This window comes from Squalius cephalus, assembly GCF_949319135.1.
Source record: "Squalius cephalus genome assembly, chromosome: 11".
Lineage (NCBI taxonomy): Eukaryota > Metazoa > Chordata > Actinopteri > Cypriniformes > Leuciscidae > Squalius > Squalius cephalus.
Genome location: NC_137132.1, coordinates 17713128 through 17776683, shown reverse-complemented (window position 1 = coordinate 17776683; position 63556 = coordinate 17713128). Strand labels below are relative to the sequence as shown.

Genomic DNA, 63556 nt, shown 5'->3' with positions numbered 1-63556 from the left:
TGCAGCCTTTGGCTTTTTTCCCCCATTTAGATCATATCAGTTCACCTCAAAGCAGCATTCAGATCCTTTTAAAGTGATTTAAGTGTTTTTGAACAGCATACAGGTGTGTGCAGGTATCACTTTCAGAGATTATCAGCTACACATTTGCATTTGTGCGCCTCCCACACCGATCGCTGGCTTCACGGCGAATATTAAACACTTTACAGGAGGCCTGGGATCCATTTGAAATTTTATAAGAGCGAAGCATGTTATAGTAATTACTGACTCCATTTATTAGCATTTCCACTAATATGACTAATTTGTTTTTCTTCCTTTTTTTTCCTGTCAATTTCTTCTGCTCGCTTTCCACCCGGTGAATGAATGCTTGTGTTTCTTGCAAATGTACCTTGAATATACCTGCTCATTTGTATTTCAAAGGAAGTCTGCTGCTCCAAGCATTTCCTCGGCTGACTAAACTTGTTCCTTTCTGGAGATGGATCAGACAGGAGTTTTTGTGACCTGGAGAGGGAGACACAGCCATATCCCCTCACTAACCCCAGGGCCTGGCTCAGGTGTGTCACATACAGACCAAAGATTTCTATCAGGTGAGAGGCAGATGACTCAGAATCAAACGATCAGAGAAAATGTGGGTTAACTGGTTGCTATAATAGAACTCCACCTCCTCGTGTGACTCTATGAAGCCTTCTTCAGTTATTACTCTAGATTTCCACCATGCATGAAAGTGTGAAACGCTCTTTTCATTAGTGCCCCTCCCCTTTCGTACCATCATTTTCATTTCTGCCTCAACGGATCTTGCGGTTCCCACACTACTGTGTTCTGGTAGTGAGTGGCTTCTCTGACTGTATTCGTCCCATCCTGCTCCATTACTGTCATTCTATGCTTTAATGGTCCCTGTCTGTTTTGGGTTATAATATAGCAGCATAACTGTGGTCAGTGGTTTTTTATGATAATTGTGTGTTCGCTGAGATGGCAAGTCAATCGACAGGCATGCTTTAATTAAGAGAGCAAAAATGTCTGAGTCTGTGCACTCACAAGTCTTTTGGGTAATTAACGGGAATTACTTGGAAAATCATTAGATTAGTTGTGAGAAAGAGTTTTGCATGAAATGGATTGGGGTCATCTTATGATAAGATTCTGAGAAATGTTATGTTTCACGAATAAAATAGCGCTGACGGCTTGTAATTTTTGTTAAATATGTCAAAAATTCCAAAAACCTCATGTCATAATTTTTTATAGTGCCTCATTTTCAATCCAAAGTGTCGTTTTTCATTGTTTGTAACAGTAAATATTTCTTCATGCAATTGTTGAGGCAAGTTTCAGGATTAGAATTGATCATTGCTAAGCTTGGGGCTTTTTTCAAAAGCATGTAAATATGGATTTGAAATTTTGTGTCTTTCCCCATTCAAGTAGACGTAGCTGTGTACTTGACTGAAAGTAGCTGCCCATGGGTTTCGAAATATGGCCGTTGAGTGAAGTAACTTGTCTTAAAGGACTTTGATGATGCCTCAAATCATGCAGCTTGTTGAAGAGAGGTGTGCTATTACATTCTGCCAGATGGAAAACAAATCCCATAAAGAAGCCACACAGATCTAGTTACAAGAATATGTAAGTTTAAGTGGTTCTTTTGACTTGTAATAGTAACCAACCACCTAGCAAGTAGCAACCATTCAGAAGACCTTAGCAATGGCATAGAAATCACACACCTTGTCAGTAACTAAATGTTCTAGGGCAAGCACCGTTAACATTAACTTCAAAAAATCCTTTTTGAAAGAAATTAATGATTTTATTCAGCAAGTATATATTACAGTTACCAAAGGTGACAATAAAGACATTTATAATTTCAAATAAATGCTGTTCTTTTGAAAGACTCCTGAAAAAAAAAATATGAATCACGGTTCCCTCAAAAATATTAAGCAGCACAATTGTTTTCAACATTGATAATAATAATAATAACAAAAATGTTTCTTGATCACCAAATCAGGATTTTTCTGAGGCTTCATACAACACCGAAGACTGGAATAATGACTGCTGAAAATTCATCACAGGAATTAAATTACATTAAAAAAAACATTTATTTTAAATTGAAATAATATTTCACAATATTACTTTTTTTTTCCTGCATTTTAGTACAAATAAACACAACCTGTGTGAACATAAGAAACTTCTTTCAAAAACATTACGAAAATCTTACAGACCGCACACTTTTGAAAGATAGTGCATATGGATGTTTTTTAAGTTTTTTTTTTTTTTTTAAGTATTTAAGTTCTAGTTTAGTAGAAATTAATCATATTCTACCAAATGTAGCACTATGAAATAAAACTACAAAATGGCGTAATAAATGTTTAAATGAAGAAAGTTTTTTGTGAGGGTTATGTTTGGATGTTGTGTATAGAAATAAATATCATTAGCTCAGTATGAAATCAACCAATAAAGTCAGTTGAAATCAAGGTAAGTTCCTATGATAGAAAAAAATCGTGTCTGCCTATGTTTCCATATTCTCATGTATGTGTGTGAGTGATCAAGGTGGGCTTAAACCTATGTACTGGTACTAACACAAACACCCAGTTAACCTTATGGCTAATGGAAGACTCATGACCCTGAAACCTAATCTAAAAGAGCTCTCACGGTGCTTAATAGATCACTGTTTTTATTGTAGGCAGAGTGCTGGGCATTACATATGGTCTTAATATAGGACAGTGGTCCACCCACACCGCGAGATGAAAGGAAACCAACCCTCCATTTAACACGGGTGATATACGATTCGTCAAACAAGGGCTGTGATATTTCACATGCTTTTATTTACTCATCTGCGTGTGCATTAAAGCATGGTTGTGAAATATTTCTATTGCCGTTTCCTGTTGTAACAAAAGTCCAAAAATGCACAGGAAATAATATATTGGCCAACAGATTTATGGAGAGAAATAGCCCTGACTAAAACAATTACGCCAAACACGACCCTGTAAATAATTATTATGTCTGTGTTTTTGGCATTACACCAGGTCAGCTGGTTTCATTGCAGGATCTCATAAACGCAGCTGGAAATCAAACACAGGTTATCACAGGTAACGTTGCAAATGTGCACACGAGCCAGCATAGAAATGCTGGACTCATATGGAGATGGTTATCGGCCATAACTTCCTGATTCTCTGCCGTAATCTTATTGGACATTTGTTGAAATGCATTTTCTCTATCTAATAACAGATGAAGGTGATAGGAGGTTCTGAGGAGGACTGTTTCTTCTGTGGTGGAGGCTGTGAAGGGTGATGACTATGACGGTGTCTTCTCGGACCTCCTCTCAGTTCAACTCCCTTGTGACCGGCAGCACGGCACTCCCAGTGCTCTCACTATTAAGTCATGAGGTTAGGTCATGTCCCCACACACCAGCTGGTTATTATTCTGCTTTTACTCACTCTGGGGGGAATTCACTAAGAATGAACTGCACCCATCGATAGTGGCGTTTGTTTGCCCAAAATGCACTGTTTTAGCTCACGTTTTGCATTAAAAAATAAATAAATAACGCAAATGAACGGTGCAAACAATAAAGCAAAATTCTGTTTACCATCTGCTTTCCATTGAAATAGCACTTTTGCAAAAGAAGGCTTAACAGGCCTCCAGTAGTTTACATAAAAATACACGTTTTTGCAAAAAAAAGAATGACAATTACTTTAATTTAAATTAGTGAAATTACAATTAATCAATATTAAGTACTGGTAATACATTGAAATATCAGTAATTCATAATACAATATTTTTTATATATTCAAATAATAACACATTATTGCTATTTATCATTATCATTTTATTATTTTTACTTAATTATTTAATTGAATAAGACACAAAAGTGGCACATCTTTGTCTCCTTACGCTCTTTCAATTACAATTTTCAGATTTAGTATTCTTTATTGCCATGACAAAAACTTAAAATAAAAAACAGTATTGCAAATAAGTAGGCAATATTAACAAGTCAATTAAAATTCTTATTATTATTATCATTATTATTATTTACAAATATGCAAATATTCCATTTTATTGATTTTAATAATAATAATAGTGAATATTACTGAGTGAAATAACAGTTTGGAGTACACTAAGAAAGCTGTAACAAATTTACACAAAAAAAGGAATAAATGAAAAGAGCTAATATTAATTGAACTAGCGATTAAGAAAGATAAACTAAAGATGAAGAATCAGTCCAGTGATTGTAGATCATCAAAATATGGTCAAATTGAGCTTAAATTTAGTGATGAAGGAACAAACTTAAGTCATACTACTCACATACCATATGACTATACTCTTTCTCTGGATGAAAAAAAATGATTCGTTGAATTTAATAAAAAAAAATTATGGTAACAATTGATTTTAGCTACATTTAAACAAATGCATTAAGTTGAACTAAAATTGATTAAGTTCAACTTAATGCATTTGTTTAAATGTAGCTAAAATCAATTGTGTGCAACCACTTACCATAAAAAAATGGATTAAATTCAACAAATCATTTTTTTCAGCGGCCTGCTGACATAGAGTTATTATACCACTTAGTTTTCCTACTGTATGGCCTTCAGCGCATGTATATCTGTGTTTGTTGGTGTTTGTCTTTTGTGTTTGTGTACGTACGTGCATGTTTATGCGTGTGTAGGGCGATGTGGGGTTCAGGTCACAGACAGCCTCCTGCAGTACTGGTCTGGCTTCAGTGTGGTTACAGGTGCTTCACATTACTGCTCGTAAAACTCAGTGAGAGGGAAAAATTACTGCCACTATTTGTTTGGGAGGGAAAGAGTGAGCAGGGATCTGGGGAGTTCTCTGTATATGGATGGGGTATTGACATTTTAATTCACAATCTCTCTCTCTCTCTCTCTCTCTCTCTCTCTCTCTCTCTCTCTCTCTCTCTCTCTCTCTCTCTCTCTCTCTCTCTCTCTGTCTGTTGAATGCTTTAGCCATGCATTCCAGAGCAGTGCCCATACTGTTTTTGAATCAGAATAAGGTATCGCTTCGAAAGGGAAGAATGTAACTGTTTTTAGTGTGTTTGTGTCGGTCTGTTTTTTTATGCCCGCTGGACCCGTGCCATTCTTCTTCAGAGTAAAGGTCACAAGGTCTGCGGGTCGTGGAGAGGTGAGAGCGGAGAGAGGAAGCAGGCTTAATCTGAAAGAGACTGGCAGTTTCCTGTCTGGAGAGCATGGCACAGAGAGCCCTCTGTCCCGTCTGACGGCCCCATACTCTCCCTGCCTGCGCTCCCAGCGTAATTCAATAAGAACCTGACATCTTCCTCTGACCTCCATGAGTCAAACTCCAACTGCACCCACCAGCACAATAACACTGACTCGCACCTTCTCATCAGGCCTGCTTGCAACAGAACCACTGATGCCTGATCAAATCTGCATGGCTGTGGAGGAACACTAAGATGAGCTAAAGATGTTTAAGGTCTCAGTCTTTACATCACAGACATTCGTGTCGGTAAGAAACACTAGGGCCACTTATTAAGTACAAGTACTTCACTGTCTTATTATAGTTTAACATTTTTAATTTGAATATTTTTTTCTATTTTTCTATAGTATTTTGGTAACACTTTTACAGTAAGGTTTCATTAGTTAACATTAGTTTAGTTAACATGAACTAAGAATGAACAATACTTCTACAGCATTTATTAATCTTAGTTAGTTAACTTCAACATTTACTAATACGTTAATACAATTGAATGTTGTATTTGTTAACATTAGTTAATGCACTGTGAACAAACATTCACAAACAATGAACAGCTGGATTTTTATTAACTAACATTAACAAAGATTAATAAACACTGTAACAAATGTATTGCTCATGGTTAGTTCATGTTAGTTAATGCATTAACTAATGTTAATAAATGAGACCTTATTGTAAAGTGTCACTTAAGTTTTAGTGCTGCCAAAATTAATCCAGTAATTCGTGTAATTGAAAAATGTTTGATAGCATTAAATACTATGGCATTTTAATGCAGGTGTTTTGTAAAAGTTTTATAATATACCATAATTTAAAAACTAAAATGAAATTGTGGCCATTTTTATTTTATCTTAGTTTTTAAGTGATGTTTTTGTTTTGTTTTCAATTTAGTTATTTTTACTCTAGTTTCCACTGTGTCATTGTTAGTTTATCATTTCAGTTCATTTGTCTTTTATTTTAGTTTTAGAATTTTAGGGATACCAGAGTTAATTCACTAATTCATGTTATTTAAAAATGTTTGTTGCCGTTAAAATATATTAATGAACATATTTAAATGTATAATATATATACAGTATATATAATCAGTCCCATCTTTGTCTCATTTCTGCCTGTATCATCTCTGCCAGCCTTAACTCTGTCTTGGTCTCTTTCTCAGTCCCATGTATCTCAAAACTCATCTCTATTTCAGCCCTAGTGCCAGTCTCATCTGTTTTAAAAAAAAAAATCTCAGCTGTAAATAGAATCTTTGTTCTCCAGACTACACTGCACTGGTTTCCTTGTGTTTATTTCAAAGCTCTGGTCTTAAGGAATATATAACCACAGTCAACACCGGCACAGGGCAGCTGATAACACATCTCTCTCTTTTCCCCCGATCCGCACAGCTGCTTTAAAGCTTTGGTGGAGTGGCACACGGGTCTGGCTCTTTGCAGATAATTGGGATCCTGGGTAACATTATGAGATCAGAGTGGTTACATTTGCCTCACATAAAACAGAAGAAACACGACGGTCAGCCAGCTATTGTTTAGTTTGACCCGTGTTGATAATCAGTGTGGTAATCCACTGGCAGAATACAGGGAAGCTGGCAGAACCGTATGATAGAAGGCCAGAGGCTGCGCAAACACACAAACTTAGTCATCTCTGGCTTCTCCTGTCTCATTAGCAGTGCTTTCTGGAGGACCAGGGCTCTTTGGTTGTTTACAGGGTTTATACAGAGGGCAGTTACGCATTAAATGCATAAATCAAACATACAAAGGCAAAAAGGTATTACAAGGTAGATGATTTGAGCTTCAGAACCTAGCTATAATAGGACCCCAAGGCATATTTTTCAAAATCGATCTTATTTAAAAAATTGTTTGAACAAATAATTACATAAGTAAAACAAATGTGTGACCCTGGATAACAAAACCAGTCTTAAGTCGGACGGGTATATTTGTGGCAATAGCCAACAATACATTGTATGGGTCAAAATTATTGATTTTTCTTTTATGCCAAAAATCATTAGGATATTATGTAAAGATTATGTTCCATGAAGATATTTTGTAAAGTTCCTACCATAAATATATAAAATATTTATTTTTGTGAGTGAATGCAGCACAATCGCGAACATAAATGGACAACTTTAAAGGAGATTTTCTCAATGTTTCGATTTTTTTTGCACCCTCAGATTCCAGATTTTCAAATAGTTGTATCTCGGCCAAATATTGTCCTATCCTAACAAACCATACATCAATGGAAAGCTTATGTATTCAGCTTCCAGATGATGTATAAATGTCAATTTCACAAAATTGACCCATGTGGCTGGTTTTGTGGTCCAGGGTCAAATATATAAAATATAAAAAAGTTTACTCTGAGTTACTCAATCATAATTTGCTTTATATAAAAATTATAGATGTCTATATTTGTCCTTATTGATACTTAAGTGGGCATGTGTTTGTGTGTGTAGATGTCTCCAGGTTCCCTGTGCCTTCTGCAGGTTGCTGGTGAACTGAGTTGGTTTCATCCAGGCCTGTGTGGACAGGAGGAGCCGCTGCTGGCCTTCAGGACTGGAAAGTATGCGCTCTGTGGCCACAGTCCCACCTCTCAGCCTGGGAACGGAAGCAGGGAGTCGCAAGGGAAAACAAGCAGACAATCAGGTAGAGGAGAGAGAGAAAAATAGAGAGACAAATAGTTGTCATATTCTGTTTATAGTACTTTTATTTTATTGTTTTATTTATTTCCTATACCTGTTTCACAACCACAGCTACACCTGTAAAACCTGGTTGACTTCCACTCTTAAAGTGATGGAGGAAGAGAATTTTATAGACAGGAAGTCAGGAAGAGAAATACACAATTATATATTGGAAGTCGTTGTGCTTCATCAACATAAATTGACATTCGTAATCGGTTTTGCTTCTGACATATTTCAAAGTGAAACTGGGTATTCAACTAGAAAAAAAAAATTAAAATTGGAATCTATTTTATGCAAGAGGAATTGATTGGGCGATGAAAAGTTGCAAAGTTCTGCATTGATTTTTAGTTTTTTGATCCTTCAAAAATCATTCTGATATGCTGATTTATTATTATCAACGTTGAAAACAGTTGTGCTGCTTATTATCTTTGATCAATAGAAAGTTAAAAAAATATATATTTTGTAAAATTATAAATGTCACTTTTGATCAATTTAATGCATCCTTGCTGAATAAAACTAATAATCTTTTTTTTTTAATCATATGACCTCAAACATTAAGTTTTGAGGGTATAGGGAAATTTAATTTAGGATTAAGTTATTATTTAAGATTAATCATTGTATATGCTTTATTAATCATTCATTTATAATTGTATGTGCTTTATTTATTTTAATGAGATTTATTAAAACAATAGAAGTCTGTGGTATGTTTCGTATGTGTGTGTGATGTGTTGATGTGGAGTGGTTAATGAAACCCAATCCTGCATCAGCATGTGTTTGTACAGCGTGTGTGTGTGTGTGAGAAAGTGTCGCTGAGCGTGTGTTTGGGTAAGGACAGTGGCCAGCAGGGGACAGGGTGGGTTCAGGGCAGGGGAAGAGCGAGGAGACAGAGATCAGGGTATTCATTTTCCACGAGGGGTGTCCTTCTTCCCTGCACATACAGTGTGTGTAGGTGGGGGGCACAGACCCCATACCCTTCTCCTTTGCACTTTCTTTCCTTCATTCCCTTTTGAATACACACACACACACACATACATGGACAAACACACCCCTTTTCTCCTCAGCGCTCTCTCTCCTCCCACCTCTCTCATTCTTTCAGCAGGAGAATGAATGGTTTTTAGAGTGAATTATGTGTGGCTAAGAGATGATGGTGAATGAATGGAGTTGTGGGAGTGTGAGAGTTGAGCGAGGAGCTGGAAATCATATCGGAGTTTAACATCAGATCAGGGGACAGCTGTTTCTAATGAGTCTCTCCTAGTTATTTTGTCACGGTCTGCTGAACAATTATGAGGTGAGGAAGGCGGGACAGGAACAGGAGTGTGGGCAATGATTTGTACTTTCTCTGGTTGCAGGTTTATGAGAGTAATTTGTTTATAAATAAACAAGTTGACAGTGAGGTAAGATACAGGAGGGTGTTTGTTCTTTTTCCACTCTCGGGCCCAGTTTCATTTCTTCCTCAGTTCCATCTCTATCTCTGCCCCATTTCTGTTGGACTCTCATCTCTGTCTTATTTCTGTCTCAGTGCCAGTCCAGTGCCATTTATGTCGGTGAGTCACTCCTTGATGCCAGTTTCATCTTGACTCATTTCTGCTTCAGGACATGTCTCATGCCTGTCAAAGTGTTACTTTCATTTCAGTCTCAATGCTAGCACCATCATCTCATTGTTAGTATCGTTTCTGCCTTATAGTGCCAGTTTCGTTTCACACAATCTCAATGCCGTGGAGCACCATCTTTATCTCAGTGCTAGTCTTGTTTTAGTCCTCAGTATTGGTCTCATTTTGTCTCAGTGGAGAAAGATAATTGTATAGACCAAAGTCAGGAAGAGAAATACACATTTATATATGTACTGGAATAAGCCTCATTTTTGTCTCAGTGCCAGCCCATTCTCTATCTCAGTCCAAAACTCATCTTTGTCTAAACTTCTAATTTCAATCTCTTCTTTGTCTCACTCTTCCCCTCATAGTCTTGTCTCAGTCCCAGCGGTGAGGAGTTCACAGTCACTCAGCTCTAATGAGCAAAGCAAACATGCCACTTCTGATCAAACTCAGAGAGAGACAGGCTCAAATTCTCTCGTCATGTTCTATGCTAGAACTGAGGGAGCATTTGAAAGCCATTAAAATGAGCCTCATAACGTGTGGCCGAGACAGTATGTACAATAAGGACAAACACTGCAGCGACTGTGTCCACAAGCCCAACACAGATGTTTGGTCAGGCTGCCATTGACAGAATGGCCTGAACATCAGAGAAATGCCCAGATTGATGACATCTGATTATTCTGATGGGTAGGGTTAAAGTTAGGGGATAGAATATAGTTTGTACAGTATACAAATCATGATGTGTATGGAAAGTGTATGGAAGCCCAATTGCCCCCCTTTCAAATCACAAATTGGATTTAAATTAAATTGACTTGAAATTTAAACTGGAAGCACAAGAAAAGAAATGTACTGATTAAATAAAAAAATAAAAAGAATAACAGTCACACAACAGGGAATTTTCATTTGTCCAACAATGTGTCAGAACTGATCACTGCTTAGGTGTTCTGTTTTCATCATCTAAATCATGGTGTTTTGGCTCCGTTTTGAATGTAAATTAAAGCACTCTGGGAAATCAACACTCTTGTTCTATATGGTCCTTAAAATTCATTTTAATATTACATTCCTTTTAATTAATTTCTAACATGAAATTTAATTAACATATATGAATGTTTATATTTCTATTTGATTACGTTCCTTTTTAATTTCAATTCAGTGCTATTTCATTAATTAATGTTATGTTGTGTTTCTGGAAATACAATGTTCTCATGGGCATTTCATACAAAAAAATAATGTTATTGTTAATTATTGTTTATTTAACTATTCATTGTATACACCTATTCGACAACCTAAATTCAAATTACAATTGTGCATCCTGTTTTTTACTTTACTACTCAATTCAGGAATTGTAATCCAATCAACTTGGCATTCTTGATAAAATTTTGAATGAAGCAAAGGGTGTGTGTGTGTGTGTGTGTGTGTGTGTGTGTGTGTGTGTGTGTGTGTGTGTGTGTGTGTGTGTGTGTGTGTGTGTGTGTGTGTGTGTGTGTACGTGCTTCTGCAACAGTCGCTGGTCTCAGAGGAATTGAACTGATTGAAGAATGGAAGAAAGACAGAGAGAGAGAGAGAGAGAGAAGGGGGGGGGGGACATGACATCCCCAGCTGTCCTGTGACATCACTGCACTGGGGACAGGAAGTGCAGGAGTTATTGGGCAGGCCGGGAAAACATGGGGTGACATCAGAACTCTGTCTGGGTCTCATAGCTATCCATCTGGATAAACCAGAGTGAGACCCCCTCTATTATTGTCTCTCACTCTCCACTCAGTCTGTTTTTTCTCTTCTTATGTAATTAGAGATATAATGCTCTCCATGCCATGTGTTTCCTCATCTCATCTCCTGTCAGATTACTCACAGCTCATTCTTTCAGTCTGCCCGCCTCAGGGGCTCTCTCACACACACACACACCGCTATCTGCCCACCGTCCACCCACACTGCCCACACACACATACTATGGCCTTCACACTGCCTGTCATGCATTATGTACAGCACGCATAGGAAAACAGCCGCTCATTTACTCAGACGTGTGACCTCATTCTAAATCAGACACATGTTTGCAGCACTGACCACACATAGAGACAGATAAGTACACACACGTTTACACTCTATATTTCCCATAGCATTAGCACATTTGCACGTCCAGTCTGTCATTGATAGAGAAATGCATGCCAGAGCTGTTCAAGATGCAGGGAGTTGTCGGCTGATGCTGAACTGAAGACTTTTGGATGAAGATGTTTGTTGATGTTAGACAGTACGACAAGGACAAAAAAGCTACATCAGTTACTAAGTCAGTTCCACCACGAGGCCCTAAAGTCAACATGAAACAGATTTCACAACCCTTTTACTTATGTAATGTCATATATTCAATGAGGAAAATATACGGTCAAACTAGATTTTATTAGTCGGAATTGACTTGCATTATGAAAAGTGGTCTCTATAATTAAGAGGTCTAAAAGAGACTGAGACAGAGTAAGTTTTTACATTACATACAAGGTATTAAAAAAAAATTTCTTCTGAATAACAGTGGCAGACCAGGAACAAATTAAATTTGGTCAATTTGTATTTCATATTGACTTTACAAACATTTCTATCAGAAAGACTAGGGAGGCAAAACAGCGTAACAAATCATACATTTATGCCAACAGCCAAGCAAGCATTTATAAAGTTCTTTGGCCTAATCCGTATAGCTCGCAATCCGAGGGTAACGGATTCTGCATTTCCTGCCTGAAGATGAAGGCAGGGGCGCATCCTACCCCCTGGGAGGTATGGACAGGGACCATCCTGGTGGTGGTGGGGAGGATGGAGGTAATTGATGCATCTGTGAACTCAGACGTGTGTAAGTACCGATCTTTAATACTGCAAGTATTAGAACACGATTGGTTAGATGTGAAGGTAATAAGTGACGTAACAATTGAGTCTTCCTGGCAGAACTTACGCTAAAGCTTTCATATCAGTTTAGAGGGTAATCCAGTGATTCAATTATTGCAAATAAATAGTTTTTGGGCTGCACAATATATCTGTACTACATCAGTTTTCAACTAATATTAGAGTTTATTTTATTTTATTGTTTTATTAAAGGTATTGGCCAATATTAGATATGCATCTAACACTCATTAGGTTTATCTTTAAAAACATATACACATGACTTGTGTAATCTTCAACAAATCTTAAAATAAATATTAATTTCCATACTAAATTGTAGCATTTATTACTTTTTTGTGTTTTATTTTTCTTTTATTTAGACAAAAGTATTATATTCTTATACATTATTATTAATATATAATAATGTATATTATATACATAATATAATATGAAATATTTCATAAAATTAAAGGTATAGCGGAGGATTTTCCCGAATTTTAGAAAAGAACCGCCCTCTCCACTTTTTGAAAAAATGCACATGCGCAACACTCTACCTGCTCCCGAGAGGGAACGCCTATTAAACGTGTGCACGAGAGAGCATGCACGAGCTAATCATAGCTTACATAAACTTTTACTAGCAGTGATTTTAAATGGATTTCTCCAAATAGCATGCCAAACTTTACCTGTCAAGTAGAAACTTCGCGACTGAGGCATCAGTGGGAAGCCCAACCTGTGTTTTGAGCGCACGCCATCGTGTGAATCGTGTGCACGAGCACGTACGACGGCCTTACGTAAACATATCACCAGAATGATTGACACTTAGGAGGACCAATAGTCTTGATGATCCACCCGGAAAAAGAAAATCCTCCGCTATACCTTTAAATAATAGATATATTAGTGTAATCTAGTCTAATCTTCATGTACTTTCTGTTAAAATGGCAAATGGCCATAAACTGAAATAAGGTATGAGTGACAAGAAACTGATAAACCAGTTAAATGCAGCCTATAAGATTACACTGACTCTCTTCAATCTCACCTGATTAGTCCCTTCAGACTTCGACTGCTTATATACACTTCTGTGTTTCTGTCATTACAATAATTACAGTCTGTGGCTGTACAGTTGTGTGTGGCAGAGCAGTGGTCATCCAGTGTAAAAACATCAATTCTGAGCTGACACAACATCCTTTATTAACGTGTGTGTGTGTGTGTGTGTGTGTGTGTGTGTGTGTGTGTGTGTGTGTGTGTGTGTGGTGGCTGGAGATTTCCACATGGCCTATCTGAATGTGAAACACATGTTGATGTGTGGGTGGGAGAGTGAGGAGAATATGTGAGGGTATCCATGTCTCAGTGTGTGAGAACACCCCTCTCTACCATCTGCAGGAATAGTTAATAACGTGTGTGTGTGTGTGCGTGTGTGTGTGTGTGTGAGAGAGAGAGGGTGTGAGTGTGTGTCACAGACCTTTTCTCCATCTACATCTTTTCCATCTTCTCACATACTTTGATCCCCATCCGGCTATTCTCGATGCAAATGATGTTAGGCACCTCATCTATGGGGGTTGACATCATATATGGCCCATAATGCAAAGGATTTTGTGGGTTTGACCCTGAATCTTTTGTTCTGAAAGATATGGATCATGTGCATGAAAGTGTCTGTTATACCTGAGTGTGTGTTGTCATTTGTTTCGGTTTGTTGTGGGACGGACAGTGGGAATGTGCGATATGCATGTGTAGGGTGAATGTGAAGTGTGTGTGTGTGCAGTGTGTGACTGTTGCGTGGGCTTATGGTGTCTGGCAGAGAGTGGTGGTGCTGCAGATGGCAGGAGGTAAGGAGAGGTGTGTGGTTGCATTAATACGGCCTGCAGTTCTCGTTAGCACTAATCAAGGGCTTCCTGTACTGAAAGAAGCCTGGGTTCACCTTCCCAAGCCCTGCGAACAGCACACTCTCTGCCTCTCCTTTATACACAAACACGCACACACCCACTCTCGCTCTCCCCGGGTTACACAGAAACATATGCTATGTTCAGAATAACATGCTAGCGTACTAGTCTTACTATTCATGCAGTGTAGTGTATACTGAGCATGCAGAAAATCTGTTTGCAGTGAATTACCAACTATATTTGCCAAGATTTGCAATGTAAAACAGCTCACATTAAAATTGAATAATATATCACACAATGCATTGCACATAAAATGAAAAAAAATTATAGATATTAAAAATCTATTGGAAAAAATAAATGTTGGTATGTTTTGGCTTACCTCAAGGGCATCCAAGATGTAGGTGTCTTTTTTTCCGCAGTAGTTTCAATTTTGATATTTTAGGTCAAACCGTTCTTGTCTGACAGTCATATCATGCAGGTCTATGGTCACCCCCTCAAAGAGCATGCACAGAGTCCAAATTAAAACAATTCCCCATCGTCCAAATTAAACAATTCCCCATCGTAAGTACACATTGATGGCCTAAGACACGAAACGAGCGGTTTGTGTGAGAAAACGAACAGTATTTATATCGTTTTTACCTCTTATAACACAGCCACGTCCAAGTGATCTGAGGGCGCGGGCGCTTCCTGCTGTGTGACGTGTACGCAGACTGGTGCATAGATATATATACACTAGATGTCACATTAAAGACATTCGTTCCAATGAACTGCCGTAGACAAGGCGACATCTAGTGTGTATATCTATGCACCAGTCTGCGCACACGTCACACACCAGGATGCGCTCGCGCCCTCAGATCACTTGGACGTGGCTGTGTATAAGAGGTAAAAACGATATAAATACTGTTCGTTTTCTCACACAAACCGCTCGTTTCGTGTCTTAGGCCATCAATGTGTACTTACGATGGGGAATTGTTTAATTTGGACTCTGTGCATGCTCTTTGAGGGGGTGACCATAGACCTGCATGATATGACTGTCAGACAAGAACGGTTTGACCTAAAAATATCAAAATTGAAACTACTGCGGAAAAAAAGACACCTACATCTTGGATGCCCTTGAGGTAAGCTAAAACATACCAAAATTTAATTTCAAAGTGAACTATCCCTTTAAGTCACTGATAAGAGAATACGGGCTTGACTCCGGGTCCCATTGCATATTCATACAGACAGTAATCGAGACGCTAACGTAAGTTGCTGTGGGAATGGGACATTTCAAGGCTCACATCTGTAAGTAAATAAACACAAAAACTGACTGTGAACGCAGGCTATATCTGATTAATCTCGGGATGCATTTGGTTGAGTTAATTAACCCGCTAGCAAAGTAATTTAATTCAGAATAAATGAAAAAAAAAAAAAACATTTTCATAAGTTAAGTATACTTCAGTTGTGACGCAAACGCTTAGCGTATGCATACAGTCGAACACATAGCCTTTCAAAATATATTGATAGCATGCGCAAACACAGGCGGTCGCACTAGAAAGATTCATCCTTGTCCAGTTTCTGTGCCATTTTTCTCCAGAAGTTCTAAGAGATAAAAATGTCATACATACAGAACAGTTCTTCAGAGTACGTACAGCAGTACGCGCGTACTGTGCTGATGGTCAAATTTACGTATGGTGTAGCCTAGCGTACACATAACCATAACCAAAGTATAGTGCGTATGCAGTATACGTGAGCAATAAGGTACGAGAGGCTGTGCTGTATCTAGTATGCCATTCCAAACCTTTTTCTGACTGCCTCACTTCCCTCTCTGACTTCCTGGGCCTGTTCGACAGTGCGGTGACCTCACTGTGCAGGATTCTCGCACTCTGTCTCTGTGTTCCACAAAATGAGTTGGAAAATGCAAAATTGTGAGAGAAATCTTTTCCATATTCATGCAAGCTCCCCACCCGCTCCAAGTCTGCTGGCCAAGACGAGGTCTGATCAGGTTGTCCCTGCGTGAACTACAGCAGAGGGTCGTGACCTTTAGTCAGAATGGAGAAAGTGGACCACAGAGCGCTAATTGAAACAAAAGACCTCTTTACGGTCATCCTGGCACAACAGGGAGGTGCAACTTATAGCCAGTGCGGTGCACACATCCTGCACTTTCCCACACAATGACTTGGACTCGCTTATAACTGTGACGTCAAGGCAACCATCTATATCAAAATAATAGTTCCAAAGTAAAGAAGAGGGCATGCATCATTAATGTAGCACACATATAGACGGAAGGGTGATAAAGCAGACCTCTTAGGATGTAAAACAATGACCGTGAGACTAGTATGTTATTCCAACCTACTCCACGTTCGTATTTTTCTTCCCCACGCTGTCGGTCTATCTCTTCCTCTGCTGAGCTCTAAAGAAGCGCTCGAGTTAAATATATGCTTTTAAGATGTGGAAATTAGGGTTGTGCGCCAGTCAGAACTGATTAATAATGCCTTTTAAATTCTAATTGAATTCCTGAATTTGAATTGGGGTAGCAAACATCATGGCAAATTGTAATTTCAAATCAGGGTTTTACTTATTTTTATGTTTATTAGTTTATTTGAAGAAGAAATTCTTAATTATTTGAGAACACTAAACATTTTATTTTGAGGAACTACATTTAAAATCAATTGAAATAAAAAATAAAAAAATTATATAGGTCTAGTTTATAGGTCAGACAGACAGACAGATAGATTCGATAGATATAGATAGATAGATGTTCAGTTACAATTTTCCTTGTAAAATAAACATTACTTATAGTGTGTGGAGTGCCGAAATGTGAACCAGATAGATAGATAGATAGATAGATAGGACATTGGACAAAGATGAAACTTTCTATGACATTATATTCATCATTGCCCTGACCGAACCTTCTCCAGCTTTGCTTGCTTCTCACTCACTCTCTCACTCGCTTTTTTTCTCCTTGCCTAACTTCCTTTCTGCCCTCTTTAATGCACTTTAATAGTGTGTGGGGAGACACTTTGATAAATAGACTGAGAAAGACATAAGAGATTTTGGTTTAACTTTTTTTTTTACTCACACTTTTGGCTGTACACTGCGTGTGTGTATGTGTGAAATCCTTTATTTTTTGTAAGCTATCCCCTTTTTTTACAGTGCCCTGGGCTTTGCAATGGATAGCTTTCCCCCACCCTCCTGCTCCAATCGGCCACCCCCACCCCCAGCGCTGAAACCGGGCCAGCCCCAGCTGCCTGTCCAGATGTGGGAGAGAAGGAGAGGCAAGGTCCAACAGGGGATGAGGGCCTGAAACAGAAAAGGGGCTCCACAGAGAATGGAGCATAAAAGAAAATCAAGACATTCAGAGAGAGAGGAAGATGGAGAGATGTCAAGGGGATGTCTGAATTTGTTCCAAGGGTCTTTAAGTGAAATTCGCACATGGAATGGAAAGGTGTCACTGTGGCTTCCAATTCATCTCTGGACGGTTCCAAATTAGAGGATCAATGACACCAGATTGTACCTTCTCTGAATAGTCATTGCAATCAAGTCTGATCTCATGATCTCAGTGGACTGGAACATGTCCTATCCCAGAGAATGCAGACTTGGCATAGTCGTATCCATACAGTTGTTCCTGCTTGCCTGTGCAGGTCCTTCCAGGCCGGTCCTGATTTATGAACACCCCCTGAGCTCTCTCTCCATCCTGGAGGGGCTCTCTGATTAGAGATGGAGAAGAGAGGGCGAGTGCAAACACTCACGCATCCACTCGCGCACCCCAGCATTTGGTTCTAATTACACACGGGGCGACTCCAGGGCCGGGTGTCATCTAGAACACGGAGCTAGATTTACACTTGACATGTTTTATTCACACAGGTTGGTCCTGGCCTGGTAATTGCAACATATTATCTGGGCCGATTCATCAAAGGGAACAGCCTGCTACAGTAAACTCTTAAATGAACGACTCATATGGGTCGCAGACGTGAAAAGTGGAGGGTTTTATTAGCACAAAAAAAGACTGAACCAACAAGTCCAGTCCAAATGCTTTGGTAAAAGAGGTGTTTGTGAAATGTTTATGCCTTTTTGGAGGAATACTTGGAAGTGGCCTCTGTTATTGCAGAACATGTTTGCGATTTGATCAGCCATAGTTTGGTGGCAGGATATTAAGTCATATTTTAGTTGTCTAAAAGCCTAAATGTGGCACATAAGATGAGGGTATCTCCTTTGTTATGGTTGTTAGCCAAAGGCTACCCCTTGCTGCTTTAACAGGAGTGTTAATATGTGAAGCTAGTAAACACGCCAGTGGATTCAGAGACTTAAACATGCTGCCCTGCACATTATGCACTGAAGGCCTAATGCACAGAATTGTGAAACTGGGAAGAGATACAGTAAGTTTGTTTACGTTAGGGTTGCTAGATAGATAGATAGACAGACAGACAGACAGACAGACTGACTATGAAGTACTCTAAAGCTATTTTATGAGGGTGAAAGTTAGAGTTCTCCATGCACTTTGTGTTTAAATAAACCCCCTCTTACAGTCTAATCCTGTTGTAATGAGCTTGATTGCATTATATATTGTCCGCCACTTACGGCATTTTGCCCAAACCCCCCACAAAGCATGACATCAGAGTACAAGCCAAGGCCGGAAATGCGACAGGTCCCGCCACACGCAACATGCGAGATGCACCCTTCGACACGTACAATGCACACCATGCCGCCGGGAAACACAGGGACACAGCACCACAGGCTTGATGGACAAACCAGACCGCCGCACACACATAGACACACATGTACATTCTTTCAAGAGGAAAATGGTAACAGTCAGTCCTGTGCAGTAAAATAGAATGGTGCACCTTCATTGTTCTGGCCTCTGGACTCTGGCCTCGCTTCCTGACACCTTCCGTTTGGGCTCGCACACAGATGGCCATGGATGTGCAGGAGCAAGTGCGCCCACTCTGCCTGTTCAGACCCAAATAGAGAGGCATAGACAATCGTATGTAGCCAAGGAGTGGTAAAGGACTTCTTGTTGACCTGGTGTGTGGGTGGATGGTTGATGCTATTTGTGTAATACTGCCCCTAGCCTCGGATCAGATGAGTCCCATGTTATCCCATGCAGGGAGCTGTCTATATCAGGGAAACTCATGGAGACATTTAATGCGTGTGTTTTTATGTAAGTTTGTGAGGAGTCGCGGGGGTGTCACTGTCTGACAGGATGCTTGGGTCAACTGTCTACGTGTGAGTGCAGCCGGGCCTGGGCCAGCAGGTCAGGGTTGGGCAGCCCACAGGAAACGGCCAAGACATTCTGGCCCAGTGCTGGAGGACTTAACCCTTGCACTGCCAGCCTGGTCGGGCTCTCACTGTTGCCGGAACTGAGACTCCCGAATACAACTCTTTCCAACTGAACTTACAGTGCGTATGCTACATTTTGTTACTGACATATGCTCTGTTAAAGGGATAGTTCAACCAAAAATAGAAATTCTGTCATCATTTACCCACCCTCATGCTGTTCCAAATCGTTAAAATGTTTTTTTGAAAGAAGTCTCTTATGCAAAGCTGCAAATAGTATGTGAAATATTTACATTGTGTTATTTTAGTATCATTAGTCGTATAATGTTAATATTTTGAATTCGATTTTTTTTTTCACTGTAATTTTAGCTGCAGTCCGTAACTTTTGTTGTGTTCAAAATGTAAAAATTTTATATTATAAGCAAGTACATCATGAATCCATTTTCCATACCATGTTTTTATCTTATCCTGAGTCAGTACGGTACACCTATAATGAGTGTTTATATTCGGACTCTATTTTAGACTGGTACGGGTAGTACCACAGTGGAGTAGTCCAGTGCCTGCATGACTCGTCATCGATATAAACAGAGAGAAGTATCTCCGGTTACAATGTTCTTCCACAAAACAGTTCTGTTTATTTACCGCTAGAGCGGCAAAAGTTACAGACTGCAGCTTTAAAGTTTTAGTAAGTTTGTTTTTGAAATTTTTATTCGTTTTTTTAATATGTGTAAATGGTATTAATTTTGATTTATATGAATTACTTATTTTAGTAGCCTACTTAAACTAAACGAAAATTAGCCTTGGCAACCTGCTGAAATAGCCTAATGTTATTTATGTTTTTTATATATTTTATTTTATTTCAGTTAATATTTATTTTAAGCAACGGTTGGGTTTAGTTTTAGGTAATGATAATAACCCTGATTACATTTTAAAGTAACTGTTTTGAATGTATTTTAAAATGTAATGACAAAATTCAAAGCTGAATTGTCAGCATCATTACTCCAGTCTTCAGTGTCACATGATCCTTCAGAAATCATTCTAAGGCTTCCGGGTTTGGAGTGACATGAGGGTGAGTAATTGATGACAGTTCTTTCATTTCAGGGTGAACTAACTGTGGAAACGGTGATAATTTTCAGGATTCTTTGATATATAGAAAGTTCAAAAGTTCAGCATTTATTTGAAATAGAGATCTTTTGTAACATTATAAATGTCTTAACTGTCTTTTTTTTCCCCTTTCTGAATAAAAGTATTTAAACAAAAAACCTACTGCCCCCAAACTTTTGAACAGTAGTGTATTATGCAATATCATATTATATCATTCATTTATCCATAATCACAGGAAGAAACACAAGTCCTCATAAGAATGTTTGGTATTTGCTTTCTAATTTTAGTCTCTTCTAGTGCTCCTCCTCGCCCTGGGTGTGACAGTCCAGCCTTTCAGACTGGAAACAATGTGAAGCAACACCTTCATCATGTAACGCAGCACCCCTGTGTTCCCTGCCATAATGGCTCCTTCTCCCCGTTCCTCGACCGATGGCCTCTCTAGAGTGCAGTAAGGAAGGGGGACTTCAGCGCTCCTCTGGCCACGAGGACACTGCGCACTGGAATAAGTGGACAGGAAGTGACTCTCAGAGTGAAGGAATTCTCAGACGGCGGGGGTCCATGAGGAAAGGTTGACGTTTTTGGAAAGCAAATGATGTTGTGATGTGCCATCAACAGCCTGCAGGAAGTGGTGGTCTGTACAGGGCCATGTTTATGTTGTTCAGTGTAATGGATTTATATAAATATGTCATTGATGAACCACTCACATCAAGCCCCATAAAAAACGTTATATATAAACTCACCGGCCACTTTATTAGGTACATCTTGCTAGTACCGGGTTGGACCCCCTTTTACCTTCAGAATTGCCTTAATACTTCGTGGCATAGATTCAACAAGGTGCTGGAAACATTCCTCAGAGATTTTGGTCCATATTGACATGATAGCATCACGCAGTTGCTGCAGATTTGTCGGCTACCACATCTCAACGGTGCTTTATTGGACTAAGATCTGGTGACTGTGGTGGCCATTTGAGTTTAGTGAACTCAATATCATGTTCAAGAAACCAGTTTAAGATGATTTGTGCTTTGTGACGTGACGTGTTTTCTTGCTGGAAGTAGCCATCAGACGATGGTACACTGTGGTCATAAAGGGATAAACATGGTCAGCAATGCCACTCATGTAGTCTGTGGCATTTAAACAATGCTCAATTGGGACTAAGAGGCCTAAAGTGTGCAAAGAAAATATCCCTCACACCATTACACCACCAGCAGCAGCCTGAACTGCTGATACAAGGCAGGATGGATCCATTCTTTCATGTTGTTTATGACAAATTCTAACCCTACCATCTGAATGTTGCAGCAGAAATCGAAACTCATCAGACCCGGCAAAAATTTTTTCCAATCTTCTATTGTTTTTAATTTGGTGAGCCAGTGTGAATTGTAGCCTTATGTTCCTGTTCTTAGGTTACAGGAGTGGCACCGGTGTGTCTTCTGCTGCTGTATCTCATCTGCTTCAAGGTTCAACATGTTATGTGTTCAGAGATGCTCTTCTGCATACCTCGGTTCAAGAGTGGTCATTTAAGTTACTCTTGCTTTACTATCAGCTCGAACCAATCTGGCCATTCTCCTCTGACCTCTGGCATCAACAAGGCATTTTCACCCACAGAACTGCCACTCACTGGATATTTTCTTTTTTCCGGATCATTCTCTGTAAACCCTAGAGATGGTTCATGTTGAAAATCCCAGTAGATCGGTAGTTTCTGAAATACTCAAGTACGTCTCGCACCAACAACCACGCCACGTTCAAAGTCACTTAAATCAGCTTTCTTCCCCATTCTGATGCTCAGTTTGAACTTCAGCAGATCGTCTTGAACATGTATACATGCCTAAATACATTTTTATATTGGTGCCATTTGATTGGCTGATTAGATGTTTGCGTTAACGAGCAGTTGAACAGGTGTTCCTAATAAAGTGGCCGGTGAGTGAATATATATATATATATATATCTTCACATTCCTAAAATAATTAAAATAATAAAACATATGTATATGTTACATTATACATTATATTTAATAAAGTATATATATATATATATATATATATATATATATATATATATATATATATATATATATATTACACATTAAATATAAGTTAGATTTTTATAAATAGGTCATGGATGAGTCACTCACACCGAGCTCCCTCGGTATTTCAGGACAGACGTCTGTTTACTTCCTGGTGCCAAACGGAGGGCATCTCTGCTCAAGAGCCCCCTAGATAGCGGGCTAAACTTAAGCAGGGCCCATCCTGTTTTGGGATTCTGCTGTAACCTTGAGCGTTTTGACTTTCCTGCATCTCGCTCGAAAACAGTCAGCTGTTATCATTCCCGCGTCATGTTTGTACCCCACACAACGATGTTAGCCGGTCGCTCTGATACTTTACACCGCATCTGTTTGCTTCTGAGGGAGACGCTCTTGACCGTTATAATTTGTGCGTTAATGTCCATCTCACCGATGGCTGCGTTCCAACTCTCAGCTTAGCCAATAGGGCTTTCTTGGTTTCACATCCCTCTTCAGCCAAACACAAACACACACGTCCGGCCAGCCTGACCCAAGCTATCTCTCCGCCTGCGAGTGCCAGACGCACACACATACACACATGCCCTGGACCCTCCTGCTCTTCCCACGTTCCTCCTCTCCCTCTCTCCTCTGTTCTTCTCTCTTCTCTGCTTGCATTTCCTTCTCTCCTTTCCTCTGCCTCAGCACCCTTGTACATCTCATTGTCTCTGGTCTCTTCATCTTTCTCCACTTCCTGTGTCTTGCACCCCGTGCCCTCTCACGCCCCCTCTTTCAACCTCCCCCTCTTTCTCCACATCTCTCTCTCTCTTCGCGACGTGACTTTTAGCACAGACATTGGGGCTGTTGCCAATAATCTGGGGCAGAGAGGCGAGAGATGAGCGCACACACACACACACGGACACATGTAGATGTAATAGGGCACACACTAATGTACTGTCTCTTCCCTAAACACTGGTTAGGTATTTCACATCAACTAACAAGAGTACTAGGATTTAGTCTTAAAGAAATATTCTAGATTAGACTCCACCAAGTCTTTGGCCTAATGTTGATTGCTACTGAAAGTTATGGTAACCATTACACTCAGTGAAAACAAGTGTTATGGTTATGCATTTGAAACAACCATGGCCATTGTAAGTATTATTGTAGACATGTTTTACAAACTGAGGGATGAGTCATCTTTATTTTCTATGGTAATTGACAACAGACTACAGATTTACCCTTTGAAAATCCATTTATATTCATATTCTGTATACTTTTTGTATACTGTAACATACCCTTTTTAATGTGTTTGTAAATAATACATTTATAATATATTTTATTCAAATGTATACTGTATGAATATAGTTAGCATAATATATACATATATATATATATATATATATATATATATAATAAATAAACAAATATCCATTTTATCCATTCATATTTTCATCCTTACCGGGTGAAGAATCGTGCCTCACACTCTCATGCATTCTATCCATCTCTCAGCCATTCTCTGACACACAGACACTTAATGTCAATGGGCCATGCGCTCAGATTTAATGAGAGAGAGAGATAGGGACATTAAGTTATGTCACTTAACAGGCTTCTGAAGCGCTGAATCTAGAATTACTTTGTTGTGATGTTTTTCCTGAGTTGCATGGATCAAAAGACAGACATGTGATCTTGGGAACAGAGAAGTGAGAGAGAACATTTGTGAGAATGAAAGAGAAAGAAGGGATCAAGCCATAGCTGGCAAAGTCATTCACACAGAAGAATGCATGAGATTACAGCGTCTCTTTTGGGTTCAAGAGAAAAAGTGAATGTGTATCGATCCCAGTGTATTAGTGTAACAGATCTGATTTCTTTTTAAAAGTTATTTGAATTAAATGATAGCCTAAATAAAAATATTTTTACTCCTACAGGTAAGGTAGTCGATAGCTGAAGTACATAGTATGGAATTTATAACCTATGAGTCTTTTTTGGAGAAATGTCTAGATATCATTGACTAAATCCCAGGTCATCATATCATTAGATACTTTATGTATACCTTTATACTAATTATAGACCTCTAAGTATGAACCTATTCCTGCAAATATAATATAAACATAAAGAGTATGTCCACAATAATGTACAAATGGGCAGATAAGTTGTGTATACCAAAATGTATGAAGAAATTACAGAAAAGTCATTTCCATGCTATACAAAACCTCACTATAGGTTCACAGCTCTACCTGATCTCATATCTCTGCTTTTCTTCCAGATATCTTCATGGCCTGAGAGAACCAATGTCACCTTCAGCTCAACCTTGCCAACCTGCCAGTCAACAACACAATTTTATGTAGTTGTGAGTAAAATAATGAACACATATACATACATGCATGAGGGCATTTTAACTATTTTCATTAGGTTTGGGTTCAAATTTGCAATTTTTATTTCTCAGTGTTTAATACATATATTCTAGACCCGTGACTCATGGTGCTCATGCAGAAAACACGTGTTCAATTTTGGCCTTGTGTCCCATTCCCCCTTCTTTTTCCCTATTTAATATCTCGTCCTTTCTTTACTGTCCTTATCATCAACGATTAGCAAAAGAAAGAAAGACTAGTTCAGGTCTTCCCTGTAGTGTCTGTGCAGTCATCCTCTGTGTTAATATGCTGAGGATGAACCCACAGTGGAACTCAGTCATCTGTGTTTACCATTCACCAAAACACAGGGCAGTTAGTATTACTAATGTGAGTGCTAATCTTCATTTCCACCACACACATCTCTCCTCCACTCCCTGTCCTCCTTTTTTGATACATATTCCCAGAGACACATGCTCTTGAAGTCTGTGATCATTTTACCCACGGTTGTGCTGACACTACACCACATCATCCTGAATACATTCAACACGTCTCAGAATTACTAATATAATAGAAATTTACAGCAAAAACATGCTGTTGTTGAACATTGCACTCCTCCATGAGATTTCAGCGCCGCACCCGTCTTTGTCAGATCTTGGTGAGATAGCATAAATCTCATGATCTCATACATGGAGGTCAATATATCATACACATGTGATTTTTCAACTTTTCAATCCCCTGGGATGCTTAAAAAATAAATTATCACAGATTTAAACTTATTTATTAGACTTTTTAATATTTTTTTCTTCTTGCACGAGTTTTTTGAAATGTTAAATTTGGAGTGTTGCACTTTTTCCCAAGAACTTTAAACTTAAAAAGAAAAATAATAATTAAAAAAAAAATATATATATATATATATATAGGCTATATATATATAGGCCTATATATATATATATATAATCTTTTAACAATCAGTAGATTTTTTTATTAAAAAAAACAATCACTTTCAGTTTATTTTCATACATTCAAAGTTAATTGCCTGCAAAGCTAACTTGTTGGGTTAGTAAGTATAAATTAATTAATTAATTAATTAAATACATACACATTATACCAAAATTTATCTGAAAGTTCATCATGGTCATGAACAGATCTTCCGGACATGACACTTGAAAACGTGCTTTCTTCTTCTTAACACCCATGTATGATTACCAAAAAAGTCATCATTCTACCTTATTCTGTGCCCTTGTAATGTGGCGAACGGATGTGCATCTGTTTGTTAAAAGTGTGTTACTAAAGATGTAACACCCAAGTCGAGAGCTTTCACACATCTCTTTGTAGATACACCAACACCCTTCCAGCACAGATACAGGCAGTGAAAGTGATAGTGGAGCTGATAGCCCATCAGTAACTCCATACGCTCTGAGATCACTGAGCTTCACTGACTGTCTGAGCCCCGTTTGGACACAAACTCACCTGATCTAACAGTACCAAAGGCTATCTTCAGCCCAGTATACCTATACATTCTTTATATCGCTTATATTCTTTATGGTTAAGATGTAAATTATCGTACATTCTGAAACACACTCACTCACTCTGTTCAGTAGTGCATTGGTAGTCACCTCTGGGCATGAGCAGTATGGCAGAGGAGATCTGAAGGTGGTCTCATAATGGTGTGTTTGTGTGTGCGTGTGTGCGTGTGTGTGTGTGTGTGTGTGTGTGTGTGTGTGTGTGTGTGTGTGTGTGTGTGTGTGTGCGCGTGCGTGTGTGTGTGTGTGTGTGTGTGTGTGTGTTTGTGTGTGTGTGTGTGCTCTGTACTCCGAAGCAGGGGCTCCCCTGTGTTTACTGGCCTCAGGCCTCTTAGTACTCCACAGTCTGGACTTGTACAATCTACATTGAGCTTAGACCTCAGGCGCTTCATCATAATTCTCTTTTTCACCATCTCAGTGCTACAGCATTACCTATTCACTATTCTCTCTCTTCTGCAGTCTCTTTTTGAAACTTTAATTCTGTGTAAAAACAAATACAGGTAAATATGTTTGCATATCAGCGTGAAGGTGTTTTCGTAAGTTTTCGTGTGAGTGTTAAAAAACGCTGATCTCTCTCACTTGTTTTGACACAACTCCTCTGGTAATGTCACAGGATGGGTGGTTCTGTTTGGGTAGGTACCCACAGATGTGTGTCAATCATAAGACAGGAAGTGGCACTGAAAGTTTACACCCTCACACATTCACACACACACACACACACACATACACACACCCTTTACTCTAATAAAAAACATAGATTGCACACATGTTGCTGTGTGTGGCACATATGTATTTAGCCTACTGCAGCTGCAAACCTGTTATGCTTATTTAGATCCTAGACTTTTTATTTGGGTAGTTTATGCATTTATGTTGATCAACATCAAGATTTCAGGTTCAAATCTACATATGAATGTCTAGCCTAACGGGAAAGTGTTTGAGTCTGTATTTGTAAGTTATAAACATTGTATAATCACCTTTTTACCTTCTTTAGTTAAAAATGGTCCTATGTTTTTTAGGTTCAAATATTCAATGTAGTCTCCCAATTGACATTAGGCCATAAAAGTTGCAAGCATATGCCGTTTTGTTGTACATGCCTGCTAAAGATGCTATGATTAGGCCCTACTTAAGAAAGCCAACGGCTTTTATGCAGTCAACAACATAAGGGGCCGTTAATACAGAATGCATTTTTGCATGCCTTTTGTTTTTTTATTCCATACCCTGCATCTCGCGTTTTTAAAAGCAAAAGCGCATTCTGTGTGGAAAAGCTCATCTATAGAATAATCGGTGCTGTTTACTCAAATGTCAAATGAAATATGAAAAAAGCACACATTTACAAATAAATAAGTCAAAACACCTCAACTTAAATGCCATTTTCTTCATTAATTTTGTTAGTTTTGTTAGCTTTTACCTGCTATTATTGCCTCAGATGTAGAATTACGAACGATATTGTTCATCACGGCAACTGTGCGGTCTGAGAGTTTTTTCTGAGAGTGTAGTTCGGTTCTCTTGGTCTTTCCGGGCCAAATAAATAAATAAAATAAAATTAGGCCTGGTCCGCTTAGCATAGGCATTTTAACACGGAACCTAAAGATACAGAACCTAAAGGCATAGAGATTCTCAACCTGATTGATCGGCCTTTATGACATTCGCGACAGACCTTACCGAACATCCAAAACAACTGTGTGCTATTTGGGCTATGCACTTGTAGTAGCCTATGTGCGTAGCCTTCGGTATTTTGACCAGCTGAGAACTCGTGAAGAGGATATAAAATGTGTAAAGGAGTCAAAACAGCGGCAGGAATCCCTCCGTCACACTCAAACGAAGATCTTCTGCTGCGATTCTGATGACTGTCTCGAACTGTGATGGGCAACATCGTGACTATGACAAGAAAAAACAGCAATGCTCAAGCATTCTGTCCTTTTTATGGTCGCATTTTGTCTTGTTTTTGTTACATGTCTTTGGTCTGTGTTGCGTTCATATTGTATGACTGATATTGATGATATTATATTGTATATGGAAGCGGACCGAGACCCATCTTTTCAGCGGTCTCTGTCCGCTTGTTTGTTGCGCACCAGGGTTCAGATGGCAGCGTTCACACTTATTCAAATGAACCGCACTAACAGAGCAATCGCACCAGGGTTCGTTTCAAAAAACCAAACATGCCAAGTGTGAACACACCCTTAAAGGGATAGTTCACCCTAAAATGTCATCATTAGGTCATCATTAAGGGAGTAGGTAGCGGTCTCGGTCTGTTTGAAGTGTGAACACACCCTTAATGATGACCTAATGATGACCCTTGATGATGACCCTTGATGATGATGTGTTCACACTTCAGACAGACCGAGATCGCTACCTACTGTACTTTATATTACCTCTCATTCTCATCCTCGATCCCTCGGTCTTCCTCATCATGACAGCTTGGCTAAGAGAACATCTGCGGTAGAAAGCACTTCTTATTCATTACAATCAGAGAGTTGCCTTTTTTTTTTTTCGAACATGGAGAGCTGAATTTTCCACCTCATGGGGGGGAAATAGTGAGAAAAGGATTGGGCAGAGAGAATTTTTGAAGCTGAAAATGATACGTCTACAGATCAAGATTTTTCTCGTTTTACATTTGTATATTAATGTGTGTGCTGGATGGACCAATGAGAGTGAGGTTAAATGCCATATTTCACCTTCAAATTTCACTTTTTTTCCATTTTAATTCAGAGCAAGTAAGGGCAGAGTGCATACACATATATAATGCATAACAAGAAACACTTTAAGTCTACTTTGAAAGTCAGGCAATGCAGGGTCAGATTCAATTCTCTGCTTTTCAAAGTCTCAAAGTTTAATCTTTAATGGATCGTGGTTACAAAAAAATAAAAAGCAAATATCATATAAAAATAAAATCATAACAAAATGATTTCAAATATAAGAGATCAGGTAATATTAATTTTGAGCTCCTGAGGCTGATGGTCAACATTTTCTGAAGGAGAGTTTTAGAGCGTGTTTGTGCGATGTACACACCCTGTCTCTGTCTGCCAGCATCTTTCAGCTGTTTTGTGAAGCATGCTGTGTTGGCAGAGTTTATTCAGCCCAGGTTCTTGCTGTGTGAGATGTGATTCCATCAGCACAATACGCCCCTGTGCCCTTTACCCTCATCCGCCACACAAGACCCTGGACATTTCCTCCAATGGAATAAGAGAGAAAACAAAGAATGCAGATGTGTTTTTAATTGAAAATATAAATGATGTTTGTTTTCTTCCAAAATGGACAGTTTTAGATGAAACCATTGTTGATGAATGTAGAGCTCATCTATGATTCTCTTTGTTTGCAGGCATGTGAATCTGCCGTTAGGGTTTGTTTACTGTGTGTTGGTGCACTGCTATGTTCAGACTTTGTATGTTGATGTAACCATGCCAGAACTCTGCGCCCTATGACATTATCTGACATGGGCATGGGGCACCACTCATTACACGACACCAGATACTTCAGACCTCTGGCATTTGAGCTGCGATGACACCCAGCGGCAGGAGGCAAGGGCATTATGCCAAAGAATCCAGCATGGGCACTCGGATGCGGAGTGGCACCATAAGCATTTTATCAGAGCCACACACTCTCATCACTCCTTGTTAAAAATGAGTAAAGAATGTGGGAAACCAAGATCCTCTCATCCAATATCTGAAATCCTTGTGGGGACATTTTTTGGTCCCCATGAGGAAAACAGCTTATAAATCATAGTAAGTGATGCTTTTTGAAAATGTAAAAACGCAGAAAGTTTTCTATGACGGTATGTTTAGTGTAGGGGAATAGAATATACAGTTTGTGCAGTATAAAAACCATTATGTCTAAAGTCCACATAAAAATGGAAACTGTGTGTTTGAGTAATATAATATTAAAAAAAATTAAATGATAGATAAACTGCTGACTAAAATCAGAAACGCATCTGTGTTTAATGTAAATGTAAGCGTCACCATTTTGCCAGTCACATAAATGATATCAGCCTGTTTCAAAGGTGACGAGGTCTTCAAAATATGCAGATTGAATTCATCAGTGTAGAGAGTAAAACGCAGGGCTTGCTGTAATTTGCCTTAACACGTCGAAGCCCTTAAAGTTCAGGGTCTTGGCTGCAGACTTGTAACAGATGGAGTCCCAGTTCACAGTTCTGAAGAGTTACATTTATTCCGTTGAAACTCCTGGAACCTCTCCTCCTGTCTGCCCCTACTTGTTTTTATAAACTTTTTGTGACTTCATTACAGATCTCAAAATTGGACTCTGTTATTTTTTTTCCCCCCGCATCTCAATAAGCCACACGTGGCAGAGCGCTGGATGTGATTATGTTGCTGATATTTCCAGGAAATATTTTCTCCAGCGCTGTCGAAATGTTAATCGAGAGATGATCAAGTGTTTGTCTGTGCGATTAAGAGGTTGTTGGTTTCAAGGTGTTTTCAGATGTGCTCTGAGAGGGTTTCTGCATGAACTCCAGCTGACATAGTAATTGCTATGAAGAATGTGGATCTTTTGTAAGTTATGAGATTCATTCAGAATTTCTCCTGAACTAAACTCAGCTGGTTAGCTGCACTCAAGTCCAGATGGGAGTATCTGACTCGCCTTCACGCTCAGCTTTAATCATTCATCTCCAATACAAGCACAGCCTGATGACCCAAATGAACATTAAGAGAACTGTAGTTTGGTTAATAATATATTATTAAATTAAACAGTATATATCAATCTATATCAGTGCTGTGCAGTGGTGTTCTGAAATGAGGATGCAAAATCAAATGTAAATTCATGTCTCAGTTACAATTTTCCTTTTAAAATAAACATTACTTATAGTGTGTGGAGTCTCGAAATGTGAACCAGACAGAGACAGATAGATAGATAGATAGATAGATAGATAGATAGATAGATAGATAGATAGATAGATAGATAGATAGATGATAGATAGATAGATAGATAGATAGATAGATAGATAGATAGATAGATAGATAGATAGAAAGAAATTAAAAACAAACAAATCTTTGAACATTCAGTGAAAGTTATTTTATTGCCAAGTTGATTCAGATAATAAATGGAAAAAAAATGACATTTTCACAATGGCTTTTAAAGCAATTAAAAGCCCAATCAAAGTCATTCATTAAGATTTTGGAACTAAATGACACAATTTGAATACCCCACAAATTAATTTTATACAAAAAAATCTTATAAAACATTTGACATGCAATAAATACATTCATTTCAGTAAAAGCATTTTGTTGGAGGAAAAAAAAAAAAAAGGAAAAAAGAAAACTATCGACAACGCAATTTAAAAAAATACTGCTCAAATGTGTTTTTATTGCCTTTTTTTGGTCAAGTAAATCTTGCAAAAAAAGCACTTGAAAGTGGCATATTAAATTGTGTTATATTTGAAACAAGTTCAGAACAAGAAGTAATGGTGATCAGTGATATCAAAACAGACATGCTGGTGTATTACTTGGCTGGAGAGTAATGGGAACATTCACAGTGAGCTGGGTGGTTGAGTTGAGTTTGTGCCTTTTCCTCTTTTTCACTGTTCACACTTTTTTTTTTCACTAAATGCCTACAATTGTTTAAGGTCTTTGGTTGGTGTCTGGTTAATGTACTAGCCATTTTTTCTGCCCTTTATCACAACTTCCCCCACTTATTTTCCCTCATCACACTACTTACAAGCCTCTGTATGTGTGTGTGTAAATCTTGTAGCCATCTCAGAGATGTTCTGGATGGTCTCTTTCTTGCTGTGTCTCGTCAGTTACACTGGCTGTGTTTTACTTATGGCTTTTTCAACTCAAAGCGACACTCCAAAAGGAGCAGGGCAGCCTAATTAAATCTGACCTAATCTGGAACAGAGAGCAGTGACAGGGCTGTCTGCCATCCAGCTGCAAGTGTGTGTGGTCATGCATGATTACAGCGGCACGGTCCTATCAGGCAGTCGTTTTGCTGACGCTTTCTGTTGTTTACATGTTTGGTTAGGCTGTACAGAATTTTTAAGCATGTCTAATCAAGGATGATAAATACAAACAGAGCTCGGGATTGTGTGTCCTGGACTTTCACTGATTCGGGTCTCCGCTTCCAGAGTTTCGGCTGTGCCTGCATGCGTTCCAATCTAAACATGCAGAAGGAGACACTGGTAGCTGCGGTACCTCACTGCCAGCACAAAGACAGCCTGTTCCTGTCACACTGAGATGAGGTGATAATTTTAGGGCCTGGTGAAAGTATCGTGATAGTCCGCGCATAAGCTTTGCAATAGAAATGTGATCCGCCATCACTATTATGCCTCAGTGCCACTCTGAGAAAACAACTAAAACGTAACTTGACACTCTCACAAATGTTTCTCTACTTGCTGTTTAGTGATCCATTACAAGGTCAAGAACACAAGACAGATTTGTTTTGTAAAATCAGTCCCAAAGGACTGACAGAAAATGACTCACAATGAACTTTGCTCTTGCCTTATGAAAAATGCCTGGAAGAACCAACATAAAGAACCATTTCAGCAAAAATGGGTTCTTTATGGGTCAATGACAAATAATGACGACTTGGATAATGAAAAGAAAAAATATTGTACAAATCTAAAAATATAAAATGGTGTATCTATCAAGTAAAAAGTAATCAAATATTTTCCTTACACTTAGAATACATTTGTGAGCACAAAATTAATTGAACAGCATTCAAGTCCTTGTCAGAAATGTGTCTGTCATTGTTTTTTAAATATATTCTTCAATATCAATTGATTCCAGACCCCCACCCCCACCACCGTCAAAATCACGTCATTGACCCATAATGTGGTTTATATTGAACTAAAAAAATAATTGAAGAAACTTTCTTTTTTTAAAAAGCATGTCATTTTAATATTTCCACAGATTCAGTGGGAGGCAAAAACATCTGTGTGACCCGGCCAAAATTGTGCAACCCTAAACATGTTGGCCTTACTGGCAAGTGCGGGCGGCATTAGTATGTTCATTTCCCTTTTATATGGTCAAGTTTCCTTAATCACCAACTTCCTCTTTAATCTGCATCTCTGGGATATATTTATAGTTATTTAGTCAGAGACAATAGCCCCCGTATAAGGTTTACATAGTTTACGTTGCCTAGTGGAGGATATTAACACATGCCTTTAAGTTCACTTGGGAGCTCGATCGGGGCTTAAAGAGAAGTTATTCACATAAACATTTAGACAACTGTCTTCTTCAGCATGAAAAACAGTTGGGTGCCTCTTCATCAGAGGTGTGGGCAAGAGCTGAGCATCGTGGGTCAGGCTATAGGAGAGGGAGAACAACGGCTCGAGGTCATGTATAGAGAATGAAGGGAGGAGATTGAGTGGGAGGAAGAAGAAGGAGTGGCACGAACGAGAAGACCACTGAGAAAGACGAGTGATCGAAGTCATGATTCAAATATGAAGCCACAAAAATGATGATGTAAAACAGATGAATGTGTCAAAGCACCCTCACTCCCTATTGAACTATTTTCCTTCTTCTAAACAATGAGACAATGAAGCAGACAGATGGACAGGTGCATTGTGGGCCACACCACTGACACCAAGACATCCCACAATCATGGAAGATTCCACATGACTCACTGCAGACTGCTGTACATGAGTCAAGATCAACAATTTATGTTAAATCTAGATGGGTAAAAAAAAAAGTACCAGCTGTATGAAGGAAGTGAGCAAGGACATTTTATTGATAAGAATTTCTAAGAATCTCAATGCTTTGAACCTGTGAAGATTATCTCTCTGAGAGGATATGCACAAAACTGACAATTATGCATTTAATCATTCTTGTGATGAACCTTCTAACTAAAAAAAAGCTTTAGATTTGGCTATTTAAACATTCAAAGAGTATATTGGTTCCTTCTATACTTTATGACCAGCTTTGGTTTTCAGCTCTCACTGAGTGGGGTTTCCTGAAACTGAGAGGAATATTTCCTTTGGACATATTTATGAAGCATGGTCAGACTCAGAGTATATTGTTCCACATTTTTTACTCCATATCTCAAGTTTTGTTTCTCTTCGCAGAGCCCGTGATGAGGACAAGCAGGGTGAACAGAGGGTTAATGACTCAGAGATGCCAAACACCGCCAAAAACCGAAAGGAAGAGAAGATTATCAAATGATTATTCGAGGTTTAATACAAGTCAAGCTAAATCGACAGCATTTTTTTGATTAACCATCTTAATTTGTCCCCTTTCTTTTAAAAAATAAGGTTATGGTGATTCAATACGGCACTTGCAGTAGAAGTAAATGGGAAACTTTCTGAAGTGATTTTATAAAAGCACTTCTTCTGTTAAAACTTGTGTATTATCTGATCATTTTTTACAGCCCTAGGGTGTGTTATGCTGTCATGGCCACAAAGTTTTAATACTAGATATAACATCCTACTTTCACATTAAAATCATGTTAAAACACCCATTGTCTTTTGAAACAGTGAGTAATTTGAATGTTTACGGATTGGCCCCATTCGGTTGCATTATAAGTGCCTCGCTGTAACCCAGACTTTCGCTCTTTTAAAGCAGGGACGACAAGTCTAAATACATTTTTGTAATCAGCACTATGCCACAAATGCTGTAAATTTGGGTAAACTGGTATCGAAACATCTTTGAGGAGCACAAATCAAGGATGGAGGTTTTCAGTCTGCTTTTCCATAGATAGACAACGTCTGCAGTCCTGCTCTGTTCTCTCTCACCGTCCTTTGCTTTCTCTGTCCCTCTCTATCATCATCTGCCTATCTGCTTTTGAGCAGAACCACACCAAACATCCTGCTCACTGCTACTACAGAGTCAAAAGTTCACTTCCCCGGCTCAACTTTACTCCTTTGTAACCGTTCCATTAACAGAAGCACTTTTGGTAGGTTCAGATTGCTGGAGCGTAAAAAACACAACCAAACATCTCACCTGCCCCCTGATCCCCGACTCACACACACCTCTATATTCCCAGAGCCGTCAGTGAATGCAGAGGCACTTAATATTTCGTTTTCTTTTCTCTATGCTTTTGGAACCGAAGTGGAAAATTTCTTTCTTTTTTTCCTCTTGTTTTGTCTGTCGGGGAGCAGGAAAGAGAGAGCGATAGATTTTCGATGAGAGCGAGCTAATGAATGGTGGAGAAGGGGAGTGTGAGATTTATTTTCCCACCACTGAAATCCACTTCAAACGGACTGCCACATCTCCTCAGCGAGTATTAATATGTCTGCGGTCAGAGTTTTAACTGTTATGATAGCTGTAATATTGTTCTATGCCTCGAGTCAGAAGATTTGTATTCCGTTTACGCTCTGGGTTTCGTTTGGATACAAACAAACCTCCGTGCCCAGACTGTTTTCATGTGTTTTGCAAAATTAAGTTGAGAGGAATTTCTGGATCTCGGCTGTCCACTTAAGAGTGTTGGGAAATTTCAGCATCTGTCTCGCCCCAAACAAGCTGGTTTCATGCGTGTGGTTTAATAGTACATGTATACAAAACCTCACTGGGAGTCTAATCCTGCCTCTCGGCAAAAAGGTCAGCTAAAGTTTCTGCAGGCCCGCCCAGAACAAATTGGTCAATCAACTTCAGAAACTATGCTTCCCTCCTTACCAACCCGGCCAAGTGTTTATCATTGCGGCGAATTATTGATAAACACACAACATTTCTTATACAGCATAACGTTAACAGTAATCGGACTTGCTGTCTGGCATTTCTTTTAGTGCATGTGTGAGTTTCAAACTGTGCTTTATAACTCTAAGTACCTTCAAGTGTACAGAGAAACATACAGAATTCTTATCAAGAAATCATTTTTAATTTACAAATTTGCCTTTTATGGTAATTAAGTCATTTACCGTTTCATTGTGTAACTACAGTATTCTGTAATGTAAAAATAGTAGACAGTTGCATAGGCTAATCAGAAAAGAAACAAAATCAAATAATCATTTCAAGGGGGAATAAAAAAGACAAGTTTTTTGCATTGTGAAATAACCACATGTTTAAAAAACAATAAGATCCCTTCAGAAAGTGTGCTTGAATTATAATGTATAAGACACAGACAGCAAATATGTTTGTGTTTTTATGTTAAACTATTGCTAAAGCATTGTGTCACCCACCCTTTGATAGGCTCAGTCCTGAGGTAAGCACCAATGTCATTTCGCTTTGATTAAGAGAGTTCAATCTGACCAAAATATTAAAAAAAGAAAACAGAAACACTTTGTATAGCTGACATTCTACAGAGTAAAGCCCAGGTTCAATATTCACTAAGCTCTAAAGCTTTAAGATTCACTAGTTCTTTCACAGTGCATTTGTGGTTTAAGTTTTCACATTCACCAACTGAGGTTGCAATTGTAACTAGTGGTTAACGAATAAAAATTTCACTTAAGGTCTGGCAGAGGAAAAGACAAAAATGTCAACATGGTCTTTGGAATAAAAAACAGCAGGTGCCGTATCTTATTAGAGCATTTACATCTACGGTAAAACGATTTATTTAGAGTCAAAGCAGATGAATTGTAAGACATAAAGGAAGCAACCCTAAAAGGCTACCGTGTTTCATGTTGCTTGAAAGAAATGAAGGATTGGTCGTTGTAAGTGTAGCTTATGATATGTTAGTGCGGTAGCTGGGGGATTAGGGTGTATGATCAGATCACAGGGCCCGGTCAACTGGCATAAAATCTAACATTAGTGGGAAAGACAAGCGCGGATAGTCTTCGAAAATCTGAGATTTCACAGGGCTTACCCTGAGTGGACCAGCTGCTGCTATCTGCGCTCACAGTATCAGATAGAGAGAGAGAGAGAGCCCTGCTCCTCATGTTCAGATGGTTGTCACATTAACGGCTCTACGTACGTGTGTGTGTGTGTGTGTGTGTGTGTGTGTGTGTGAGGCACCACGGGGTTAAAGCCGTCACATTAGCCTGAAATTAACTGCACTGTAATAGGGGTGAGGAGGCCCTCTCAAACATTTCACATAAGGAAAGGTCTTAAAGGTGTTGCTGAATCAATCACTTACAAAATGTCACTGTTTATATACACAAAAGTGCCTTCGCTGTGACCGTTAAACATCTAGTCATGCAGAGAATCTTTCAAAGGGGTCGACTGCAATGCAACTGAAGCATATGAACTTTTCAAAGGCACCACCCATGCTTAGTCTGTTGCACCAGATGGACCGAAACACGTGGACACAGATTGTTATATCATGATCGGAATATGCACAAAGATATTCCAGTTGTGAGATCACAGGGCAGTACTTGCTACTTTTTCAATAAGCTTAAGGCACTTGGCATTTGAGGAAAGGAAATGGAACAAAGACACTAAATAGCTCGGGACCATACACCTGAAGGTAAAAAAAAAAAAAATGGCACTCTCTGTGAACTATCATTCCACGCTGAAGGGGATAACTACATCAATGCAGAGAAAAGCTTAGATCACTTTACCTAAGTCCTGGAACAAACACTCTTCAGTTAGTTGCTCCCTTTAGTATGGAAAAAAAACTGGGCCATTCACAAAGCTGGAAAATCAGATACAGGTGATCCAGTACTCCGAAAAATAGTCTATAAAAAGTCCTCCAATTACTATAAAATCCCAAAGATTTGGCTTTTTCTTTTGTCCAGATTACTCTCTCCATTCTGGACAGAAGCCCTGAATATTGTTCATATGTGCTTTTTCATTCTATATACACCAATAATACTTAGTACACAGGTTTAGGGTACGATTGCAACTCTCTTTTGTAACATTTGACATTTTCTCTTTGGCTTTTCATCATACAAAAAAAAAAAAAGGAAAATAAAAATAAATAAAAACAATCTCTTTTTGGTTTTCAATTGGTTGTTTGGCTCGGTGATTGAACAAAAAAGAAGTTGTTTTTTTTTATAAATACTGCATTGTCTGAGTGTCCAACGGTCAAAACAGATTATAAATAAAGCAGTTTCCTCCTTTTAGAAAAGTAATTTTAAGAAATGCACGTACTGCAAAATCTGCAAAGAAAGGCACGTTCAGAATTAAACAGCTTTGTGCATTTTTATGGCCAACACATTCCGGCCTCCACTCTTTGAGGTGCAGGTTCAAATGAAGATGAGGTGAGAGTTGAATACTGTGAATGGTATACAGTGATGTCTCTTTAGAAAGTATAGTTAGTGGTTCCCCCCTCTAGCTGGGAGAGTAGCGGTCAATGGTGCGGGACTCTGCCGAGAGCTGCTGGGAAGTGGGCGGCAAAGACGGGTTCAGGATGTCCATCTTGTTGTGAGTGAGGCCGAGGTGTTCCACAGCCAGCTTTGACAGCGGGTAGAGGCTCTCCATGACCTTGGCGTCAGCCAGCAGGTGCTGAGAAGCTGCAAAAAGGTCTGAGGTTTTCTCCTGCTTCAGACCCAAATGCTCAGCTGCGTACTTGCTCAGGGGATAAATCCCCTCGGAGAAGTCCATCTTCAGCTTGCCGTCAGGGGTCAGTCCTCCACCAGCTGCTCCACTGCTGTGCATCTTCATGTGACTGATGAGGTTGCGCTGCTGTGCAAACTTGCCACCGCACACCTGGCACTCGTAGGGCTTCTCTCCGGAGTGAATGCGCATGTGCTCCGTCAGACGGTACTGCCGAGTAAAGCGCATGCCGCAGGCGTCACAGGCAAAGGGTTTTAGGCCCAAATGGCTGCGCATGTGGCGTGTCATGGTACCACGTTGGGTGAACTTCTTGCCACAGATGCTACAGGGGTATGGGCGTGTAAGCCAGTGGGTTTTTTCATGCTGCCTCAGGGTGGCGGGATCTTTATAAGACTTGTCACAGGAAGAACAGCGATATGGTCGTATGATCTCCCCAAGTCCAATGGAATGGAGGTTTTGTGCCGATTTGTTGTCTAGGAAAGGGCTGTGGAGGCCACTAGTGCTGTTCAAGCTTGTAGGTCCATGGGCATTGATGGGTTTGCTGCTGTTGTTGTCCACCTCACTCCCATTGTTTAGCTCTTCCTCATTATGCGTTTCCACATGGGCATTAAGCTGCTCTGAACTGGGGAAGCCTTTGTCGCAAGGGATGCACACGTACAAGTTATCCCCAAAACTCTCTGGCTCGTACGGCATGTGATATCTTCCACCTGGAACAGATGGAGATGGACGACCCTCACTGCTCCCCGTCTCCTCACTGCCGGTCCCATTCTCATCCTCTGCATCATCGCAATTCCCCCTGTCATAGCCCCGTTCGCTCATGTTCAGCTTTTCCTCGCTATTCTTATGGTGGTTCATGTGCTGGTGGTGTCTCTCTTTATCCTGCTCACCCATTCCTCCACTGTCATCCTCTTCATCCTCCTCATCTTCATCCTCTGGGTTGGAAGGCTCATTCTTCACCCACCGATAGATGCTGGACCCATCTCGACCTTGTTCTCTGGAGTCCTCCATGGGTTCTGGGCTGGGAGGGCAGGGGTAAGGTTCTTGGCCCTGAGGACGGTGCAGGTGGGGAAGATGGGGTGCAAGTGGATGATTGGGATGGGGGAAGGGGTGTGGGGTGAGAGACCCCGCATGATGGGCTGCCTCCATTTTTCTGGAGCCATCGTTAGGACTGAGCAGGGGGCTGGTGCTTTGGTCTAGCTCCCCCTCAGGCTCCTCCTCTGGGTGAAGTGAGGAGATCAAGTGGGGATGACCAGAAGGATGCTGGGATTGGGGGCTTTTCTTGGACAAGTCAAGGCCATAGACAGATGAACAGTTCCTGTCAGTAGGGGCCAAGCGCAGGCCTGACTGTGGCGACAGGGATGCCTTTGCTGGGGGGTATGGTGGTGGACCCTGGGTGTGAGCTGGTGCATAAATCTCTCCACCATGGGGGGGCAGTGGGAGGGAGGGCAGGTCCTCTAATGGTGTAGGTCGAGGGGTGCTCATTACTGAGTGGATGACAGGGGGAGATATTCGAAACCGCCTTCCCCCCATGGCACTGGGGTCTATCTTGTAAGGTAAAAACCCAGGGTTAGGACGTAAATGGTACTTCCCATTCCTCTTCAGCTTCTTCTTGCATAGAGTCACCAGATCCAGCAGTTGCAGGTAACTTGCAGCCGCCAGCACTGCACCTATATTTGGCTCAGTTGGTGAGGTGGGGTCACCTTCACTTAAGCGTCCTGTGTAAATATAGTCAAGAATGACTCGAAACACACCTGGACTGACCATTTCATGGTCCAGATTGATGAGGTTGTCATGAACAACAAGAGACTTAAGGTAGAGGCTACTGGCTGCCAGGATGTTCTTGTGAGCACGGAACAGTGCATTCTGCACCACAATGATAACATCACATAAGAAGCCTTTGGTTCGTTGTGTGTTCAATTGCAAGAGGAGGTGCCTAGCATGACTTGGGACTTCCATGGCATCCAGCATCGACTTCAGACCAATACCTGAAACAGAAGAGAAATGCAACAATTAGAAGCCAGATATTTGTTGCAGACAAATTTACTACCAGATGCTTATCAAATGCAGCTGAATTTTGCTTACTTATTTGAGTACAGTGGTATAAGAGGCCATGCCTATTCCCTTTTTTTTAAATAGCTGTCTTTTGAAATATAACACATTACTGACACATCTGTTCGTGTTAGACTACCTTGTAAAACTTGACTGGCAGCCCTTAAAGATATGAAAAAGAACACTTAAGCTTGTGTGCATTTTCTTGAGTCTTAATATGGTTCTTCATTTACTCTTTGATATCTTTGTAGACTTTCAGGTAGGGAATTGAGGGCAAACAATTCAGCTTTTCCTTTAATACAACAAGCATCAGAAGAACTCCATAAAAGTGAGCTATAGCTGACCGAGTGAAACTGCAATGGTTTTGTCATTATCGAGATACAAACCCACATGTTTAAAACTTACAGTGAAGTAGTTAACAAAAAAAGAAAGAAAAAAGACAGGGGACAAATGCCAGTATAAACATGTTTTCATATTGCTGTCTTCCTGATAAAGAATTCCAGAGGTGGTGTGTGGAGTTTTAAACAAAGTCAGACTGAAGGTTTTGCAAGTGTGATGAACAGCAGGCATAAACCAGCAGGGACAAAAAATGCAGCAAATTCATGACAGGACACTCTGCTGTAGTATACTGTATAGAAGTGTGACTTACAAATCAAACCATTTTCAAAAGATCACTTGTCAGAGGGTTCCTACAAGTTACTGCATAAACATTCAACCAACAATGGCAAGTTTAAATTCTAAGCTGAATGCAACAATTCGCAAAAATAATATTTTCTGGTAAATATGTAATGTTTATTGTTTAAACCCTGCTACGTAAGGATAGTCTGTAGATAAAACGGATATTTAGGGTCCCTCAGGGGCTGGTTTCACTGATGGGAAACAAGAAGCTAAATAAATAGTCATCACAACATCAGTTCCTCCTCTCATTGTTTATTTCATTGTATAAAATAATCCTCTTAGATGAATACTGTAGTTTGTAGTCATAAGCTTCCATTTAATTAGCCCTTAAATCCAGCAACGCAATCTACCCTATAAATTCAACCACAACCGTAACGCCAGAAAATCAGTGTTATACACAATGTGTGAATTATTCAATGACTTTTAGTGGTTTGCCTTTTTAAAGAAATTCCTGTCAGTAATTTTCTGGTTATTCATCTCCTACAACCCATTTAAATAACATTCGGGATATTACTAATATATATATATATATATATATATATGTATATATTTGTGTGTGTTCTTGTATATATGGTGAGGACACAAATTTGTATAATAACATGGGTATTACAACGTAAATATGGTTTATGAGGACGCTTCCTGTGTGTGTGCATGTGTGTAAAACTACAACAAAGTTTTAAGAAATTAGTAGCATACTGTTTTTTGCAGTGTCCGATACTGATCTTGAGGGAAGGAGCTCAAACAGTTGCTAAGGTATAACCTCATCAGGCTAACCCCAAATAAACAGTTGACATGTAGGCCTGTACAAAAAAAAAAAAAGGGGGGGGGGGGGGTCTGGTTTCCACTATTCCTATTTATTAAAATTAAAACAGTAAAATGTAATGCACAAAAAAGCTGCATCTCTGTCTCTCTTTAAAGTAAAGAGCAACTGTGCACTGTAGAGACGCAGGAGGACGCGCTTGTCATTCTGGTATCTCCACTATAGAAATAAACACAGTGAGGCAGAGAAACCATACATGGACAGAATTAAAGTTCGTCTATTAAAATAAAATAATAAAATAAAAAAAATTACTGACAACATATATTTATAAAACAATTAGCCTATATGTGTAAATTTTTTGTGTCAAAACAGTTCATTTAGCCCGGTGCCAAAAAACATTTGCACATCAGGGAAAAACAACAACGCTTCAAATCAGAAGTCATGGTTTTAAATTATTTTTGAACATTTCCGTCTTGTGGAAATAATGCCGGAGCTGGTTATGTTCGGTCTGCAGTGCACCTGTAGGCTACCTTCCTCCTTTATGTCAGCCTGAACACTCGAGTTAAAGGTTATTCAATACAATTTTCCTAATTCATAAATCATGTATTCCGTTTAATTTCTAGTTTTTTTAACGATTATATAATTGCATAATTTGTAATTAGGCCAATATAAAAGAGGATACACTTTCACGAACGCACAGAAACAAAGAGACGAAATTATATCAATTGCCTGTTGCAGGCAAAGTTACCACAATGAAGCGCCTCAACCAAACAAACATTACCCGCAAAATGTCCTCTCAGGCCGCATCTGTCTTAATAAAGCACTAACGTTGTGTAGCCTAACTCATCTCCTCCCCTGCTGCCCACGGACACGTCTCATCACTGACAGGTGTATTTTAAGGTGAATAGCCATTTTTGGCTCATGGTCTTTCCATTAGCTGTGAGAGTTTGACAAAGCAGCAGATATGAGCGCGTGATTTACAACGATTCGTGCCGAACTGTCCTGAACGTGCTGCTTATAACAACTTCTATTAAGCACAAGAAGATGACAAAATAGAAGGAAAAATGTAAACAATAAAGAAAGAAACGGGGGGAAATGGAAAGAGGGCTGTGGTTAAACCTGAAAGTTTTTATTAGAAATACAAAGAACGAAAATCAGTCAGACAGCGTTGTCAACAAACATAATAAAATCCTTTCAGACCTTCAACGTGTTAAGATTAAAAGGGAAGTGATGAAAGACGTGTTATAAAACGACTGTTTGAATTTAACGCGTAAACACTCAGCCTACTTCCTCTCAATCATAGCCTATGACCTACGCGTCTTTAAAACACACTTTTGCATCAGAGAATTTGAGTGAATATGATTTAAATGAATAAGCCTTTTTTTAAAACGTCTCAACAAAAGTGGTTTTGATCTAAACATTAGAAAACATTAGCCTAAATGGGTCGTCAATCTCAAAAACATTTTACTGAATAAATAAAGTTAATTTGAATAACTAATTTGAATATAAATACAAACGCTATCGATGCTCAATAAAATTGTTCGGGTGTGCAGCGCATCATGCTACAGCTTGGTCTATTTGCTATATTTGGTATGGTATGGACTGGATTAAAGACAGTGCATGGGTCATATTTTAGGTGCTTTGGTATTCATTAGCCCTGTGTTTTGTCTCTGTTGTCATTTTGCTGGTTTAGGGGCGAGGCAGGGGTCTGCTCGTGTTCTTAAGACTTCCTCTCTCTCACTCTCTCTCTCTCCGCCCTCGGTCTGTCATCTTTCTCTCTTTTTTTTTTTTTTTTTTTTTTTTTTTACCGCAAAAGCGTCCTCCCTTAGAGATTTATCCCGTAGAATTAGTCTAATGTGCCTTTAAGGAACATACAGTCAATCAGTCATAAAGCACATCTTTCAAAATTCCTGAAGTGGCGTATAGACGTTGTAAACATGAGAAACACAATAAATATTTATAGGCCTCGGTGTATTTTGTTTGTTTGTTGTTGTTGTTGTTTCAGGAAAAGGAATGGCACATAAAACAGAAAAACATATACGGATACATAGGCTATACATTCAAATGACAAGCATAATTTAAAGAATGTTGGCCCTATAATTTGAAATAGCCTATAAAGTGCAGATAGCCAACACGTGTTCAAGAAATAAAAAGAGAATAAAAATGTTTGAAATTAGTTTTTAATTAATGTCAGTTTTAAAAGAGTTTGCCATAACTTATTTTTCAAGTTTTACTGTTTCCTAAGACATGCTCGTTTTGTGAATGGAAGGTAAAACCTGCGCAAAACCTCTTGGCACCAAGAAGCGAGCGTTTGTCTTGGATCGTGCCTGTTTAAAGTGGTTTAAAGTCAAACAGCAAAACAACTGAGATTTATCGACCATTTTGCATATATTTTGAAGGTAGGAGCTTGGAAAAGAGCATATCATGCGTTGCAGATTCCTCTTCCACAGCTTGTCTTATTGCGATCATATTCTCTCGCGCGCTCCATCAGCACACGCAGCTCTGGATATTCATTCATAAATACTACTGGGAGGATTTGCTCACCATCCCCTATATGTGGCCTCTATGGTCAGGGATGAGATGGAAATATTCTAACCACATATCACATAATCTAGGCCTATATCGGTTTTATGTTCGGCTACCTACCATAAGAATCTCTTGGATGGAGTCTATTAGAGAAGTTGAAAATAAATTTTAAAAAAAAATCTAGGCAAGCATGAGAATATTCTCATTCTCTCTATGAGCATGTTACACTTTTAAATGTTAATTTAAAAAAAAATCTATTATGCCATACAATTATTTCTTAGTTTTACATCTATGATTAGGGTAGGCTATAGGGTCTTTTAAAAAATATTTGTTTGACTCCGTATAAAACTAAATTATATCACTCCATTAAATCGTTTAGTTTTCATTAAACAAAATACATTATTGAGAGCTAGTCAATAAACGTGCGAAATGTTGTTCAGTCTAAACAGAGAATCTAATCTAAAATAGCCTAAGTGACATCAACAATCTAAAACTCTCAAAACATGCAGAATTGAAATAGTTCATTTACGTTCAGACTGAACTTTAAGCAAGACATCGTGTAGCTGTCTTTAAAATCGAATCATTCTCTTTAAAGTCAAATCACTCGCATGTGAAACACCATGAATTTTCAATTAAGGATGAGCTGAGAGCCCCGTCACTGTGATGATCACACCGCCAATCACCGATCACAACACTTCTGGATTCATAATGCGATTAAACTTGTACTTTGCAAAGTCCCTTGTTCGCTTTCTCAAGGCAATAAATGAAAACTTTACCGTTTCTAAATATTTTAAAACTTTTGATCTCTCCAAAAAAAGCAAGTATTTGCGTGCTGAAAATAATCGTGGGGTTAATAATAGCCTACTAAAATGTGCAATACAAAAAATACCGAAAGGCAAACAATCGGGTCTTGATTTTTTAAAACATTTACATCTAACTCCAAAAGTGCTGACAATTTAAACAGTTGAATCTCGGAATAATATTGTGTATAACTATGAATAAAGTGTTGATGAAGAGGCTATGGTTAAAATGTTAAGAGCATTGAACGTTACCTGGATGCCCGATCTCTTCTGCCATCCGATCTAAGTCTCCCTTAATGATCATCTCAACAGTCTTTTGGAGTCATTTCTGACGTTTCAACTTTGAACTGCCAGCCTCCCAAAAACCATGCCAGTTTTCCGAGCACGACTGCCAACTCTTTTTTATTATTAATTGCAATGAATTTCGTGTTGCTCACCCTCCCTCTTGCTCTCTGTCCCTCCTCCTCCTATCTCTCTCTCTCGCTCTCTCTCTCTCTCACTCACTCACTCCTCCTATAAAAATACGTGCGTACTCCATCAGTTTTCCTCGGTTTTTTTGTATGTTTTGTAATTTCCTTGGCTATTTTTGCATGGATGTAATAACGCGACTGGAGATGATAATGGGCTTCTGGGCTGTGTGAGTGTTTTAGCGCCTCGTGTGATGTCAGTCTACAATAAAACTAAAAGGTAAAATCGAGGGCAGGAACTTAGAGTGACCCCAACTTGAACTTCTCAACACATCGAGGCTTCGTCTTAAAGAGACAGGCGTTTTATCGTATCACAACATATTTTTACGTTATAGAGTAGCTGTTATTATGACTGTGAACTACTTAAACACAGATAGCCTGGTGGCTATAACTTCTGTATTGAGTTCGTGATCATGTTATTCAGGAAAATAAATACTGAAACGGCACACCCCTGTCTGTATGTTTACTCACAAATACACTGATTAACTTTCGCATAAAAATGTATGTCTTAGGCTATTTAAATTGTATTAATTGAAGACAGTTGCACAACAAAAAATACCATCATGTTATTAATACTGTATGGCTGTACCATGGTATTTTTGGAAGAACCTTGAGGAATATGTACCATGGTATATAGCCTATATATCAAAGTGCCTTGGTACTTTTGGTTACACTTTATTTTAAGGTGACGTAGTTACTTACTCAAATAAGTAGGCTGAGTCATATTAATTTAACATGTACTTAAACAGTGACAGTTAAGGTTTGGTTTGCTTTAGGGTTAGTTACTTGTAATTATGCATAATTTACTGTTATTACAATGCAGTAAAGTGTAAATACGTCACCTTAAAATAAAGTGCTACATTAGTTTTTTGTACGGGAACTTAGATGGTAAGCAATGTTTTGATCTCAAACAATTAGATGCCCTTGACATTGAAGTTGACAAATTCAATCTATAATTATTATCTGGAGAAATTTAAGATTAGTTTAATTATTTGTAAGCTAATTTATTGGTGTATCTGTAGCATCAGTACTACTATCTATAATGACACAATTCATAAGTCTTAACTCACACCCTTTTACACAGGCATTTATTTGATCCCGATATTTAGACAGAAAAGCTGCAGAAATTATGCAAAGACTGCATCACCCAACACACTGACAAAAAAAATGTAGTCATATGATGTAACTACACCACTGGAAATTTTGTGAGCTTCAATAATAGATATGTGTCATTTTCATTCATGTAGCTAATTATTTATTCTGAAAATTAAGGCTCAAGTAAGATTATTCTTTTTATTAGCAGGTCTAGTGTCAGTGTAATAGATGCCATGGCCTATTGACAGATCGCAGTTTCTTGCACACACTCTTAACAAAAAAAGTTTTGATTAAGTTAGTTGTTTAGACAACCATCCATGTAGTATGGGGTCTTAAGAACCCATAATGTGACATCAATAACAATTATTTTTTTAATCTCCAAAAAAACAATATAACTCATACAAAACCATACACAGTTAAAAAAAAAACGGTTCTTCATCAGGATAGAGTTCCTACTTGAACTCCTTGCTGAACTTAAGAACTCCTGAAGAACCTTTATTTTTAAGCATGTATATTGATCAGTTTTGTTCTAACAGCTATACAGACGGGATGAAATATGTTGTAGTATGTAGCCTAATAGTGATAGTAGGCTATGTGATAGTAGTCACTCTGGCTGGCAAGTTGTGTTTTGTTTTATTTGTTGTCAAATTTTGGGATGAAAACATTTTAAGATATTTTGTATATATGTATTTTAAGATGCATTCTAAGTAGTATTTAAAAAAGAAAATCCGACCAAAAAGTACAATAAGTTTTCCTGCTGTCCAGACATGCACGAGCGCCAGTTATCGTAATCTATGTTGGCACGCGCTCACTTAGCACACCTGAACGCGCCGCAGGTAACTCACACGATACATGCATTAACATAAACTCACCTCGGATTCATGTCTGATGCTCTTGCCGATCTTGACTTTCCCTTTACGGGATTTCCCCTGTCCAAAGATCCCCAATCGTCCAAATTCCTCTTTAAAACGTAAACCTTTCCCGGTGTTTCCAGCTTCTTCCGTGTTGTCCCTTGTCCTTTACCCTTCTCCCCTTCTCTCTCCCTCTCCTCGTGTTAGAATGGATCGGACACTTGAGAATCTGGATGGACTCTGATTGGCGTTCGTCTTCAGAATCACTGCAGGCTGCGCGCGCAGCGACACCTAATGGCTTATATTATTATAAAATACATACGTTCATCATAAAACGGAAATAATGTGGCATGCATTTCTAAACTAACATAAGCAAATTCGATTTTTTTTTTGTTAGATGAATTTAATTAATAGTGGTATAATTCAAAATAAAATACGGTGTCTGTAACGAAGCAGAACTGTTGTGAAATTCTCGTGTCAAGTCACCTTTATAGCACTGTTTCAGCTTTACAGTGATAAACAGGAAAATAATGATCAATAACACAAACAGAATTCAGTTCTGCTGTAAAAAAAAAAAAAAAAAGATAAAAAAGAAAATAGTGTCATTATACCAAGTTGTATTAAAATTGCATATGGCAAGTAAAATTGCATTTGCCAATGTTCCTGGATCAACATATTTTGTCCCCTAGCCCAATCCCAATCCCTACCCCTAAACCTAACACCCATGAGTTATCCCTAAAATCAGAGGGAAATGATAGGTGAATAACACTGATGTAGAAGCACATAACTCTGGCTGTAAACCTAAACTTGACATAAACTGTAATCTTGTCCCTCAAATCTGATTGGTTGATTGGAATGTTGTTCCAGGACCAACAAAAATGTTGATCCAGGAACTTCTTGTCCGTGATGAAATCACGTTCACCCTCCAGGTTGGTATTGCAAAGTTAGGATTAATTTCCTTTAATTTTCTGATTAGCTTTATAAATGTTTAATTTTGCTATATGCAGCAGAATTTAAGTTTTTGTTACAGATTATTGTAACCACATGAAAAATTTCACCTGTTCTTGTTTTTTGAAGGGACGATTTTGTGGTGTTAAATTCTTTAATAAGAAAGTTCTTAAATAACTTTCTTTCTTTCTGTTTTTTTATTTATCCTATTCCCCTTTATTTATCGAATATCCGATCATTTTTTTATAAAATAGCCTTCTGTTGTGGTAGAAAATAGATGCCAGGTGTCTTTAAGGACTTTTTTTCTTTTGAGACTTTGGAGTAATTTATGTTTTATAAGGCCTTCATTCATGCATAATCTTGCTGCACACAGTTTTACTAGTCATTAATATTTTCTTGTAAGAAACATGACAACTATATACACCTTCAGTCTGACTGCCTAGTGAATTTAAGACAGAGATTCCCATGGTGTCATGTTTAGTCATTATTTTTGCTATCGCTTTGTGGCGTCTCTCGTTTGTTGTTGATCGCTGAGATGAAAGTGGTTTTTCGTCGGGCACTCAGCTGGCAGAAGCCTTTTCGTGTCGCAACCTGCCCCCCAGGACCTTGAATTACTCTAACAGCTGACTGACATCTGTTTCCTCGTCTCTCTCCTGAAATTACTGCAGTTCTAGATGCTGCTTTTTAATTAGAATTGTCAAACTCATAGCAGTCTGGCTTTACTGAGGTGGATGTATTGTCTTTAACTTCCAGTTTCTCTTGATGAACTTATGATAACCTCAAAAAACAGAGATAGGCAGAGCTAGACAAAGGACAGATCATGGTCCAAACAGCACCTGGATGTTTTTCAGTTCACTTTTAATGTTACGGTGTGGTATAAAATTCACTGCCCATATGTCGGAGAGAAACAATGGGAATCAGTTGCTCGAAATAGCTAAGTTGTTAAATATAATTGCCGAATTTGACCCCTGTGACTCACTGACCTTGACTCATGTGACACCAAAGTCATTTGGCTCTGTTATGTTTATTGTTTGTTTACTGGCTCGTTATATTTGCCAAAGTCAGCTCTTTCGCTTTCTTGAGGACATATTGGGCCTCATTCATGCAACATGAGCAGAACGAATTTTTAACCATTCTTACATAAATAGTCACATTCAATTAACATAAAAAAAATGTACACACAAATTTGTTCTGCTTGTGTTTCATGAATGAGGCCCAGTATGCACACAAGCAAAATTTACATTTTGTTGATTTGGATATGTGTTCAAGTGAGGGATTTGGAAACACTTCAGACATCACATAGCCAGTCTCTCTGATCGACAGAGAGGAAGTGAACTGCAAGACTTTATCTCAGCAATCACAGTTACCTCCCCGCAGCCAGCTAGCTTGTGAATATACGCACTTTAACATCTATAAGAAACTGATCTGAATTCCTAATGAGTCAACAACAGGTCAATGCCTCCTACTCACTTTGTGTTAACAGTGATTAAGTGAATGAAAGCTGTGTTAAAACGTTAACCAGGTCTGCCACTGGATCACAGTGCACACTTGCACAACCACTGACACTTAACAATCAGCCGTCACCTACTAAACAACACACCTAGTATTGTTTATTTGAATGTGCACACGTGTGTGTCAGAAACATTTGTATGTGTGAAAAAGTGTGACAGGATTGTGTGTGTGTAAGAGATGGAGAGAGTGCAAGAGAGCTGAACAAATTTTGTTTTAACAAGTGGGATGTTTATGTGCTGCATGTTAAACTTTATTGGCCGTGTGCATGTGTGCATGAGTGATATTGGTCTGTAAGTGGGTCTGTGAGACTGCACTTTTCTGTCAAAGTTGAGAATAATCTGAGGAATGCCTGACTTGGGACCAACGCATCAAGTTTAAGTATGCATAGGGAATGACTAATAGCATTCCACTCAATTTACTATAACATTGTTGTTTCCCAGTATAAGGCCTACAGTTAAAGCAAGGGCGAATTACCGTCCTTCAAATCCCAGGTGCACCAGTGTCGCTGGAGGCCCCCTGTTGTTGCAATTATGAGAAAAATCCTTATATAAATAAATAAATTATAATCATTTAATAATAAAAAATTATATAACATTTAAATAAATCAATAGAAAATGATAAACCATAATATAGAAAAAAATAAATAATAATAACATAGATAAGAACTTTAGCAGGAAAATAACTTTATTCAAGAACTGCTATATAAAGCCAAAAAAACCTCTGTTACTTTAAACTATCCTTGTATCTCTGTAAAGCCGCTTTGGAACAATCTACATTGTTAAAAGCGCTATATAAATGAAGATGACTTGACTTGACTTGAATAACAATAATATAAATAAAAATAAATCAATAAATGAATGGCCTAATTAGCCCTAACCATAATAGAGATTTATAACAATGTATTAATAAATAGAAAAAAAAATATTATTATAAATGATAAATATATCAATATAAACAAATGAATTAAGAAATAAATGTAAATAATAATTGATCATAAAAAATTATAACAATTGAAAAATACATAAATACCAGTAATAATAAAGCATAAATAAACAATAGCCTACAGAATAGTTAAAGGTATAGTGGAGGATTTTTTACTTTCGGGTGGATCACCTATACTATTGGTCCTCCTAATTGTCAATCATTCTGGTGAATCAATCAAACTTGTTCAAAAAGTGGAGAGGGCGGGTCTTATCTAAAATTCGGAAAGATCCTCCACTATACCTTTAACAAAAAAGACAAAAAATATAAACATATCAATATCAATTCATTAATAAATTATAAAACACATTTAAATCGATAAATAAATAAATAAATAAATCATTTTGTACGAGTAATTTTTCTCATAATGGCAAAATAAAAAGTAGCAAATTCTTTATTAGTATAACACATTGCAAAATGGACATTATATACGATATCAAAGCTGCAATAATGTGTTCAATTTGACATTTGTTGTGGCATTTTTCTATAGGTTTCTCTCAGTTTGAGACCCCTGATCGTCAGACGCCCCGTGGCACTGGGCTATATCCCCGCTCCATAATGCGTCCTTGTGTCAGAATAATGCACCATGGGAACAGCTATTTAGCGGTTGAGCTGTTTGTTGCCTTGCGCCCTTGGCCAGACACCCAACCAGAGTGTTCTCTCTATGGCAGCGTGATGAGCACTGTTTCTATCTTTGTGGGTACAACCGCTCAATTTACCACATGCAAGATCACCGGGCCCTTATGCCAGACACACCCCTGAGAACCAACATCTCACCAGAAATTGAGCGGTAGGCCCAACATTTACGCACACCCTCTCCTAATTCACTCTAATGAGATGCTGCGAGACAGCTTTAGTAGATAGGCACGCAAAGACAGGTCATTTGCATCCTCTGCCTTTTGTGCGCGTCCTGGCCGACACGCGGAAGCGTCCTCCGCTGGCAGTGTTGCCGTTTTCTGGAGATGAAAGCTAAATGAGAAGCTGTCATGATTGATTGGGAGAATGTAAGTGTGGGTTTGAACTGGGCATGTTGTGATTCAAACACTTGCGTTGGAGGGAAAGGCATGTGCACCACTTGCGCAAAACAACCACTCTTTTTAGAGCCTGTGATGGTGCGACTTCCTCAAAATACCTTCGCAGAGCGTGTCTATTGTTACCAGATGTCATTCTAACTTTCCAGCACACACTAATGTAGGCCTACAGCATTTGAGAGTAAAGGCCCGGTCACACCAAGAACCATAACTATAAAACGATAACTATAAGGATAAATGGTGAACGTGAATTCATGTTCCTAGAACAACATTCCAATCAACCAATCAGATTTGAGGGACAAGTTTAGGGTTTATGTCAAGTTTATGCTTACAACTAGCGTTAGGTTCTTACACATTAGTGTTATTCATCTATCATTTCCTTTTGATTTTGGGGAGAAGTTATGGGTAGGGTTAGGTTTAGGGATAGGGATAGGTTTTTAGACAGGAATGTTGTTCCAGGATCAACAAAAGATGTTGATTCTGGAACATGTCTTACTTGGAAAAATCACAGCGACCAAGGATAAATATAGCATCCACACCAACACAAAATTACGTTCTGTTTACTCTTGTCATCTGCTTCTTTAAATGCTTGATCTCACTAAAGCAAGATGGATTCTGATTGGCTGTCAATGTTTTCATCGTTCATCAGCTGGAAAAAGTCATTCAATCCCTGCTATGAAACGATGTCGTTCCTCTGTGATGTTATCGTTATAGTTGTGGTGTGGACTCTGCTATTGTTTTAAATTTAGACCCATTTTTAAACTATATCGTAGTAGTTATTGTCATAGTTCGCGTGACAAACTTTAAAAGCGGCAGACGACATGTTTATAATCAGAATGTTATCGTGCTAATATAGATATCGCTATAGTTATCGTTATTGGTGTGAATGGGCCTTAAGGATGTCTAACTGGATGCATTAAAGCAACCATTGTATATCTTTCATGTCAGAAATAGTTCAAGTGCACGAAGTACGTCAGAAACAGAACAGTTTCATGTCTGGGACTTGTCGCATCTAGTGTAGACAGCATCACCTTTTATAAAAGGTTCTATTGGCTTTTGTCTCGTCACATCACATCGCTCGCGTCTGTTGTAGACACAGTGGAACCCGACTCAGTGAGTCAGTGAGACCAGGGTCACTGTGCCACCCTGGCCCGAGGGCTGCAAGCAACATGTTGGCACCAGTGGTCACTGGTCGTCTTGGTGTTTGAGCAAATGATCCATCTGTGGAGCACATGGCTGTCCGCTCAGTGGTCTCTGCTCATTAGCCCCTCAGAGCCACTCCAGACACACACACACACACACACACAGGGGAAGAGCGGCCTTTTGTTTTCTGTGGCCTACGCACACTCTACGCCGAACCTCCTCCTTTTCTCTCCTCTCTTCCAACTAAATCTCTTTTCCGGCTTGATTCTCGCTGAAAACCATATGGCATGTGACATCATGGGGGCAGGAAGCCGAGCTAAAGGGAAGGATAGAGCAGAGGAGAGAGATCGGACTGGTGATGTCAGCAGACAGGCATGCAGGGAGGCCCAGTGGGGGTGGGGGGAGCAGGTTGGAAGTGCTTTGGGTTTTTTTTTATATTTCACTCCCACCTGGATAATCAGGGGGAAAATGGACGCGGGTGGGGGGGAAGATCTTGTGGACTCTGTGTGAACCGTTTTCCTTTTGGGACCTGTCCCCGTGCTGTAATAGAGAATGTCTGCCCTCATTTACCAGTCACATTTTAACATTGTCCAATCTAATATGCACAAAATGCACTCTGAGGTACAATCAGTCTAGGACAGCTATAACAACTAGGGCACCTATCATGTCCAATCAAAAAGGCATTATAAAGGAAATCCGTTCCTAATGCACTCTTAGCTGGGGTGAATCTGCCTCCAGCATTTTTCCTGCTGGATAGACCCATAGGGTACAAGGTAGTTTCAACATGTAAACTACTAATCAAAAGTTTGGACACACCTGACCTGTAGATTCTTTGTTATGACTATAGCTGCTATTCCATATCTTAGAATAACAGTACAGTCACCAAACCGAATAATTAATAATGATAATAAACAAATCAAAACTCTTATATTTTAGCTTCTTCGAAGTAAAATAGATACATTTATATGTATAAAGATCCATTTATACAATGAAAAACGAAAAATATATAAATAATATACATATACATATTATTTAACACTTTTATCTAATACGAACACTATCTTATGCATGAATTGTAATTTTTTTGTTTTTAATTTATGAGTTAGTGCAGAAAAAGCAGCCTTTTTGCACTGAAAAGTGCTCAGCATACATGGAAACTAATGTTTTAAACGCAATGCACCTCATGAAATTAAGTTAAGAGAATGAATGGAATGTGCAGTCAGTCTTAATAATGAAAATACATTTTTACACAATTTTTTTTCGAATTTTTTCGTGGTCCCCAGACTCCGCACATTCCATTCATTCTTTTCACTAACTCGATGAGGTGCATCGCGTTTTAAACAGTAGCTTCCGTATATGCTGAGCACTGGTTGGCTGCTTTTTCCCACACTATCCATTCCAACTCATATATTTTTTAAAGATTTTGTTAAGAAAAGAAATTTGTGCATAAGCATAATTAACAAAAAAATAAGCATAAGCCTTTAGAGGAAAGGTTTCAGGAGGAACATAAATCCGGTCAGGTGCGTCCAAACGTTTGACTAGAACTGTATTTAATTTCATTCTGTATAGCAGCTTTGATTTGTGTGGTACAGTAATGCACCGAGACCTTGGGCAGCGGTTCAGGCCTGGTATCTGGGATATGCATTAACCATGAGCGTAATGCACTGTGGCCAACTCTTTTCACTGAGTTGCCTTAATGAGACAAAAGTGCACATTCTACAGCTGTTTGCATTGAACCATGAGATTTTCCATGTTTATATGCAATGATAGACAGAATCTTGGATCTCCTCTCTTCCTCCTCAACGGACCCCAGGTCCATTTCCGTTAGCCTATTGCCTCGCACTCCCTCATGCCTCACCTAAACGCATCCAACTTCTCCTCGTCTATCTCATCTCCTTCTCTCTCGCCGAAGAGTCACGATCTGCGCACCAGGCTTTTTGTCTGTCAGACTCCCTCCCCTGTTCGCTCGCTGGGTGAACTCCACTGCTTTGTTGGGAGGTCCTGGTCTCCATACCACCCCCGTTCCAGCCAGTTCTCTATCAGCACAAACACACACACTACCCCTCTCCTCTGATTAATGGCAGAGCTGGGGCGTGTGCCAGGCCAGCTCCTCGCAAACTCAAGTGAAGTGAGAGAGAGAGAGAGGACAGGAGAGAGGAAGGCGAGGCAGGGCTGCCGCAGCTGTGGTTTTGGAGCCTGTCTCTCAGCCCCTGCTCTGCCCCCTCTCTCCATCTCCTCACTGGCTCCTTCGGGGACACACGCCTTGGCCAGGCCCCAGGAACCAGGGAGTCAGGGCCAGGGTAAGGGGAGAGGAAGGGGGAACAAGACAGCGAGAGAGACAGAAAGAGATAAAGGGAGAGCGAGTGTACAGAAAATGACAGGATGTTTGATTTTACTAAGGAATTTTGAGAGGTTATGGTTGAGACAACTAGATGTGGCAAGAAAAGGGTGCCTAAGAAATAACAGAAGAGTATGAAGTGTAATAGTAGCGCTTTTCCTCCTCCGGCGACACTAAAGACATTTGTAATGCTACAAAAGTTTTCTATTTAAAATAAAGTGTGGTTCTTTTGAACTTTCTATTCATCAAAGAATCCTGAAACAATGTAAAAGGGTTCCCGCAAAAACATATAAAGCAGCACTGTTTTTAACACTGATAATAATAAGAAATGTTTCTTGAGCAGCAAATCAGCATGATTTCTGAAGGATCAGGTGACACTGAGGTCTGGAGTAATGGCTGTTAAAAAATCAGCTTCGACTGGAAAAAGTCGTCATATTCGAAAATGTTGGAATTATGCAACATCCCCTCCTTCCTCAACGATTGGAAACATGGCGTGTTATCGTGATATCTTGTTCTAGCTAATTAAAAGAGCTAAGCTTAGTGCCATTTTTGACATAATCCCCTGGTTTCACAGACAGGGCTTAAGACTAGTCCTAGACTAAAATGTAAGTCTGAGCTGTTTCCACTGAAATAAACTTGCACTGACTGATCTTAAAAATATATCAGTGCCTTTTTAGTTTTAAGATGCACATCGGTAATGTTTTTTTCTAAGCATGTTTATAAAAATTACTTAAATGTCCTAATTGATCTATGGTCTAATCCTGGCTTAGTCTAAGCCCTGTCTGTGAAACCGGGCCAATATGTCATTTTAAAGGACTAGACTAAGCTAAACTGTTAGCATGCTAACCAAGGCTAACTAAAAACAGAAAGCGAAATGTTTAAATTGAACTTTTGTTGGGATATTTAAAAGACATTAAGTAACATATTTTTCATGATTAAGAATAAACAGACCATAAAGCTATTTTATAACACTTCTAATCATGCACTACCCTATCTAAGCCAATAAATTGATGTTTCAGCAAAGGGAATGCTTTCATAACATCAGATTGTATTAATGCTAGACCTGCCTATTTATAGAATTTATAGCAGGCCTACTATAATTTAGTGCCCAAGAACCAAGTTGTTTGAATGCAGCATTAGGATGCAACTTATTTTTTTCTAATACTGTTTGGCTAGTGACACAATGTATTGTGGATAGATCATGATTTCATAGTTTTCTTTCTTCTGCTAGCTAGCAGATGAGTTGCATCTTATGCTGTTGCTCTAGTATTGAAGGGTTCTGCGGCGTACTGCCGTCCCAAGCTTGCGGCCCTCTGTGTGTGAGTCTCTCTTGCGGTGTTTTATGGGCTATGGGCTGTGTGCTGCGGTGCTCTGACCTCGCTCTCACCCTGGTGCCACCCAGCCAGTGCAGGACTCAGGCACCATTGGCCCCTGCCAAAATCCCACAGCGCCACATCTGCTATCCATAAACGCCAGCCACTCTTGCTCTCCATCTCCTTCTCACACCCCTCCATCCCCTTCCCCCTCCTCCTCCTCCTCCAACTCTCAAACATATTTGCTTATTCTTGTTTTCCCAACTGAGCGGCAGTTAAATTATACTCCTGCACAATCTCTGTTTTACATTCAATTTAAACACTCAGTGGTTCTCCTCTTATCTCTTCCTCCCCTGCAATCCATCTCTCTCTCTCCTTTTTTTTTTACTCCATCTCCTCTTCCACTGGAAAAATCTTTCACCCGTTATGTCTTTAGTGGGATCCAGCTGTGTGTGGTGGCAGTGAACTGGGAACCACAGGACATTCCTGGTCCAAGAGGCCCCAAGCCACCAGCATTAACTCCTTCTGACTGTGGTCGAAACCAATCACATGCTTATATGAGCGCTGTCCAATATACCTCCATGTAGTTTGTCCCTCACTGTCCCAAACATTTTGCTTTCGATCAGCCAAAACACAATTCAACATTTCCACGTTAATCTCAAGCGGATGCTTCTGGTACGCGGTGGGGCTCAAGTGGAGGAAAAACTCGACAATCACATTCCACGCATGTTTTTAGAGGAATATTCAGGGGTCAATACAAGTGAAGCTCAGTTCACAGTTTTTGTGGCATAAAGATGATTTCCACATAATTTTTTTGACATGTCCCTTGTTTTCTTAAAAAAAAAAAAAAAAAGTTACAATAAGGCCCTTTCAATGGAAGTGAATGGGGGCCAATTCGTAAAGATTCAAATATTCAGTTTCAAAAGTAAAGCCACAAAATATAAACATTATGATTTTAGCGTAAAAAAATCATTACAAATTAACTTCAATTTTACAACTTTGTTGGCATAACAAAAACCCTAAAACGATCTTAAAAATAACAAGAACAATTTTACAGCTCAAGTTTTAACAGAAGAATTATTAATATAAGTGCTTTAAGAAATTTCAAGCATCACATTTCTGCGGTCAAGGTTCCATTGAGGCCATTTTTGGCAGATTTAAATGCAGAAACTGATTTTTATGGTCATTTTAAGATTTTCCTTGTGTAGGTGTAAAATAAGATATAACTTCACACAGAAAAAGTTAACTGAATTTTCACACACAAAATCATTTTATCACGCATATTATGTTTTGTGGCTATACTAGGCTACTGAAACACTAAGTAGGCTATATTAATGTTTACAGATTGGCCTCATTGACTTCCAATGAAAGTGCCTTACTGTAACAGATTTTAGATTTTTTTTTTCTTTTTTTACAAGAAAACCAGGGGTGAAACAAAGTAAATTTTTACTGCTAATCAACATTACGCCACAAATGCTGTCGATTGAGCTTAACTTGTGTTGAACCCGGAATATTTCTTTAAGGACAATCTCCAGTGTGGGAGGATTAGATTTCCTCTCTAGATCATGAACATTTGGCCAGGCATACCACACCCCATTCAGCTTTAAACAAGATGTGTTTAACACATCCCCGCTCAATGCCCCCGGTGCACTATGGCTTAAAAAATGAACGAGAAAATAAATGGAGTGCCTCAACTTAAACCGTCCAGAGCTTCGAGTGCACCCCTAGGCAATAAAGAAGTATTACCCTAGTGCGATTGTTTTATCATTATTTGACTTTTTCCACCATAATCAAATTCACAGCGCAGGATAAAAATGTACATATTGAACTTTTGATACCCCGTTTCTTGGATCACATTGTGTTTTTTGAGCCCAAAGCTTTACCTTCTCTTTTCCCAGACATATTGGCATGCGTCTGTGGTGTGGTCCCAACAGAACCTGGGGATGAATCATGTAGCTGCAAGCATGCAAGAGCACTGTTTTATGATAAATATTACAATTCATAAATCATTGTTTCTCCGAAGAGCAAAAGAGCGAGGGGAGGGGGTAGAGAGAGAGAGAGAGAGAGAGAGAGAGGGATGGAGAGAAAGAAAGAGAACTGTAAAACATTTGGGGATCCGGCGAGAAAACAACGGAGGGTCACGCTCCCTGTGTGAGAGAGTGTAGATGGTGGTGAAAGGGGGCTTCAGGTCAGGGAACCACCAGGGAGAGGGAGTGGTGGAAGAGTCTGTAGGAATGAAGGAGAATAACAGTGCAGACGGCACACATACACACTCCATCTGCGCCATAAAGGCCCATTGAACCTCACTGTCATCTGCATATGGCAGCATCGCAGCATAAATTATAGTCGCTATGCATTCGTTCACCAGCGATAATCATCCCTCACCGTTGCCAGCGATTCTGAACGATGGCAGCCAGAGGACAGTAAGGGCTGCAGTTGTTGTTGAGGACATACTTGAGGGAGATAATATTCCAGCGTGAGGTTTGGTTTGAGCTAAATGATGAGAAATAAAAGATTGCAATGACAGTATTTACAATGAGTTTAGATGCGGGTTTGCGCCACTGCCTCCCTCATAAAAACACAAGACACTCTCACTTTGGGTTTTGACAGGAATTTAGTTCAGTTCACACTTTTTTTTTTCTCCTATGCTCCTCCACAACACTGCTAAGGATGCGTTTTGCTGGTTAACAAACATTTTTTGTGTTTGAGAAATTATTTCATGGGTTAATTAATTTGTCAACCTGAGGCTGTAAATAACAAACCCCATTATGTCTGTACTGACATTGGTTAAAAACATCCCAGACTCAAAAAGGAATGTCAAACTCTTACTCTGTGGAAAGAAACCATTTTCACTTTAATACATGTTTGCCATCTAGTGGTCACTGAGGGACTTGATCAAATGAAACTATTGGAAATGCTTGAAGAACACTCAAACAAGCAGAGAAATTATATATAGACATTTAATTGTCAATTAAAGTACAGAGAATCAATATCCGAGTAGCTGTGACACAAGCAGTCAGTGTCATGTTATGCTTCCATTGCTTTCAGTTCATAACTTCCTGCCTCTAGTCCATGTCAATGTCACAGAACGCCGGTGGCTCTTCTCTCTTGACCCAGGGCAGAGGGGCGGGGACATAGGGGTCGTAGGTCCAGCGAGGATACACCCTCTTATACAGATTCATCAGCACTGTGTCCTGCGAGGGCATCTGACTGTCAAATACACACTTCATGTGGCCGTGAGTACCTGCAAAAGCACAAATAGAAGTGTCATAAAATACTCAGAGTACCCAACATTCCCAACACCCATTTTTTTAAGAATGTACTTTTTCCCTTTTTGTCTCCCCAATTAAAAACTAGACCAGCTAATACTTAATGCACTTTTGTTCGCCATTTTGTTACAATCATTCCTATGTATATTTTCAGCCCAGTAAAGAATTAATCTATAAATATTACTTCCACCAATATTTTTTATGAACAAAACTCATTACTTGTGTAAATATTCAGAACTGAGACTTTTTAAAATCAGTTTTATTACTGGATTTGATGAAAATAACTAAAGAATCAGACTTCAACAATAAAATAAGCATTATGAATATTTATTATTATTAATACACAAAATATTTTATCATAGTTATGATTATTAGTGTTGTTTTTAATTATCATTATTAATATTAAGTTTAATTAAATGCTAAATATTTAAAATATTCATTAATTATGAAATAATTTTATTTAATAAAAAATACTATTACTAATGATGATAATATTGTTTATTATTGCAAGCTATTTTATTGATAAAATCAATTAGAATTGTTCTTAATAATAATAATAGTAAAACTATCATCATGAAAAAATATTTTGTGATCTAATTGGTCGAAAATTTATATTTTGAGCCATGTTTGTATTGTCTAGTTTAAAATGCTAGTAAATTCTTTAGTAAATATTAAGTTCATTATCCCCTGGTTTCACAGACAAGTCTTAAGATAATCCCAGACTAAAATGCATTTGAGCTGTTTTAACTGAAAGCAACTTCAGTGACATATCTTAAAATATGTCAGTGTCATTGTTTTTGTCTCAAGATGCACACCAGTAATGTTTTTTTTCCTAATGCATGTTTTAAAAAAGCTATTTAAATGTCTAATTGAACTAAGGCCTAGTCCTGGCTTAATCTAAACCCTGTCTGTGAAACCAGTCCTAAACGTTTCACTCCACAGCTGAGGTTTTTTTTTTTCATACCTAAAGCTTCCTTGATGTGTCCTCTTCGTCCCCATTTTGTACGTAGTTCTACTGGCTTAAACCACAGAATATCATCTGCAAAAAAAGAAATGCTTCAATGTTGGACTCAAATGTTAGATCTCAACAGAATGATTCATTTAACACCACACACACATCTGAAGGTAAACAGAGGAAATGACTAACGCCTCCGTTCTCACCTCTGTTGAAGAACATGTAACGGACCACAGCAGAGCGCCGGTTGATTTTGAAAGGGTGTCCACTCAGCACGATTCTCTTCAAAACCACACGCCGAGGGTCACAGCTCAAAAGAGTGCCTGTGGCCACCAGGTCCTGCATACCTGTGGTAAAGGCAAAACCAAAAAGCTGAACCACATGCTGTACTGGTGAAGGCAGTTCTCTTTTTGAATCAAATGTTGTGTCTGATTCTCCCCACCATTGTCTCTCTGTTTGAAGACCAGGACACCAGCTGTGGGGAAGGTAATGGGGGCATAGACAGACATCACTGTAGGAGCATCAGGACGCAGGAACCGCTCCAACTTGTGTTTATCAGCTGAGGACACAGAAAAATGGATTTAACCCTGTCAGATTCATCACGTGGACAGACAAAAAGGCTTCGTTTGACAGGATCGTTGACCCAAATGACCCGTCATTTTTTTCAGATACAAATCAACCATAGTGCTAGACTGTAAAGCAGGGGTTTTCAAACTGGGGTGCGGAGACCCAGAGACTGATAAAGTTCAGAGAAAGTCTAAAAAATTTAAAAACGCAAATAAATGAATAAAACCAAATTATTATAATATTTATAAACAAAAAATAAAAAGATATCATTAAATAAATAAAAATTACATTGCTGTTTTATTCTGTTTTTCAAAGATTAGTCCGTGTTCATGAGTATTATGACAGTAACTGTTTTGGTCAAACTTTAGATTAGGCTCCAAATATTACTATTAAATAACTACCAACTATTCCTTCTGCCTCAAACTCTTATTAATAGTTAGTAAGGTAGTTGTTAGGTTTAGGTATTGGGTAGGATTAAGGGTTGTAGAATATGGTCATGCAGAATAAGGCATTAATATGTGCTTTATAAGTACTAATAAACAGGCAATATCATAGTAATATGCATGCTAATAAGAACTAGTTAATGAGAATTGGACCCTAAACTAAGGTTTTACCACTCTTTTATACTTTATCTTCATAATACTAATAAACACTATACACAGTACACTAATGGTGGGTAGAAAAAAAGGATACAGCTATGTAAATATTTTCCAGATAATATTGTACACATTTTCAACATTTCTGTGTGTGTATTTTTATTTTATTGGTTAAGAAAGGGGTCCCTCGCAAAGGGAACATCCTATTTAGGGGTCTGTGGCATCAAAATGTTTGAAAGCCCCTGCTATAAAAGAAGTCCTCTGAAAAACATGATGCTCTCTATAGGCTGTTATTACCAGAAGTGTGCTGTGAAAAGATGGCTGAAGCTCTGAAGCGCCTGAAACCGCACTGAAACACCAGCTCTTCTTTAGACTTGATGGGTTCTGTGTTGCTCGGGTGCTGCCGCACCAACATTTGCATCACTGACATCTGCAAAGAGATGGCCATTTCAAAACTGACTAGAATTATTTGTGAACGTGCATTTAAACTGAGCAGTAGCACTGTATTTTAAAACTGAAACATCTCAATTACATTTTACCCTTTGGGAATTTTATGTTAATCACTTAAAATGTTTGAGAAGCTGTAAGTACCTTCTGTTCATGTGGTAGCAGGGACACCATCACTAATGGTTTTCCGGACAGAAAGCTCTCCATTACTGAGGGAGGAACGTCCACAATATGAAGAGTCACATACCAGCCTACCTGCAGGAATAAAAGACGGACATTTCCAAACAAATTCCTTGGGTAAACCGTGAAACAGCAACGTTTTTGGAACGAAACAAAGGTTTATTTGTGAGAACTCTCTAGCCCACACCCAGTCCCCCATACAAACCATCGCTCCTTCCTCCTCTCTAGCAGCATCTGCTAATATTCGGCGACGCATGCGCTCAAAATTCTGGAATTGGTAGATGCGCGAGTAGTTGGGGGGCAAGTTCTCCAGGGGGTCCCAAGGGG

At 38.9% G+C, this 63556-nt stretch overlaps 3 protein-coding genes across 4 annotated transcripts in view; 1 reads left to right on the top strand and 2 right to left on the bottom strand.

The window, feature by feature from the left end:
• Nucleotides 1-3030: 3030 nt before the first annotated feature.
• Nucleotides 3031-30000, top strand: LOC307167130 (uncharacterized protein). Its single transcript, XM_079886071.1, has 5 exons — nt 3031-3062; nt 3202-3359; nt 7636-7825; nt 24802-24885; nt 29729-30000. Exons 2-4 carry the CDS (start codon nt 3264-3266, stop codon nt 24816-24818), a joined length of 303 nt encoding a protein of 100 aa, XP_079742197.1. The 5' UTR covers nt 3031-3062; nt 3202-3263; the 3' UTR covers nt 24819-24885; nt 29729-30000.
• Nucleotides 30001-35389: 5389 nt separating this feature from the next.
• Nucleotides 35390-48134, bottom strand: hic1 (hypermethylated in cancer 1). 2 transcript variants are annotated; one of them, XM_079885576.1, is made up of 2 exons: nt 47971-48134; nt 35390-40708 (listed from the first exon to the last, which is right to left on the bottom strand). In XM_079885576.1, exon 2 carries the CDS (start codon nt 40689-40691, stop codon nt 38499-38501), a length of 2193 nt encoding a protein of 730 aa, XP_079741702.1. In that variant the 5' UTR covers nt 40692-40708; nt 47971-48134; the 3' UTR covers nt 35390-38498. The 2 variants fall into 2 exon arrangements, with proteins under 2 accessions (XP_079741702.1, XP_079741701.1); XM_079885575.1 differs by lacking the exon at nt 47971-48134 and adding an exon at nt 45789-45955.
• An 11679-nt stretch (nt 48135-59813) lies between these two features.
• Nucleotides 59814-63556, bottom strand: part of tsr1 (TSR1 ribosome maturation factor) — a 23284-nt gene continuing 19541 nt past the window's right edge. Inside the window, exons 9-15 of the mRNA XM_079885482.1 lie at nt 63435-63556; nt 63194-63304; nt 62900-63032; nt 61882-61998; nt 61646-61786; nt 61449-61523; nt 59814-60459 (exon numbers count right to left, since the gene is read on the bottom strand). The exon at nt 63435-63556 is cut by the window's right edge and continues 38 nt beyond it. Coding sequence (XP_079741608.1) covers nt 60281-60459; nt 61449-61523; nt 61646-61786; nt 61882-61998; nt 62900-63032; nt 63194-63304; nt 63435-63556 — 878 coding nt within the window. The 3' untranslated portion in view covers nt 59814-60280. The remainder of the gene's footprint in view (nt 60460-61448; nt 61524-61645; nt 61787-61881; nt 61999-62899; nt 63033-63193; nt 63305-63434) is intronic.

Excerpts from the sequence above, each read along its gene's own strand:
- hic1 (XM_079885575.1), bottom strand. The coding sequence starts at position 45,840 with ATGATCATTAAGGGAGACTTAGATCGGATGGCAGAAGAGATCGGGCAT. Across the intron at positions 40,709-45,788 it reads AGAAGAGATCGGGCATCCAG|GTATTGGTCTGAAGTCGATG; the intron begins GTAACGTTCAAT and ends CTTCTGTTTCAG.
- LOC307167130 (XM_079886071.1), top strand. The coding sequence starts at position 3,264 with ATGACTATGACGGTGTCTTCTCGGACCTCCTCTCAGTTCAACTCCCTT. Across the intron at positions 3,360-7,635 it reads TCTCACTATTAAGTCATGAG|ATGTCTCCAGGTTCCCTGTG; the intron begins GTTAGGTCATGT and ends TTGTGTGTGTAG.